The 58894-nt window shown below is 43.5% G+C and overlaps 12 protein-coding genes across 14 annotated transcripts; 4 read left to right on the plus strand and 8 right to left on the minus strand.

Annotated features, from left to right (window-relative positions):
- The first annotated feature begins 16643 nt into the window (after window positions 1–16643).
- LOC6730563 (putative odorant-binding protein A5) lies at window positions 16644–17497 on the plus strand. The gene is made up of 2 exons (XM_002077706.3): window positions 16644–16828; window positions 16884–17497. The coding sequence occupies exons 1-2, from the start codon at window positions 16682–16684 to the stop codon at window positions 17367–17369; spliced, it is 633 nt and encodes a 210-aa protein (XP_002077742.1). The 5' UTR covers window positions 16644–16681; the 3' UTR covers window positions 17370–17497.
- Window positions 17498–21657: 4160 nt separating this feature from the next.
- LOC6730564 (ubiquitin-conjugating enzyme E2-24 kDa) lies at window positions 21658–22444 on the plus strand. Its single transcript, XM_016179371.3, has 2 exons — window positions 21658–22263; window positions 22323–22444. The coding sequence occupies exons 1-2, from the start codon at window positions 21773–21775 to the stop codon at window positions 22339–22341; spliced, it is 510 nt and encodes a 169-aa protein (XP_016023010.1). The 5' UTR covers window positions 21658–21772; the 3' UTR covers window positions 22342–22444.
- Window positions 22445–28872: 6428 nt separating this feature from the next.
- Window positions 28873–29695, minus strand: LOC6730565. Its single transcript, XM_016179215.3, has 4 exons — window positions 29578–29695; window positions 29368–29523; window positions 29146–29313; window positions 28873–29084 (listed from the first exon to the last, which is right to left on the minus strand). Exons 1-4 carry the CDS (start codon window positions 29632–29634, stop codon window positions 28929–28931), a joined length of 537 nt encoding a protein of 178 aa, XP_016023011.1. The 5' UTR covers window positions 29635–29695; the 3' UTR covers window positions 28873–28928.
- Window positions 29696–30914: 1219 nt separating this feature from the next.
- On the minus strand, window positions 30915–31752 carry LOC6730566. Its single transcript, XM_002077709.4, has 4 exons — window positions 31583–31752; window positions 31372–31527; window positions 31146–31313; window positions 30915–31092 (listed from the first exon to the last, which is right to left on the minus strand). Exons 1-4 carry the CDS (start codon window positions 31637–31639, stop codon window positions 30949–30951), a joined length of 525 nt encoding a protein of 174 aa, XP_002077745.1. The 5' UTR covers window positions 31640–31752; the 3' UTR covers window positions 30915–30948.
- LOC27206538 (dynein light chain 2, cytoplasmic) lies at window positions 31752–32573 on the plus strand. The gene is made up of 2 exons (XM_016179372.3): window positions 31752–31933; window positions 31988–32573. The coding sequence occupies exon 2, from the start codon at window positions 32042–32044 to the stop codon at window positions 32309–32311; it is 270 nt and encodes an 89-aa protein (XP_016023012.1). The 5' UTR covers window positions 31752–31933; window positions 31988–32041; the 3' UTR covers window positions 32312–32573.
- A 6678-nt stretch (window positions 32574–39251) lies between these two features.
- LOC27207090 (probable pseudouridine-5'-phosphatase) lies at window positions 39252–40327 on the minus strand. The gene is made up of 2 exons (XM_016182839.3): window positions 40123–40327; window positions 39252–40066 (listed from the first exon to the last, which is right to left on the minus strand). The coding sequence occupies exons 1-2, from the start codon at window positions 40238–40240 to the stop codon at window positions 39285–39287; spliced, it is 900 nt and encodes a 299-aa protein (XP_016023013.1). The 5' UTR covers window positions 40241–40327; the 3' UTR covers window positions 39252–39284.
- Window positions 40328–40388: 61 nt separating this feature from the next.
- On the minus strand, window positions 40389–41556 carry LOC6730568 (pseudouridine-5'-phosphatase). The gene is made up of 2 exons (XM_016179214.3): window positions 41311–41556; window positions 40389–41261 (listed from the first exon to the last, which is right to left on the minus strand). The coding sequence occupies exons 1-2, from the start codon at window positions 41426–41428 to the stop codon at window positions 40465–40467; spliced, it is 915 nt and encodes a 304-aa protein (XP_016023014.1). The 5' UTR covers window positions 41429–41556; the 3' UTR covers window positions 40389–40464.
- On the minus strand, window positions 41548–42314 carry LOC6730569 (probable pseudouridine-5'-phosphatase). Its single transcript, XM_016179213.2, has one exon. The coding sequence runs from the start codon at window positions 42312–42314 to the stop codon at window positions 41604–41606; it is 711 nt and encodes a 236-aa protein (XP_016023015.1). The 3' UTR covers window positions 41548–41603.
- A 16-nt stretch (window positions 42315–42330) lies between these two features.
- On the minus strand, window positions 42331–43358 carry LOC6730570 (pseudouridine-5'-phosphatase). The gene is made up of 2 exons (XM_002077713.4): window positions 43120–43358; window positions 42331–43052 (listed from the first exon to the last, which is right to left on the minus strand). The coding sequence occupies exons 1-2, from the start codon at window positions 43184–43186 to the stop codon at window positions 42397–42399; spliced, it is 723 nt and encodes a 240-aa protein (XP_002077749.1). The 5' UTR covers window positions 43187–43358; the 3' UTR covers window positions 42331–42396.
- Window positions 43359–46342: 2984 nt separating this feature from the next.
- LOC6730571 lies at window positions 46343–47311 on the minus strand. Of its 2 annotated transcripts, none has more exons than XM_016179212.3 (5): window positions 47183–47311; window positions 46889–47119; window positions 46760–46839; window positions 46591–46689; window positions 46343–46530 (listed from the first exon to the last, which is right to left on the minus strand). In XM_016179212.3, exons 1-5 carry the CDS (start codon window positions 47203–47205, stop codon window positions 46391–46393), a joined length of 573 nt encoding a protein of 190 aa, XP_016023016.1. In that variant the 5' UTR covers window positions 47206–47311; the 3' UTR covers window positions 46343–46390. The 2 variants fall into 2 exon arrangements, with proteins under 2 accessions (XP_016023016.1, XP_002077750.1); XM_002077714.4 differs by having other exon boundaries at window positions 46754–46839.
- Window positions 47312–47373: 62 nt separating this feature from the next.
- LOC6730572 (apolipoprotein D) lies at window positions 47374–49179 on the minus strand. The gene is made up of 6 exons (XM_002077715.4): window positions 49025–49179; window positions 48842–48962; window positions 48195–48325; window positions 48056–48135; window positions 47892–47990; window positions 47374–47767 (listed from the first exon to the last, which is right to left on the minus strand). The coding sequence occupies exons 1-6, from the start codon at window positions 49039–49041 to the stop codon at window positions 47541–47543; spliced, it is 675 nt and encodes a 224-aa protein (XP_002077751.3). The 5' UTR covers window positions 49042–49179; the 3' UTR covers window positions 47374–47540.
- Window positions 49180–55283: 6104 nt separating this feature from the next.
- LOC6730573 lies at window positions 55284–56362 on the plus strand. Of its 2 annotated transcripts, none has more exons than XM_016179373.3 (4): window positions 55284–55411; window positions 55472–55599; window positions 55652–55765; window positions 55816–56362. In XM_016179373.3, exons 2-4 carry the CDS (start codon window positions 55528–55530, stop codon window positions 56254–56256), a joined length of 627 nt encoding a protein of 208 aa, XP_016023017.1. In that variant the 5' UTR covers window positions 55284–55411; window positions 55472–55527; the 3' UTR covers window positions 56257–56362. The 2 variants fall into 2 exon arrangements, with proteins under 2 accessions (XP_016023017.1, XP_039154189.1); XM_039298255.2 differs by having other exon boundaries at window positions 55355–55390.
- The last annotated feature ends 2532 nt before the right edge of the window (window positions 56363–58894 follow it).

Genomic DNA, 58894 nt, shown 5'->3' on the forward strand with positions numbered 1-58894 from the left:
TGCGCCCCCGAGTTGTGCAAATGAAAAAGGTGCCTTCGGTGGAGGTGCTGTGCACTGAAAGAAATGCATTTTTAATAATGATGTCCTCACATCAACATTCTTGAGAAACTCTTCTTCAAATGACAGATGCTTGGTTAAGTCTGGTCTTCCTATAAATGAAGGTTTATATAAATGCGAATTATTATCATTTTTTTCCAGTGCAGCTGAAGGTGTGCGACAAACCGCTGCAGTGGGCGTCTGATGGGTGGTTGGAAAAAAGGGAAAACAGGGGCTGCAGCGGCGAGTTGATTACGGGCAGTGCCCCTCGGGTGGACTTAAGTGGGCTGACTGACTCACCAGAACAGGCGGTGCTACCGGTCGCAATGAGCCACCTTTTGTTGTAATGAGTTTCGAGTGCGATTTTTGAATGTGCCGCTCTGGCCGGTGGAGAAAAATGCGACCTCTCCACCCCGCCCACCGAAGGATTTCCACTTTTCAGATTTTTAAGCGGCTTATGGCGGATCGGGCGTGGAAAATGGGGACGCGACCGACCTGCGTCTGGCCGAGCAATTCCGTCATTTTCGGTTGCCGTGGTCACGAGCGGGAATTTCGGGAAATTATTTTCGTTTTCATTGCGGACACCCAAATCCCTTAACTGCAGTGGACTGCATCTTTTCAAGTGGCAGGTGTCTCATCTGCTTTAAAGTGGAATGCACGTCGCAGAAGTTTGTACAGATAATAATCGAATAATAAACTCATATTTCTCATTTTCCTAAATAGCGAAATATAATTAAAAAACACGAATAATTCCTAATTCTAAATTTGAATTTTCCGCCAGCTTAAATGTTGATGTATTTATTTAATTTAACTGGATTACATTCAAATCAATTTCATGCCAATTCCGAAACACCAAAAGCATTTTGGACTTTCGTTTTAATTATCGCCGTTCCACAACTAAAACGCAATGCAATTAGCATTAAATGGAAAATAAAACCGAATAGACAAACACACACAATTAAAACGAAATTCGGCTTTAAAATGGCCAGCGAATTTCCGAATCAGAAATTAAATGAACTGATCAACGAATTGAACTGCCTGCGAAATGGGGCGGAAAGGGGCGAGTGGGCGTGGTCCAAGGCCTTTGTAAAATTTCCAATTGCAGTTGCCAATTACAGAGGAAAGTGCACGGAAAATTCTGTCCGCCTGCAGGCTCTTTTTGTGAGGCCCCGGCAAATTGAATATGAAATGAAGAGAGCATTTTCGGGGAAATTGTGAAATTTTATAGTGATGAAATTAAATGCCCTGCAGCTCAATAAGCCGGAGAAGAAATGTTGGCTCAAAAACGCACTAACAATAAGCAAACATTTTTGCAATGACAACTAAATAAACTCGGCGAAAACTGAGATAGAACTGGACCTGGTCTGCTAACCAATACAAATATGCTCAACGGTACACTGAAGAAAGTACAACTTCATTTTTAACTTAAAGTTCTATGTAATAGATGGTAGAAATCTGGTTCTTCTATCTCAAATAGCCAAACTTTTTCCGCAGTGCACCTCCCATCCATTCAGTCGAAATGGACCCCACAAAAATCAAACTGACAACAAATCCCAATGACAAAATCAAGCAATGGCAATCGATAGCTTCCCCAGTAAATGGTCATGTTTCGGTCTGGCAGCCAGGACGAATCCTGGAGGGGTTTCGGGCTCCACGGGGCTCCGAGGACGAGCAGTTCCCTCTGTCGAAATGTCAATGCAATTGTCATTGTCTTTTCCCCCGAACATCTCCCTGTTTGTAGTTGCTTCTCGTGTTTGCCGTATGCATCATCAATTCGGTCTGTCCAGTGGCAGGGTTTGTTTTTCGGTGGGATCGGAATCGGAGTCGGGATCGGGATTGGGGGATTGTGGGCTGGTCGTGGGCATGGGGCATCCTGCATCCATCTGCTGTGGCCCTTCTTATTGATGGGTTAGACAACTGAAATGCAATAACCGATTCGAACTACTTATCGGATGAGTTTGCGAGCGGAGCAACTGCAGCAGTTAGTCAAATGAGGAGTCCGTTTAAATCATGCACTTTTATGATTTATATTTGCACATAATACAGACATTGTCCCATTTCTTCGCTCTCATTAAATGCTCATCCTGCCTTGCAGCCCCATTCCAATTGCTCCTTCGACCTCTGGGTTTCCCTCTCATCTGGCGAATTTCCAAATCGACTTAAGCACGTTTTTCCTGCCCGAACTTCCTTGGGCTCGAAATCGTGAGGCAAACAAGTGAAAGGCGCCTCCTTCGAGGACTTCTTTTGGCCTTTGGCTTATTCCATCCTGGTCCAGATGGTTTTGCATCTTACTTTAATTGGAATCAAATTGGACTCTTTCGTTTTTATGAATAATTGAAGTGGGCCAAGTAACTTAACCGATAATCCCCCACCCTCGATCAATTTCAATTATATAATAATCATTTCCGTCTGGCGTCGCAGGGTCGAAGGCTTTTCCGACGAATTTCCCGGGGTGCGCGTGTCTGTCACTCATAAATGCCAGACTGCGAACTGATGTTAGGTACAGAGATGGCCACGTGATTGAGGAAATGTTTAATGGATAGAAGGTAATTTAATTTATTACGTTTTTATTTTCAAACCATAAATAAATGTTTCTTTTATATAGTATTTGTTGTCCACATATATTCAACTAAACTTTAACCTCTTCAACCTGATAAAAACCCAGTCGCCCTGGCATCTCCGTCGATATGGAGCTATGCCAATCTCATCGCTGGAAGCTGCGTTGGCATTTGCTGCAAGTTCACGCCAATTAAGGCTAATCAAATTATTTATAATGCTCAACCTAATTTCTCCTAGACGAACGTCACTCCCCCAGCTCCCCCCTCTCGATCCACCCTGTAACCCAATAAAAAGTGCGCCAATGTGAAAGGGGAGTGAAAGTGGAAGCGCCCAACACTTTCGCTACTTGATGCCGCCTTTTTGCCAACTTTTGCAATAACCACTTAAAATTCACTCAGCTGTGAATTATGCTCACGACGCGGAGTGTTGTTCCTGTTCAACGGCGAGCAGGCAGGGACGTGGGCTGCGAAGGGGGATCAATCATTTCCCTTTTCTATATACACTATATTCACTAGGCCATCTGACGCTTAAACAGTTAAGAAATGAATAATATTTAATTGAAGTTTAAACCCCTTTTTAAATCACACTCCTCTGGCCGGAGGGTCCGTGCCATAGATCCAGTGCCCGTGGCAGCCCCGAATGGACGTATGTGCCACTGATGGTGGGCGTGGCATGGCCTCGTTATGGGGCGTCGATTTTAATTTGCCCCCGATGAGGATGCAGTCGAGTGTGTGACTTTTGGCCACCCAGCGGATGTCGGGGCAACGCGGCGATTGAGTCTTTAAAGGTGTGAGCTCTTTATTCCGAAAGGGTGATGTTTATGCACAAATAAAATAGTTAAGCTAATATAAACAATTTTCTTTTAAGTTTAAATTGTTCTGTTTCTTATCCATCCCTTAATTAACTACAAACTAACGAAACTTGCAGAGTGAAAATCTTATTAGCTATCCATTTACAAGCGCCTCAGCTGGTGGCAACTTAATTTGTCAACTCGACTGTAATTTATCTGCCCCACTCCCAGAATCCAGCCTTCATTTCTCCGCTGGCGACTCATTCATTATTGTAATTTATTTGCAGCTGAAAAATGTCAAATATTTATTTAATTTTCGAGTATTCTTCAATTTATTTGTTTGCACAGAACCGAATCGCAGACAGATCCAGCCAGAGTGCCACCCCATTTCCCACTCTGCCCGGCTGAGTGACATTTGGCAAGGCATATCGATTGCGATTAGTCGAAAATTTTCAATTTCTTGGCAGAAATGTCAGGCTGGCGAAAAGCAGCCTCGGGCTCAGTGTACAAAAATGCGGAAAAGAACAAAGAAACGCAGCACAGCAGGAAAAGATGTACAAAAAATCGCTGGAAAACAAACTTTTGGTTTTGCGCTTCTGGCGATGTTGACACCCGATGGCGGCTTTTCCCCCCTGGCCACCTCCCATATCCTTAGATATCTCCCCGAACTCCGAGGCAATTTGCCTTCTTGGTGTAACCACTGTGAAAATATTGTGTGGCATTATCGACACGGCACAGTGGGGCAAAGTATTTATTTCTTAATGGTTGCTAGAGTCAAAACAAAAATATCCCATCCTTGAAAATCCTAAGTAATTTGTGAAGATGAGTCTTACATTGATTAAGCAATTTTCAGAGTCTTTATTCCTGGGGAGAAACCACTGTGCCGTGGCAACCATGCCCACGTCGCAGGGATGGTTGCCATGGTCCCCGCTCCATCTGACTCGATTTGCCCTGTAGTACAGTGGAGCCCGTGGGTTGGGGAGCCTGCTGAGGGGCATCCACCAACCCCCCCCCCCCAATCCTGGCTCGCTTCTCTATTTGAAATCCATTTTGTTTGCCTTATGGATTTGCGGGGCTTAAAGTGGCTTCGCCGCTTCGTTTGCTTCATTTTGCTATTGTTGAAAATTTCAAGTTGTGCCCCACAACAATCCCGAGCCGAAACCCCGGAAAACCCCGACGTCAAGTGTGTCGTCTGGTCGCTGTTTTGTTTTATTTTCCCATGTTGACTATTGGCTTAGAGTTATGGGCCAGCGGCAAAACTGTTTACAATCGCGGAAGGCGAAGGCGTCGGATTTTTGTTGGCGCCCTAAGACTTTAATTGGGGGCGCCCCCAAATAAAAGGCGCTAATTGGGAGTGGGCACAGTTTATGCGGGGGATTAGCTGGGGCCGGGCAAAATCCAAAAGGGATCTGCACCGAAAGCCAAAGCCGGGTCAACAGGTTGGATTTGGTAGTTTACATGTGGCGTTAAAGAGCCTTCTTAAAGTAGTACAAACTGAATGAATTTAGTAATGATTTGGACCTAAATAACAATACTTCAAATGATTTGTTCAGATGAATGCTCATACAAAGTCGTTAATGGCAGAGAACTAATTATTTTACAGTTGACTTATATTCTAATAGTCTTAAAAATATACATATTAATTATACCCTTCTGCATGAAGACGTTGCAAATTGGCTTTCCTCTTCAAATTTCCCTCAAATCCTCGTTACTCCTCGTTTTTCCTCCTTTTTGCAATTAAACTTTTCTGGCGTTTCATTTATTCCGCTTGGCTTTATTTGCTGAATTCCCGTTTTCGCATTTGATTTATCAGCGCTTCTCATTTCCGTTTTGGCCATTGATTATCTCCAGCAGCTCCTGCGTCCTTTTGGTCCTTTGGCGTGCGTGTGTGTCCGTGAATCGCTGTATTCTTGTATCTCACAGCTCGTTGTAAACTCGTTCTGGCAGCTTTAATGTTTGCCTAAGCGGAAATGGAAAACTTTTGCACGTAGTCCTTCGTCCTCTAAGTGGCCAAGTAGAAGAATGCACGTTTCAGCTCCCATTTTGTTGCCCCAGCGATCGAGCATGAAAAGTTTTGGTTTCAGTTTGGCCGTTCACGTATTTGCACCCGCACACATTCCACTGCCATGTAACACTTGCCAGGATTTCTTTAAGGACATAAGCGGGACTCCAGATGGTCTGAGCTCGAATTTGCACGCACGTCTGCTCATTAAATACGCATAGAAACAAAACTGAAATGAATAGATGCTGGCTTGCCAGAGGCGCAGGTGCAACTTCAAAGGGGATTCTTTAAGAGGCAAGAAATGTCCAATGGGAATACAGAACTGCAATCTACATTTAAATAAAAATGATACATATCATTTTTGAAAGATAGATTAGTAAGCATCATACTCTTAAATCTTCATAAAACACGGTTACCTCTTTCTATTTCAAACTCGGACTCAATTCAAGGATTCCTATGCCCCTGGAACTGCGAGGACACGCACACACTTGGATGTATGTTGTGCTAGATAATGAATCTTCCGATCCCCGATCCCCTCGACCCACAACCGCTTTTGTATCCATCGGATTGTCTGTCTGTGTGTGGCTGCTTCTGTTGAGCTGCTGTCTGCCTTATTTGCTTTTATTGTCTTCAACTTTATTCATATCCTGTTAAAATGTATAACTTTGGGTTTTCGGGTTATAAATTAAATACGAGACTATGCGACGAGGACGGGCGGGAGGGCAGTGGCCTGGAGGGAGCTTAGGCTCCTCAAAGTAGACGATTGTGTTGATAAACTGCGATATGCAGCATAATTAATGAGCTTGTCATACAATGCCAATATTTTACATTACACACACAAACGCACACACGGAGAGACATGTTTGACATGTGCATTGTGTACTTGAGGCAAATGTGTAATGGTTTTAATGAGTAAATTACATAATGCACTCGAAATCCTGCTCCAAGCCATGCAATTAAATTGAGATAATTGCTTTCGATTCCCAAGCAGCATCCACTTCTTATAGAGACACTCAGCAGCGCCATTTCTGCCTTAATTAACTCTTACCTGTGTTATTTGCGGTCCTTAATTTAGCGAAACTTGACAGGTCATCAATAATTGAGCTGCCAACCAACCTGCGAAATTCATCGAAAATTGTCCAAAAGCAGGAAAACTCCACAAAAAAGAGAGAAAACCGTTGAGGGACAAAAAAGCTTTGACTTTTGGTTACTTTTCATTGGCTATCGGCAACAAAATGTGGCATAAAAACAATTGATGTGGCTTCTATAGATATTTTGAACGATTTTTAAATACTCTATGACTAAAGTGTAGAACTCCAATATAAATAAATTAGGTAACAATTTTCAAAGCAATCTTCGAAGGTCCCAGACCCCAGCCCAATTAATACAAGCTGGCTTTTTAACGCAACCCAAAGTGATTTAAAGTAATTACCCCCAGTTAAGGGTATAAATAATGAAAACCACTTGAACAAGTCAAGTCCAGCCGAGTGGAAGACGTTGGAAATCAATATACAGAAGCACAGACACAAAACCAGCAAAAGAAAATGGCAAAGTCGAAATGCAAGACGAAAACGATAAAAATCAAGTTCATTTACCAAACCAAAGAGGGCAAACAGGTGGAGACACAGGCAGATACCACACCTGGTTAGTTCGTCGTATTTTTTTAAGAGCTGCTGGTTGCCTGGCATTAAAGTTAATAGAAAAAGTTGCTGTTGGCCAAGATTCAATCATGCGATATAAACAAGCTAGCACACACACATACACACACTGAGACCGAAAAGTTGGCGGCCAGGTAAATAAAACAATGGTCAAAGTCAGCACCCCTTCTGCCCTGCTTTTCCCCAAAGAAATTCCCTCACCACAGTAGGAAAAGCGATAAGAAGTCACAAAAACTTTTCCCTGCTCCTTCATTTCCTTGGCTTTCCCATTTTTTGTCAGTCTCAAGTTGAAAAATTACACAATGCAGGACAGTTGGTAGAGCTAAGTTTTTGGCCTTTCTCTATTTGGCCGGCTGATATTTGCCGGTGTTGATTGAAGTTTGCATGTTGACTATCAGCCAGGAAGAGCAACTCAAAGTAACTCAAATAACAACTTTTAAATTCGCCCTTAAACTAAGTTTGCAAATTGAAATACTCAGGCAAGGTGATCTTGAAAAGTGAAAGGAGAAAGGTAAGGTATATTTACCTCGATATTTATATTTCATTTGATACTCGTAGTAAATGTTTCAGATCTATGAAAATATTAATTCAGTTTGTATAAAGAATTCCTTTTAAATACCCCATGGCAGCATCCTTAATCTTTAAGTCGAAATCAAGCTCCTTCCATCGAAGTTGTGCCCCTGCCGCTGCAGATTAAATCCGTTGAAGCATGTGCCCGCATATTGAAATCTCATTTAATTCAATTACAAAGCGCCACAACTTAAAGCAGACAAAGGTCCTGAGGGGTCAGCCAGTGAACTCCAGCCAGATTTTCAGCCCCTGTCGGAGTTTCACTTACGATTATTGCCTACTTTTCGGGGTGGCAGGACGGGCAGCAAAGGCGGTCCGAGCTGATGGCGAGTGTACAACACGGCTTATGCGCCACATGCAACATGTATGCCTCCGTTTCCGACTTCTCCTCATGCGAACGGATCTGCCTGCACCCCACGTATATACTTTACATGCTCGAATTGTCATTGAAGCGTTTAGACATTTTATTAGATTGTTCCAAAGACCATCGCCAGGATATCGCCCCTTGGCTCGACTGCCCCGAGATTTATGCACATATGCTAAGCACAGGCAATCGAGGGGTTGTCCTGTGGACAAGGGGTTGTCTGCTGACTCCTGGCCGCCTGAGTTTTCCGACTTCTGTTTGGCTTGCCTTCCACCGCTTTTCTTTGCTTTCCTGCTTTTCGCCTGCCTTGGCATTTCCCCGCTTTTCCGGCTACTTGTTCCCCCCAAATTAAAATTGATTTGATTTTTGTGTGCTCCCTCCTTGACTTCTGGGTTTTTGCTAATACGCTGAAACTGCACATGTGCTGGCCGGTTTGTCCTTTTTGGGCATCCTTGGAATTTTCGTTAATAAGGGCATCAAGGAATTTTAATTTTGAGTAAAAGGAAAAGTATGCGGGTTGCTTGGATTTAATATAAATAGAGTGAAAAGAAAAAATATTGTAAGTAATATGATTTATTAGAACACCGTGTTTATATTGGATTCAAGTAATACCAATATGAGCCCTTTACCCTTAACCTCATTGCGTTGAGCTCCCAAAATCAATCAATTAAATGTAACCCTCTGAAAGCCCTGCTTAAAAATCCAGACACATCCCCTGTTCTAACCAAATATCCAAAGAATTTGTGTAAATTCCCCCATAATATGCTGTTCCCCCAAAACAAAGAACGTTAAACGTCTATGCATGCAAAAATGCTAAAGATTTTTTTAATGAAGCCCGGCACACGCCTGGCACACAAATCTCTCTGGGATTTGACGAGCGAAAATTAATACGAAATCGAAAAATCATTTACCGTCGCTTATCGCAACGACGACAGGCAGGTTGAAGGGCCAACGCTGCGTATGCGCAATGCGGAGCAGAGTGGAGCTGGAAAGTAGCTTATTTAAATTATCAACACGTTCGATACTCAGCTCCACGGGTCGCCATTGCCATATGTTTGGTCCATTAAGATAAGCGTCAATCGAAGCGAAACAAGCGTGAGTAGGAGGGGACTCATCCGTGGGGTGGTTCGGAATTTTTAGATGGAGCGCAACTGTAAATCCGGCAAATGTGTAAAATATTGTAGGGCACGTTTTAAAATTACCATCAATAATGCAGGCTAAAATCAGCCGGAACAGGGAAAGCCTCGCCAGGGTGCTTTTCCACCTAGATTTCCACCGCTTTCCCAGTCCTCCGTTTCCCAGTCGATGTCAGTGACACTTGGCCCGGTCCTTCGACTTTTGTTTAAGTCCTGGCGATAGGACTCGTTTCCCAGTTTGATGGCTTGATAGACATCAGACCTCGGCCCTTCCCTTTTCGGCATTTTCCGGGTGGGGGGCGTAGCAGTAGCACTGGAATCCTTGATTCCTGATTTGGTTGACATTTTATTGTCTCCAGCTCGTTTCGTATTTATTGAAAATGTGTTTGCTTTGGGCTTAAAACGGTGGAACTTGTCCGGGGAATTTCTTTAACGTAACTTAAAATTAGACTAAAGCTTTGAAAAAATTTTTCATATACTCCTTGAAAGGGTGATTACTTTTCGATTCGCCGAATGATTTCTTTAATATTTGCGCCTAAAGCTACCTTTAACATTTTGTTGTGGAAGCTGCCACCTGTGCGGAGTACTCTTTGCTGCCAAAAGCCGATTTTCAGAGTATTTCATGCTTTAATCCGCACAGTTGTAGTCAAAACTCCGGCAGTGCCGCCGCGTCATCCCTTCGTCCCTTGGTCCTTTCAGGTAAATGGACTGGCCATAGAGGCAGACGCATTCCGGAGCTCGCAATTCAATAAAAATGCCAGAGTTGTGCGGCGTTTTCTATTCGCGCTGGCAAATTTGTTTGGTCCTTTGGCCAGGACTCGGATTCGGACTCGGATTCGAGCCAACCATCGACAGAATGAGTCCGGTGCCCCCAGTCCATGGTGCCAACTTTTGCATTAATCACTTTTGCAAGCTTTCCGCTGCGAGGGCCGTGAACAAAAAATAAAGAAATAGCAAAACGAAAACCAAGAAAATCCCTACGCAAAGGCATAATAAATGGTGGGCGAGACAAAGTGAGTTGGGGAACTGGGAAATCGGGAAATCGGGAAGTGGGGTAGTTGGGAGCTGGGAAGTTGGGGAGTGCAAAACCCCGACGAGACCCTTTAATCCGCTGTGCAAATGAGCGTAGGCAGAGTGGAAAATTTATGGTCTCTATGGTCGCCTGCCGTTGTTACCTATTTTTTGGAGCAGTTTCATTTTTTCGGGGGATTTTTCACTTTGGGAATTGTGCATGCGAGAGTCGGGTAAAATATAGATGTGGAATTTGATATAGAACTGTGGCAATGGCCCCTAATAGAGGCCCTTTCGGCTCCGCCAGCGTTCAATCAATGAAAGTGCACACATATTTCCCGCTTTTTCGGTTGTTTTCGCAGTGCAGTGATAAATATTTCGAGTGCTTCGAATGAAGGGCTATTGATGAAGAGTTTGATGCACGAAATTTAAGAGCATTTTTCGGGTTAATTATTGTGGAATTTTTATGGATCGTAGGTTGGTTGCCAGCTGCACTTTCATTTCATCTCACATATATCAATCAAAAACTGCCCCTGGAAATTGCGAGTAAAAAGTGTTTGTTTTGGATAATTTGGAAACTTTTAAGCTCGAAACGAATCAACTCGAAATTGAATATTCATTTGGTTTACACTTTCCCGTCCTCGTTCACTTTATTCATTCATTTACTTTGTGTCTCAGTCCTCGGGCCATTTGGCTGCTGCGATGTAAATTGTCAAATTAATGTTAAATTTGTTGTAAAATTCGGACGGCAAACTTTCGGTAATGTTTGATAATGGCCAAGTTTTGTCTTGGCAGAAGTATTATTAAATTTTTCTTCATTATTTATTGGCGTAAACTTTTGCCGTGCTGGAAGGCATCCAAATGGAGCGAACTTCGATAACAAAGTATTTCGAATTGGTGGTTAATTTTTAATACTTTAACATCTTTCGTCCAGGACAAATTTAAAGCCACGTCCCGAAATGAGCCCCATGTGAGGTGTTCGTTGCAGGAAATGGGCCAACCAAAAACTCAGTCAGCAGTGAAAATCTACTTGATTCCCAGCTCCATCTCCACAATTTCTTCGTCTGCTCCTCCGGCTTGCTCCATCCGCAGAAATTCAGCTATTCTGACGCAAATTGGGTTTACATACCGAACCGAATAAGGAGCGTTTCAGTGCTGAAGAAACGGACAACCAAATACTATCAATAAGCCGAGCTAATATTATAGTAAAAAAAATTAATTAATTTCTAAGAGGTATAGATATACAAATATATAGGTACTCAAAAAAGTGCCTGCTACTTCCGGTCTATATGCTTGTGAAACGCACTGTCTACGTACACAGACGTATGGTAAATGCATTTGCACACACACATATGCTTATGTATGAACCGATTCATAAACCGCAATAAAACAGAAATGGCGCTCTCTGGCATCTTGCCTCTCTTTCGCCCACTGCTGCCGTCTCTTTCCCCGACCGAAGCTGCTCCAATTTGGCCAAGATTCGGGGGTGGAGCTAGGCGAAAAGCGATTTTGTGGGGTTTTGTGGAAGACAAAGTATGGCCGCATTGGGTTACGACTCCTTGCATCCTAATGTGACTCCTGCGGTTTGCATTTGAATGCAATTTGTGGCAAAAGCCGAGATAAAAACTAAGGCAATAGGCAAGGCTTATGGGCCAAATGAAATGTCTGGATAAATGTATGACAATGGAACCGAATAAGCCCTAAACTTTTGGAGTGGTTTCTGCGAAATTGTTCTCAGGCCATTTTGAGTTGGCTGCTTTTATTCCTTGCCTCACAATAACCTGGGAACTTTGAAATCTCCGAATAATGCACTTAAATGGGAGGAGCGCCACAGAAACCACCAGAGTTTTAAAATCACATCTAAAAGTTACTAAAAGAACTGATGCATACCTTTAGATGCAGGAAATGTGGCTCCTTTGGGAGTATATGTTATTTTCGAATAGTTTTATTTAAGAATTTCCACTCTAAATTTTGATAAGGTTAACTGCTCGTAATCCTGAGAATTATGCCTTTCCCGTTCCACTGAACCGCATAACTCGCGTTTATGTTTTTATTAACGAACCGCAACCGAAAGTTGCCAGCCAGATCCAATAAAAATATTAATGACGTCTAATAAAAGAGGGTGGGTATAATATTCGCAGCCAGCAGGCAACAAACCGATTAACCCAGATGGGTCCTAGGAACTGCTCCCGAAAGGAGCCTAAAGCCAGAAATATGCAGCGAAATAACAAGAAAATACTCGCTGTTAACGATAACAAATCGCCGACGGTTAACAAGCGGCATTAATTCCCATTCGCCGGGGCATTTATTGGCTAATTAAACTGGGTGGTGGCACGGGAAACAGCCAGCCTGTCCATGCCCCCAGCTATCAAGTCAAGGAATTACGAGGGCAATTAATAATTTTTGACAATTTACACAACATTGCGCATCGCCGAGATAAGAAGTGAAGGTGCCTCGGGGCGAAACCCTTTGGTAATTTGTCCATTTCGCTAATAATTTCATCAACAGGACATATTCCTCTGCTTTGTCCTTGTCCTCGTCTTTAAGTTCAGATTTACTTTTAAATGCGCAAAAAGAGGAGAGCGCTTTTCTTTTTCCTCTGCGGCTGACAACTTCGAGTGCGGTTGTCCTTTTTATGATTTTCCCTTTTGCCCAAAAACAAACCAGCACATCCCACCCACTGGCCGTTCCATCAGTTTGTTTATTCGCTTAACTTGCGTTAAAATAAATCAATTATTTTAATTCACGCTGACAACTCGCGTCATTTTCAGGCCAACTTTTTGTCCGCAGTTCCCTTGACATGGGATAAGGATGCTGAAAGCACGGATGAGCTGGAAATGGGTTGGGAATGTCATGCATAAAGTGTCAATAACAGATATGAATTCGAATGAAGAAGCATTATGGGTACGTACATATTTTAGGGAATTTCCCACTTTTGTATGCAGTGTTTAAATCAATTTTTATACCCAGCTACTGATACTGCCTTAAATATCTGAAAAACTTACAGTACTCAAAAACTGTGGGCAGCACTTAAAAGTGCGCCTGCCACGCCCCGTTGGGTTGCACGCCCCCAAAATCGCACAGATAGATGCATAAAATGCCATTTGGCAATTTCGGCGTTGTATCCTTTGGCAAACACGCCGCGTTGGAGGGAGACGGAGCACTCAAAGCGCCAGGATATGTATATCCATTTCGCTTTTTGGAGGATTCTTCGCGTGCCATGTTAAGAGCTGCAACAACAATGGCTACAGCCATTGTGTATTACATGCGTGTGAACCAAAACTCAGACAAGAGGATTTTCCATTTCCCATTTCCCACTTTCCCCCGCCCACAACGAACATTTCCATTCACAATCAAACACATTCACAATCGCAGAATGGAATTGTTCATTTTCCAACTTTGGCATTGGATAAGCACTTTTTGTGTTTATTTATTTAAGTGTTATTTCGTTTTACTTTCTGTTCTCGTGGATGTGTGTGTGTGTGAGTGCGTGTGTGCCTGCGAAAATTGAGTTATAAACAAGTTTTTTGAAAATTGTTTAAATGGAAAGAACAGATTGAATTTCCTCCTGCTGGAGGGGCGTGGGCCACTTGAGCTTATGTCAAGTGGAAAATCGTTTTGTTGTAAGTGTCTGCGCTGTGTGGGTGCACTATGAATATGTTTTTGATCATCTTGATTTATTTATGTATGCAAATCGCACAGTGCTCCAAAGGGTTTCCCCACCGGCACAGCGACCCACTTTAAAGTCTCCCAATTCTTCCACGAGAAGGGGTCCTTTGATTGGCTGTTTCTTGGGTTAACCCATTCAACTTTCCAGTTGAATTGTGACTTGCTCGAAATTCTTTTGTAGGTTTCCTCATTTCGATAGCTGTAGATGAAGTAATATATACATTCTGACACTTTTTTCACTAATTTGCGAGCAGTATTTGCTTACCGATTGAAACTAAATCCAGATACATTAATTTGTTGAACAAACTGGGTTTGCCTATTTATAAAATTCCTAATTCTCCAGTTCGGTTTAAGAGAAGTAAATAATTCAGCTTAAGTGAAACTATGAACATTTCAAAGCCATAGAAGTAGAACCCAAAATTGAATGCCACCCTCAGATATTTGCGCTCCTCTGTTTTCAACTCTTTGAAAGCATTTCGCAGACAGAAGCCCTTGCACTGATAAGCTGGAAAATTAAACGAGCTGATATCTTAGCCAGGCTGCATACCCACCCGCCTGCAAATTGGCATTGTTCTGGCTGCAAGTTCAGCACTTGGTTGCCACAATTTATGCATTTTCCATGGCATTAGCGTTGAAAGGCGTCGCAAATGAAATGCCATTCAAAGGCTTTTGCTCCAGCTTCTGGCTCTGCCTTCTCAGTTGGTTGGTTGGCTGCTGTTGTCTGGTTAGTTGGGTTACCTGGTTAGCGTCCTGCCGCCCACAATGTCCCACCCACGAGAGGTCACGCAAATTAGTGCGGCAACTAGAGCTCGCAGCTCCGGAAAAGTTTCCTGGGCGGGATAACTGCCAACTCTGGACGCAGACTCCATCGGAGCGCGGGTTGAGGAAACTTGTGAAAGTAACTAGATAACGCAGCAACCAACAAACTAAGTAGTATTCGAGGGGGCAAGCGGGGGAATCCCCATAAACCCAAAAGGGATATTCATGTGGGGGCTATTGACCTCACTCAAGGTTTGATTCTCAACCTGATTGCTTGGCTAACTCCTCGCTTGATTAGCAAATTTTCTATACCGAAAAATGTTTGGAAATGTTTAATTGACATAAAAGCATTTTTACTGTCATTCAATTGATTACATTTGAATATAATGACAAAATTAGTGCAATTACAATATTTTGATGAGGCTGACTCTTATTGATTAACCAGTTAATTATATTCTACTTATGGACTTATAATTTCAGCTTTGTTAATGCTTAGTGTAATTTACTTAGTTATCAAATAAAAAATGTCCTTCTACTTATTGTATATATTGAAAAAATCGGGATTAAGCCCCCAATTATTCCCATTAAATAAGCCAAATTAAAGCCAAGATTAAACTTTCTCTTTTCCCAACTAATTGCCTCAATATTAATAACTTTTGTTCGAAGTCTCTGCGACATGTCAGAAACATCAGTTGAGTTCCCCGCGCCATGCGTTGAAATAATTAATAAGCTAATTAATCTATAATAATGTCAAATAATGAGCCAATATTTGAGCAGATATTGGACCAGGAACAGCGACGGCGACGATGGAAATTGCGATGATGACGTCGACGGGAAAGCGAGGAAAATTCGTGTTCGGGGCTCCATGTGTGTGTGAGCTCATTGAAATGCCATCATTATCGTGCTCATCATCGTTTACATGGCAAGTGCCTCATGGTTGCATGCCGCAAACGCTGCCGCTTCATTATCCTTATTACTCCTTTCGCTACAGTTCCCCAATCTGCACATGTGTGTGTGCACCGCGAGAAAAACATGACAGTGTCCCGTGGATAATGTCATATATTGAGTTTGTGTCAATGTGTAATAGATCAAAACCAAAACATATCATGTGATAATGTGTGTCCTTTTCATTGATCACTCACAGGGTGTAGTTTGATTACCTTTTAGTCAGATTTGAATCAGATTTCGAGAGTATTCTCGCTGTGCAGCTAACCGACTCTGCGCTGGCGGGTTATTGTTTCCATTTTGATTTATGTCTGGCATCCTTGGGCTCCTCTTGGCCTCGTCTACTATTTTAACGTTGTTAACCAAATTGCATAAATTAAGTGCGTTCGTCTGCTTGAGTGGGTCTGGTTCAGGCTCTAGTCCTGCGCTCCTGTGGCTCCTCCGCATCCTGGCCTCCAATCTGTGGATCCATCTACTATTTCTGGCTCGAAGGCTCCCACATCCGTCGTCCTTCGTCCTGCATTTGTGTTGCTAATGTGCGCACATTAGACGCACATGTTGCCAACTGAATTGTGTTTGCTTTTTCCTTTCCCGGCATTTTTTCTGCTCAGCATGGGGAAATCATGTAAAACAGCTGGAATATTTTATAATTGGCATGTAAATGCACCAGCTTATGTAATCCCTTGCAGCCATAATGAAATATTTTATAATTTTTCAGCTTTTCCTTGGATTTTGCAGAATTAAGTCATGTGTGCAAGGCTAAAAGTCATTAAGATTAAGTTTGAACTAATTGTTTTACCTTGAATGAACTCATTAAATTGAAAACGAGTAGATTTTTGCACAAGTACTAAGTTTAAATTTACAAAAATACATTAATGTTCAAGATACTGCACATATCGAATAAAACCTAACCCATATGCAGTCCAAAGAATTTTGTACACTGCGTGACTATAATTTCCGCTTGTTATCGGAATGAATGAATATCAATTGCACTGCACCAATTCTAGTTTAGCCAATCAACAGAAATATATTGTAAATATTTGCCTAGTTGTTGTTCAAACGTTTTAGAGCTCCATAGAAAATTGCCATAATTACCGCTCAATTATTGTAATAATATTTGCTATTGACATATCGACTATATAAGTGCGGTGTAGACCAAACTTTTCAGTTTATAGCTTCACAATGAAATTGCTTGCATTGCATTTGTTATTCCTCGGGTTTATTTGCCTGGCTCGCAGCCAGGATAACGACGAGAATGTCAGAAGGATAATGAAGGAAATGGAGGTGATCCCCGAAATTTTGGACGAGCCTCCGAGGGAGTTACTCAGGGTAAGCTCAAAGTCTTTTTATCTCTGCGACTTGAACTCTTCAAATTGATCACTAGATCAAGTACGACAACACCATTGACATCGAGGAGGGCAAGACCTATACTCCGACGGAGCTCAAGTTCCAGCCGAGACTCGACTGGAACGCGGATCCTGAGTCCTTCTACACCGTGCTCATGATCTGTCCCGATGCTCCGAACCGAGAGAATCCCATGTACCGTTCCTGGCTCCATTGGCTGGTGGTCAATGTTCCCGGATTGGATATAATGAAGGGGCAGCCGATATCGGACTACTTCGGTCCCCTGCCTCCAAAGGATAGTGGCATTCAGCGGTATCTTATTCTGGTGTATCAGCAATCCGATAAGCTGGACTTCGACGAGAAGAAAATGGAGCTTAGCAATGCCGATGGTCACAGCAATTTTGACGTGATGAAGTTCACCCAGAAATACGAGATGGGCTCTCCAGTGGCGGGTAATATATTCCAGTCCAGGTGGGATGAATATGTGCCCGAGTTGATGAAGACACTCTATGGCGTCAGTGAGTAGTGAATGGAAGGATTGCAAATGTAATGGGTACGGACTTCGAGCGGCTGATTTGTTCCTTGGTTGAGTATTTAGTTAAATATTACCTTATCGAGTATTAAAAATATTTAGCTAGTTACGAGCATTCCAAATTATAATTGTTTTTTATCACGTTGAATCCTTATATACAGAATATTCATAATATGGAGCCAAGAGCTGGACTTATTGCCAAACTGGGCCACTTGAGGGATCAGCCAAGTGCAATGATATACTCTACCTGATTTCCCTCAAACGCTTTGATTGACTGGCTACACTTTCCAAATCCCCCAAGCTCTGAAACAACAAGAAACCAGTAATCTCGAGCAGCTTTGCACTCGACACAAACTCACTTCAACTTTGCAATCATGATAGGACGTAATGTTAGATTTCCATTTATATAAACTCGGGCAAGTGTGAAAGGTGCAACTTTCACGGCGGGCTGGAAAAAGGAAACCCCGAGGGTGGGGAGTCCCGCATTTTCCACCTCCTCCTCCAGTTTCCACTCAAATAGTAACTAAACGCAGTCGAGCACAAAGCGCTTTTTGTGGGCAATGGCAAATAACCTTAAGGTTAAGATTACAAGGTAATTTGATTCAATTCGAGTGATAGGCGTGCCAAGGCAACAACAAACGGCCCAAGATGGAAGCGGAGATGAAGACGGGTTTCCACGGGGCGAGCGGGCGGTGGAAAGTACCCGGTGTCGGGCCAATTTCCCCAGTTTCAGTCGGATAGATGACAGTGTCAAGATAGGAATTGTTGCAGCTTTGCCTTTGCACCCCTCTAGCCAAAAACTCGTGCCCCCCTCGCTTTTTTCCTTCTTTCAATGAATTTCCTTTTTGCTTTCCGGCTTTCCTTTTGTTGGTATTTCTGTTTATCAGTTTGTGTATAAATTTGCCTTTATTCTGACATATTTAGTGGCGGTTCCAAGACAATTGTCTCGCCGATAAACAGCTCAGAGATCTAGCTCCGATTTGCTTGTTACTCCATTAAAAAGGCATATAAAAAGGCAAAAAGGCCACGACATCAGCCTCGAATAATTGGATTTAGTGGGAAATGGTAGTGAATTGTTGTCATATAAATAAACATTTCAGGACACAAAAAAAAAGCTATCAAGTATCAGCATAAATCTTAAATCACCTGAGAACTTTACTCTATATAGTTTTGTTATTTTATATAAAAATGTTATATACACATTCTTGATGACACACTTATTTCTGGAAAATCCACCGTCATCGCTGATGATAAACCTATGATAAATCGCCCATTCCCAGGCCTCATCTTTCCGAGCTTAGCTCTAATTTCACGCTCGCCCGATCTCACTATTATATAGGAAACTCTTCTTCCTCCAAGTTGCCAACGGGCGTATGAGTAATCTGGCCCGAATCCCATGGCCTCCTCTTGCAGCTCCTCATCATCTTGATTTTTTTGCGGAAAAACTTTCCTTCTTATTATTTATCCCATGTGACAAATTTGGTGCACAAGATTTTGCGCCGCATAATAAATTATGCGTTGCAGTTGGGAAGGCGAAAAAAAAACTGAAATTAAATTATAGGGGAAGAAAATGCGAGCGAGTTGAAAGTTTTCCATCGTTCGTCGGGATTGGAAAGTTTTCCGTGCACGTTTTAATTTAATAATCGCTGTCTGGAGTCGTTAAGTTGGGGCAAAGTTTTCTGGCCAGTTTACCGGATTTGACATTACACTTAATCGCTTAAAAACGCTCTTAATTGGAGCGTTGTTTGCGTGAATAAATCATGTAATAAATAAACAAGCCGGCACACTTGTTGGCCATGCATTATTTATGGCCCGAATCAATAACTGTGACACTTTGGCCACCATTTCCCATGCATGCCAACGACTGATGCAGATGAGCAGGACCAGGATGTGCAGGATGCGGGCTGTCCAGGACGCGGGGGCTTGCTTCTGCCAAATGTCCGAGCCTGCAACCGGCAGCCTGGCTCCTGTCACACAGTTAAAATGTGATAAATTCCATTAAGTGACAGGGAAACGCACACGAAATGCAAACGTAAACTGTATCTGGGCTTAGAGATGGCCAAATCAGTCGGCATTAGGCCGTAAATTACGACGTTTCAGTCTGGAGTTTAATAGCTTGCTTATTCGTTCGTTCAGTGAATTAATACAGGTTAAGTAATAATGATATTAAAGCAGATAACAGTATATCTGCAGGTTCTTTAACAATTGACATAAATATTTATTAGTTCCTTATTATGTTGATTTAATTTTCCCCGCTATAAATTAAAAGAAACTTTGGACTCGCATCTCTAGACTGTTGGGACCCCACATAGAAATGTTTTCAATGGACAGACAAGAAATCCATTTTGTGTGGCGCCAAATCAAAATGTTGCAGCCAGGAACAGACACACACACTCTCGCACGCTTACCCACACAATCGCAAGCATCAAGTTGAAAGTTGCATGTTGCACATTGAAAGCCAAAACTGACACCAGCAGACATTTAGTACGCATCGCATATTGAAATTGTAATTTGATTTCTGCCTTTTGCCACCGACTGTCCAACTTTCCATCTGGCTGTCTCCCTCTGTCGCACATCTCCCTCTCTCTGTCTATCCCTATCTAAATTTGTATTCCCCCGATTGAGTGGTATTTCTATAGCAGTTTGCATGCCCCAGAGGTCCTTGCCCCGAGTCCTGGCAGTTGCGTATTTTGCAACCGAATATACCCCATCGGAGCTCAAGGACTGAAAACTGGGTCAAGCCAAAACAAAGAGGGTGAGCTATTTAAAAGGGACTGAAATTTGTTTAGACAACAAATTATGCAAGTGGTTTGTGATATTAAAAAAAATTGTTTAATGGCAGGAACACCTTTAAATGATGACTACAAAGTGCGCTTAAAACTGTACTATACAGTATATAATTTCAGTTAAATGTTCTGTCTGAGTTGAAATGATTAAAAAGGACATTATTTGCCAGCTCTTTAGCTCGGGTTGTATTGAAACAATGCCTGGGAAAAGGGACTTATCTGACTACGGCACACCTGAGGAGGTTCCTCCACCTGACTGACCCCATCGGGGGATCAGAGTGCTCCACCCGCTGCACTTGTGTGCTGACAAAGCCTCTTGGGGCACTTAAATCATTATTTAATTTGAATTTAAAATGCAGCAAGGAATTTTCCACGGCTGTCGCTGTTTGTCGTCTGAAACAAAGCGCGGACAAATAAATAAAATAAAATGGCAAGCTCATTACAGGCCGACTGCTGGACTGCGATGGCCATAATAATGATGATGATGATGACGATGATGTGGCAACAAGTCGGAGTCGGGCATCACTTCCAACAATGCCCCGTGCAAACGCACTCATGCACAGTGGGGGCGAAAAAAAGTGGCCAACAAAGGCACAATGGGACAGAGTCCACGCCCACCGCCCACCACTGGGGTCTCCCACTTGGCCGCCTGCATTGTTGGTTTTCATTTGCGGGGAGGGGTGGAGGAAGAGCGGGGTGCAGGAAGAGCGCGGAACAGGAAAGCGGGGAGGGGAAACAGCGCCTGCGGCATCTGGGGCATTGATGCCAGGTGACAGACGGCAAAATGGTGGCGCGTCCTTCTGTGAGGCACTGTGTGTACAATTTTCAGCCTGCATATGCCGCCGTTTTCCAGCTAATTGCCGGCTATTTACATTTTAAATCGCAAGAAACTTTAAGCCAAGTTGGCCACAAATGCAACTTGGTTGTAATTTCAGTTGCGGCGGATGAATAGTTAACATAGTTGAAACCTTTATAATAGCTTGTGTTCGGGGTAAAACCCCTTGTGTAAAATATTTGAATCATTCATTTTATACAAAAGTAAAACCCTAATTATTTTCATAAACTTGACAGTTCTTATGAATGTGTTTTTTGAGCTGTGTCGTTTCTCTAACTATTTCTTAAAGAGTTCCACCTTTTTAAAACTGATTTATTTAAATAAATAAAGAATAAAGAACTCAACAAACTATATTCCCGCACAAATTGAGTCTTGAAGATTGCGAGCTCATGAATATGAAATGTGGTTTCGTCAAATTGGATATTCGACACTTGAAATATGTCAATCCTTGGTCGTTTCTGTGGCCCACCTCACTGAAAGTGACAAGTGGAGCAGGAAACAGCAAATATTTTGCCTCTAGTCAACCTGGTTCGATATTCAGGAAGTGCAAAAAAGCCTCTGATTTTATTACAGGGTACTAGAAAGTACCACGAGAACATTGGTACAGATAAGTATCATAGTTTTTAGACAACAGAAACAATTATCAAATGTTCAAGGAGTGAGACGTTAACATAGCATAGTTGTCAAATCAATCGGTCGACTTATTCACATATACAATAATATACGGCACTATTAAGCAAAGGATTTTATTTTTAAGAACTTTAGCCAATTAAGATATGGAAGGGTCAGTTTCTGCCGAGGATGGCACACCTCCGTGCAGCTGGGCATGCAGCCACACCGCGGTTAAGAGAATCCAGAAGGAGCTGGACGAGATTACGAGGGATCCGCCGCTGTACTGCAGTGCTGGTCCGAAGGAGGACAACCTGTACGAGTGGTCTTCGACGATCATCGGACCCATGGACTCCGTCTACGAGGACGGAATATTCAAGCTGGACATATTCTTCCCGGCTGAGTATCCTTTCGCTCCGCCGATAGTCATATTTCGCACGCCCATATATCACTGCAACATCCACCGCCTGGGCTTCATTTGTCTGGACATCCTGAAGGAGAACTGGTCTCCGGCGCTGACCATCTCGAATATTCTGCTATCTATTTGCTCCCTACTCACCGACTGCAATCCCAAGGATCCGCTGGTGGCCAATATTGCCACGGAATATCTGAAGGATAGAGCAGAACATGACAAAAAGGCCCGCCTCTGGACCAAACGGTAGTACCTTGGCAGTGGTTTTCTTAAAACTGTATAATAATCCTTATCAATTCATTTAGATATGCCAAAAACGAATAGATAAAATCCGCCAAATTAAGAGTAGTGGCAGCTTCGCTTCGAATCGATGACTTTCATGTTCAGTACATTGCTATATGAAATATACCTATGCTTCTCCATAATATTGCAGGAAAATCTATTAATCACTCGGTATCGCTTTGTCGAGACTCTCTACTTTTCATTGACAACTTTGGAAATTGCTCATGCCGCAATTGGGGAACGTAGCCACGCCCACTCACCTACGCCCTTTGTGGTAATACTTTCGAGTGGCCGACCGATGGCGTTGCCAACGAACTTCCGCCAGGCCAAAACAAAAATTCGTTGGGGACTGAAAATGTTTTTTTGACATCTACTTCGTGCTTTTCATGCGAAAATATATACTTTGCGAAACAAAGGCAGCAAGCAAGCTGAGGGGCAAGGTGGCCAAGTAGGTGCGCTCCACTCAGTTGCTTATCGATTTGAAGTTGGGGCCAAGGAAACACGAAATTAGCACAGGCCACGTCGCTGCCAGGAACTGTCAAGTGTTGCATACTTTTTCGGGCAATTTGAGGTCCAAACGGGGGAAGTGGGGCACATTTGCATGAAACCGGAGTTGGAGGAGGACAAACATTAGCAGAAGTCAGCTGGAGTTCGCAGCTCCACCGAAAGCATATTCTTTCGATGGGTAACCCTTTTTGGCGAGCAACCCCTTGGCGGACCAAAAACCGGGTAGGAAGTCAAATATGCTGCCAAAGTTATTGATGGCACCCGCAGCAAAACAAATTTGCTTAAATCTGTTTAATGTTTTCCCATTTTTTGTGCCGCCCTTAACTGGATTCATCCCCATCTACCGCTTTTGATTTTTCCTTATTTTTTAATATTTATAAATATGCTTGCTCCTCAAACAATTTGTTAAAATGTTGGTACTTTTTTCAGCTGTGTTTCTGATTGGCCGCATAGATCATTGTGACGAGGGTGCTTGGCTCAAATAGGTCAGGCTATTGGCTAGAACACCAGGATATTTGAAAACGGGTCTAAAGATACATCTTTTTTGAGTCATTCGCTTATGCCATTCAACTCTTTGTATCCTAAGTTACAAGCCTTATGAATCCTGATTACATTCTTCACTCATCACTTTCGAATTCCCTTTCATTAAGCATTCCCAAAACCAGAAATGCAAGAATGCAAACAGTAAATACCCTCTACAGATATTAGGAAAAAAGTAATTATATGAAATTTTAAAATATTATTAGAAATATATAGCTGTTTAGATTAGTTCATGTTTTAGACTTTTGGCTTCACCTGATTCGATCGGAACTAAGCTACCCCTGCTACCCTCTAAGCGGCGGCTGCAAAAACGAGCGAAAATCCCCAACACACATTTGCAGCGTAATCAACAAAAGCACTAATTGCATAGAAGACACGCGCTGACATTGATGTCTGAAGCGCCCGAGTGCGAAAGAGAGAGCTGTGTATAGAGCTTCATCTCTGTCTGCCAGCCTGCAATTTCATTTCGTTTGCGCTCCATGTGCAGCGGTATTAACATTACAGTTGCCATTTACCTCTGCCAACGAGGGCGCTGATGACGCTAAGCTGTCTGCATGCGTAGACACGGCCACCCCCATTTGCCACCCATTTCCCGCCCGTTTTCCACCCGTTTTCCCCACTCCTCCCGGCCGTCGCACAACTTCATTAACGCAGAGTAAACACACGCATGCAGTTTTCGAGCTGAAGCCGGGAGCAAAGTGTTTGATGTTGTTGCCTCTCCTCGGGCAGTTTAAAGTTACATTTTAGGATCTGCTAGCTGCGCGTGGAAAGGGGGCGGCTGGTGCGGTGGGTGTGGCAGCCAGACATTCCCGAATGCTCGGCGTATTTGCTCAGGTGAGTACTTTTGGTCTGGGAGCGATGGGAAGGACGCAGGACGAAAGCTTTAAGCCCAACAAAGTCGAAAATTAAATTGGGCGAGTGGGTTGGTGCTCAATACATGCCAGGTGTCTTAAATTAATATTCGTGGAATTGCAGTGCTTATTAAATTATGTGCTATAGCTTCAAAATCGCAAATCAATTGAATTCTTTACGATACAATTTTGCAGTTAAGTGTAATCGACGACAATTTCCCGCAGCATCCTTTTAAATGTATGTAAATTAACACGATCTGAATAATTAAGTATAATTTGATGCCGAGACAGACTTTCCACTCATTTTCCCCCGCCCCCGAATTTCACCTTGTTTAGAACGAGCCCGAAGTCCATTAACAAAGCATAACGATGTGTCATGTGGCAAGCACACACACAATAACCGCAAATATCGCACTTGGTTTTCCGGCTTTCTCCGCCTGCTTTCTCCCTGCCTCTTTGTTGTTATTCATATTTACGAGGCCGCGCGCGTGTGTGTGTGTGTGTGTGTGAGTGCCTTCTTAGCAAGCCTAACGAACTGCCAAATTACGCTGAAATAGCATTAAAAATTTACATTTTTCCCAGCCTGCTGCTCGCTTATTTTCCGTTTTGTGGACCGTCAAAAGCGAAAACGCCAACAAGTCCTTAATGACATTAAAAAGAAAGCGAATTTCCCCGCGTGTCTGTGGGTGCGTGTAAGAAAAATTATTATTATTTCGCTGGTCGGGGGAAATTTAAGCTGTCTTAAGATGTATTGAGAAGCAACTGAGCGAATGAATGAAAGCAGATATTCCTGTTCATTTCCATTTCCAATTGGAGTAAGTGCCTCTAGTAACCCAAAGAATGCTCATATATGTGGGTGCTTCAATTCCACTTGGCAATCGTGTTTGGACACCACGGACGACCCACAGATGTAGCCAAGAAATGCTAAAAATGCCACAGAAAAGTGAAGAACAGCGGAGGAACAAAAGTTTCTGCAACTTGGGATGGGAAAGTTTTAATCTGCCGCATGCAAAACTTTAATCGAAAAGCAGCCAGCGCCGAGGAACTAAGTCAAACTTTTCAAATTGAAATATCAACATAAAAAGGCAGGCAAAGCAGGGAAAAGCCAGATAGGAAAAATTCGATTCGTATGTTTTGTCGTCACATGCCAATTGCGTGTTTGAAGTGCATGCAGAAATTTAAGCCGAAAACTTTGATCGCCTTTCAGTGCGACAGAGACAAATGTGAAAGTTTTCCCGATGCTCTCGCAGCAGCGGGAAAAGCAGTTTGCAAAGTATGCAAAGGGCATGCAAACAATGGCCTGCGATGGCATTTTCCTCCTACTTCGTGGGCGTTGCATTTTCGCCACTTGAACTTGTTAACTTGGCTCTGGCAAAGTAATGAGAACAATAAATATCCCAGATGGAAGGCACACATATTGATTCTGCCCAGTGAAGTGCATGGAGCAAAATTTGGGAAAAACCAATGTTGTTTATACTTGGATTGCACATAAAAAATGATATTTTGAAAACAAGTTTCAGTGACTTAGATGAGTATCCCAGGAAAACTAGTTTCCGTTTAACTAGATTGCTAGGCATTTTGCCATAAAAGTCAAGTCATTTTACAGCCTTTTTTAATTAACCAAATGTGTTTGTACGGAAGCAGAGCCACAATTACACTTGTGCACAAAAATAACAGAGCGGAATAAGTAAATACGGCAGGCAAAATTAATTTGCCCCATGCAAATATGCAGAATGTGGAAATGGTTCCCCTTTTTGCTTACTTTCTGTATGTGCGTTGTCATAAATTTGGCAGTCGAGGGAAAAACCCGAAAAGCATAAGGCAAATAGCCTAGCAATTTTCGCTGACGTTTTCGAGTCGAGAAATGTGAGTTCGAGCCCCACAAATGGAGTGCAAGTGGGTTAACCAAAGCGAGGCTGGCTCCAGTTTCTGTTGGCTGCTTCCAAGAAATTGCACCTGCCTTGGGATACCGCCACCCACAGCTCGCCAGCTCCCCGGCTTCCATATGTCCTGCTAATATGCCTGGATTTCGGTCCATGTCGGCTTGTTGCCAACTGTATAGCTACATGACTCTGCCAACTACTGCTGACTGCAGTTGGTTACCCGGCGGGCGACATTGCAAACAAGGAGCTCATTTTCGACGACTCCCGGCCACCCAGCAAACATTTTCAGCCAGCTGGAGTTCAACCAGTTAATACCTTACCCATCAAATTACTCGGTACCAGCAATGTTTGCTGGGCTTCCAGCTGCATGGGCGTGGAGCATGGAGCAGGACAAGACCGTGCTCATTATGCATAAATTCTCGCTGCGAAACTGCACTGAATTATGGCAAAGTTAATGGCATTATAATGCCAAAACGCTGACATCTGCCCGAGCCAGGAGCACAGTGCCATCCCAAGAAATGTCAAGTTGGCCAAGGGCAGGAGTGCCTCGATTCCGATGCTACTCCGAATGCCTTTAAAGCGCACGGCTGGCAGGCGATGCTGCTGCTGCTTGGCTGCTGCTCGGATGACTTGTTGCCCCAAAGGCGGAGGCCCGGGGAGCGGGCAAATGACCCTCGTTTGTTGTCCTCCGTCGCAAACACGGGTCGGCCATGTCACCATCGGTCACACACATGGACTCGCGGACTCAGACGAACACCTTTCAGCCCCACACGCTGGCACTTTAGCTATAATCTTTCTTTTTTATCGCGAGTCTGGAGTCACAGGACATGGATTTAAGGCTACACTTTAAAATCAGCTGGAGGTTTGAACATGTCTGAAGGTATGCCAGTATACATTTTAGTGAAAAACCCTCGATGAATTGCTCTACTGCATTTTCTAATTAGGAAGGTATTCCCTTTTTTTGAGTGTACGCCCCAACAAGATGGTTGTTGTCCTCCTTCGGCTCCATCGACTCGGTGCTGCGCTGTGTTACCCAGATGTACTGTGTGTGTACGGGTATACTTCCTGCACACGCCGCATGCCGCCACCGCAAACTTGCGGCACTGAGCCCTGTTTTCACTTCCGGTTTCCGGTTTGCCTTTCGCCTCGGCTAGTTCGGTTACCGCTGCCGTTAACTTGTTTTGATTTTTTAATGGCTCGCCCGACGACAGCGAGCAGAGCATTTAAGCCTTCATAACTTAAAGCCCGAAGCATGAAAGGTGGCAGTTGTACTGGAAAAAGTACATTTTTCACAATTCTTCGGATGACTTTTGTCAAATAAGAGAACAACAGAGTCGTGAAAGATACTCGCCATTTGACGTGCTGTAGGTCTGAGTCTGGGCTTTTGTCATGCAAATTGTTGAACAAGAAAGGCGGTGGTATGTCGACGGTGACGTTGATTGCTCATGAACTGAAATTAAAAGCAAACAATGCTAGGGTCTTCGAGTTGTGACGCCGAATACTCTATAAACGCTTAAGTATAATAACCCTCGATGGGCCAACTGGTATGAGACAGTGTCTTTGAATATACTCATCTATCGGAAACAAATCACAAGCCTAAGATTTACGAGCGATTTAATTTCTATGAGGCAGATCGAGCAGGGCTATCGCAAAGTAGGGGATTCCCCGAGTCAGGAAAGACCCTAGCGCGGCGTGGCTTACCTTCCAGCCCATTTCCCCATTACCTCCATTAACCATTTTCGTGTTGTTCGCATGCAACTCTGGTTAAAAACAAAAGAGCTGCCAACAGGCAAGAAAAGCCACCGAGGAGCGGGAAAGTGTGGCCAGTGGGGAAATGGGAAATGGGGAAAGAAATACAGTTGACGTTAAAGGGGAAGCACACACGAGCCAAGTCAGAAAACTTTTGTTCGCATTGTTCCTTTCGCTATTGTTGTTGCCACTGGGTTTTCCTTTCGAGTTGCTGTTGCCGTTGCTGTAATTGCGGCTGAGAAGGAGGTAAGCCCAAGTCGAGAGTCCTGCGCAGAGTCGTCGATTTTAATTACGTATGCAATTTATTTATTACCTTCGCCCGGAAATATTGTGCAATTGTGTTGCTCTTGCTCGCTGCGGATGTGGCGCAAAGGGCGGCCAGGAAAAGGGGGCGTGGCAGGGCAGCAAAGATTTAACGTGCGGTTATGAAGTTACTTTTCATTTTCACAAGTGAGTCCTGTCAGAAAATGCAGAGCAGGCACAAAGTGCTTCATGTCAGGGATACAACTTATTGGTTTAAGCAGGTTTGCCATTTCAGCCAAACAGTTTCATAAGAAGAGGTGATTCTTAACAGATTTGAACGAAAATAATTTGTGATAAATGATTTGGGCAAATGTGAGTAATGGAAACCTAGCGGAAGTGGGCAAATTCGGCATTCAAGCCCCTGCAAACCAACTATAAGTTAGATTACCAAGCTCGTATGGTCCAGCCCCAAGAACCCAAGGAAAGAAATGGGTCCAATAACTTAACTTATGTATTTTTGTTGAGAAAATACTTCAACGTACAATAACGTAAACACACATGATTCCAACTAATTCACACTGTGTAGCTAACCATTAATAATATTATTATTGCAGCCGCACACATTAGTACATTTGTGAGTGTGTTCCTCTACCTTTTAAGCTCTGTGACTATTTATTATATAGTTAAACAATAAATTATACCGGCCATTCATCCATGAACCAGATTTAAAACATTATAATGTTATAAATAAAGGCTATGCTTAATATATTCATGTGCCATTAGCAACTACTAAACTGGAGTGTTCCGAATGAAAAATATTTTATGTACAATATATTTTAAGGATAACCCTTTTGGATTAGGATATTGTGACGTATACGTTCACAGTAGCACGCTTGATATCGTAGGCATACCAGTTCGAGTGAAATAGGTAGTCCCCATGGGGAACTGGAAGAACGTCTGTTACTTGCGTATTAAGATGACTTATAGAAACCTTTTCCACAATGATATCGTGCTGCAAAAGAAGGATGTTTGAAGAAAAAACTAGAACTACAAGGCTAAGTATTCAGACTCACGTCGTAGGGGCAGGAATGATTCATATTGGAGTAGTCTTTGAAGAAACTGTAAAGGTAACCGGCAATTGGATTCGATTTTTGGTTTTTATAAAACCTGCAGGCATCTATTGTAACGTTATACAGAAAGGGCTTGTAGCCATTCAATCTCTGCAATAATGCTACGTTGATCTGAAATAGATATATATATAATATAACTATAATTTTAATGCAACATTTACGAACTTTTATTTTGGTAACGGGTGTCTTTAGCAATTTGGCTCTAAGGGAAAGGTACTTGTATGTGCGATTTACCGCCTTTATATAGCAATAGTCAAAGTAGGCGAACTCTGGATCCAAGGTAACGCACTTAAGGTTTGTAAACTCCAGTTTGCAAACAGCCTGAAAGGGTGTTAAGTTCTTAGTGAATAGGTTGGATTTGCAAGCTGTTCTTACTTGGTGAAATGTACACAGAAAAAAACCAAGTTGAATCAGACGAACAGGAGAAAACATTTTTGACTGCAGTTATGAACAGTTTCCCTGACAATGGGAGGCGAAGTGTACTTTTGAACAATTGCCCCCACACCGATTGCAATCAGCATCAAATTCAAATAACATTTAATTCTTTTATAATGGTTATAATTATAATCTAATTAATCCAATGACTCTCCCTTTTAAACGAGGAAAATGTCAGCTAATGAGTTGGATGTAGGGGAGAAAAGAGAGAGAAACCGATTCGATTATGGCTTGAAGAGAAATTCAGTAAAACTATATAGAGTGATTATTATATTAGGTTATTCCTAACAGATATTAAAACGCTTAACATGGAAACATCTAATTCCATTGCTAATATACAATAAAATCATTTCCCATTACATAATAAATAAAATGTGATAAATGATTTGACCAAATGTGAGTTATGGGAACCTGGGGCGGAAGTGGGAAAATTCTGCATTTAAGCCCCAGGTAAACCACTATAAATTAGATTACCAAGCTCGGAAAAGTCCAGCCCCAAGAACCGTGACCATTAGCATGGCGTGTGTCCAATAAATTAGCGTTTTCATTAGGAAAACAAGAGAAATTTGTTCACAATGTTGTCGTTCTTGGGGCTCAGGAACACACATACTACATATATACCTCGATCCCGTTCAAAATTGGTTGCATTACTTGATTAGTGTCCGCGCAGTGCTGTTATTAAAATTCAATCTAAAATTTTAGCCCTGCACTGGAAGTCTCGTGAGCTGATTGCATGTCTAATCGAATTTAACAACCTTTTACTCTGTGGATTGGGAAAAGGAGCAGCGGGAAATTAACGAACTTCATATTAAGTGCAAATTCCGGCCTCCAACTCGTGTCATGCGATTCTGATTTGAAGCTCAAAGTCGTTAGGCTTTTCCATCCACTCTATGTACGTAATGCCATTTGCATGTTGGTCTCGTGACCGATGGAGGGACAGTAGGGAAGTGGCCATTTTAAGGCGGTACTTAGGAACAATTCCGAGGATTGGTCAGAAATAGTCAGTGCGCTAAAGATTTGTCTTCACTTGTGAAAAGCTATGAATAAATATAATACTTCGAACAAATTTGTACATTTGATGAGCATGGGTCGCTCGCACTACAATTTTGTATTCATGCTCTGTGACTATCTATTATGTAGTTAAACTTTAAATTATTCCGACTATTCATCCAAAAACAAGAATTAAAACATTATAAATTTCATTGCTCATAATTCATTATAGCTTTTATGTATCCAAAAACACCAAGTTGAAGATTGAAATATATTAGAAATATCTTAATGTATTGGTTTTATTTTTAAATTATTTTTGGCTTAATATATTTTGGCGAATACGTCCACAGTATCACGCTTAATGTTGTAAGCATACCAGTCCGCTCGGTATAGGTAGTCTCCATGGGGAACTGGAAGAACGTTAGTTACATGACTTATAGAAACCTTTTCCAAAATGATGTCGTGCTGCAAAGGGAAGGTGTTCATAAGAGCGACATTTTTACATTATTCAAACTCACGTCGTAGGGGCAGGAATGATTTAAATTGGAGTAAGCTATGAAGAAATTGAAAAAGTAAGAGAAAACTGGATTCGATCTTTGGTTTTTATAAAACCGGCAGCCATCAACGGTTACGTTATACAGAAAGAGCTTATAGCCATTTAATCTCTGGAATGTTGCTATGTTGATCTGAAATGGCAACATATGTACAAAAAAATAAAATACTTTATATTCCACATATACAAACTTTTACGTTGGTAACAGGTGTCTTTAGCAATTTCACTTTTAGGGAATAGTACTTGTATGTACGATTAACTGATTTTAAAAAGCAATAGTCAAAGACGGCAAACTCTGGATCGAAGGTAACGCACTTAATGTTGGTAAACTCCAGTTTGCATATAACCTAAAAAGGTGTTTCATTACGTTAATAGTGCGTTGGATATTGAAAATGTACTTACTAGATGAGTCGAAAACAAGAAAATACTTAGTTGAACTAGGCGAACAGGGGAAAACATTTTTGTTACGCTGGCAATGGCAACATGTATTCTTAAAATATGTAGCACGCCGTTTTAAATCAAAAAATTGAAAAAGCATTTAGTATTTTTTATAATTGTTATATTAATACTCCAATTAAACCTTTTAATCGATCGATTATCGATTATGGTTTGAATGGAAATACTGATTTGAACATGCAACAAGAAAAATCGTAGCAGGCGTAGCAGGTTTGACATTTGCTTCGAAATCGAAAGCGACAGCTCAGAAAAAATCAGCAACCAACAGAGCAAGAGCCGGATAGAAAGAGCCTCAAAGTGAGTCGGCAAAAATCAAATAATACGAATAGTGAATTCTAAACACTGAGGTAGCCCCAAAGCCTTTCCGCAGATAAACAGCAAGAGTGATTATCGAATCGAGACAAGATGTCGGATCGCAAGGCGGTGATCAAGAACGCTGACATGAGCGAGGAGATGCAGCAGGACGCTGTGGACTGCGCCACCCAGGCTCTGGAGAAGTACAACATCGAGAAGGACATCGCCGCCTTCATCAAGAAGGAGTTCGACAAGAAGTACAACCCCACCTGGCACTGCATCGTGGGCCGCAACTTCGGCTCCTATGTGACCCACGAGACGCGTCACTTCATCTATTTCTACCTGGGCCAGGTGGCCATTCTGCTCTTCAAGAGCGGTTAAACGCACTTCGACTCCTGACAGCCGCTCCACCATGGCGCCCACCGAAGTTTTCCGGATGAGTCGCCGAACACTATTGTTCCTTGAATTGTAAACTCACGCACACTTACGCATCCACACTCACACATACGCACTGCACTGCACTGCACTGCAATGACACACGCACACTTGACGTCGCGTTGATTCGTTTTGCCAAATTCCAAAAACTTCCCTGTGCTGACTTAGCCACTCTGCTGCCGCCAATTAAATCGAATACTGGTCCTGACTTCACTACTTATGAATTCCCACATTTCACCCGGCATACGCTCAACCTGAAACATTGGATAATGCTTTTTGGGTTAATTCCTGCATTCATAGTGTCCTTCGGTTCATCAGAAGGCAAACAATGGGAGCACGCAAAGTGCGGGAATGGGAAATTCGGGCTGCTGGTGCCGGGCAGATGCAGATGCGGATGCGGCCCCACCTGGCTGGCTGTGGGCAAATAAAAATTGCTTAATTAAGTTAATTAAAATATTGTCGCTGTCCGCCGAGCTTCCATGCGCCGGCGGCGGTGGCATTTATGCGTTTTTATTATCACGGCGATTGGCCAATTTCGGACAGGACGTCGTTCGGGTAATTATGCCAGCTCACGTCCAGGGCGCAATAATAATCATAAAAATAATATTAATAAAGTTCGCAGCGGGCCGGCATATGAGTGTGTATTTTGCGAAATACTTTTACACTTGGCCGGCAGGCTCGGCATATGAAAATGTTTTTTGTCGAGTGGGTGTTTATAGTTGGTTTGAGCCGCTTTCACAGTTCGACGACTTTTGGCCTTGTCTGCCCGACTTTCCGCCATCTGGCCCCCGTTCTCGGTGTTCCGAACCATTGCATCCGCATTTCGATGGGGATCGCTGGGTCAGACAGATTCTCATGCATATTTCATGGCCCGCTCAAACACGGCAAGTGGCGCACTTGAAGGCCAAAGCTGCTCGTCAAATCGAAGTGCCTCGCAATCAGGTTTAAACCTTACGCCTCCCGAATAAACCCCTTATTAATATTTTTACGAATACTCAATTTTTATGCACATTATGCGCCATTAAAGGCAGAGCTCCCACAAATGTCCCGCTTCCCTTGAAAGTGAATCCCACCTTTGGGCTTCTACATCCTGCGACCACGTATTTCATCTTCGAAGTGTAGCTCTGTCCAGCTGTTTCTGCTTGGTCTCTGGCTCCACTGGGCTGAATGAGAGTGGTGTTTTCGCTCCAGGATGAGTTGAGTCTGCGCAATGGAGAAATGAGATTGAGTGGCACTCTTCAGGCAGCGAGTAGATAGATGGCGCCAGCGAGAAGTTCAAATCGAGTTCTCGTCGGATTTCTAGATGTTGGAAAGGGCGTTTTTGAGATGAAGGTACATTCAAGTTTTCCAGCTTCCTTACATCACAACACAACTTAAGCAAAAGTTTGCTACGATACGGATAGCAATAGTGTGCAATGGCACAAAGGTTAAGAAAAGGTCTATAGGAAAAAATACAGTGTAGTCAAGTTACCCAAACATCTCAATATATTAAAGGACCTTTTCAATTTCATTTTATTAGTGCCCAACAATCAACCCAGGCAAAGATGATATTACAAATCTGCTGGCACATTCGTTTAGCCCACTCACCGCTTTGTTTTGTTCCCACATAATTCCAATTTAATCTCGCATAGTCGCATTCACCATTCGCCATTCACAGCCACCACCATCAAGTGACTACAAATGAGCAAAACTCTTGACCTTTTTGTGCCCCGGGCGGAAAAAATGAACAAAACTTTTATAAATTACTGTCAGTAGCAGTGACCTCAATATAAAATTGCACAACATAACTTGAACACACACACACACCGATGCACAGATACACCAACACACTGACAGCGGAACAATTGCGAGTGCAATAGATACGAGTGTAATTGCATTTCTCTTGGCCGCTAGAAAGCTAGAAAAAGCAACCCAAACCAACCCAAAACCACAGGAACATACGCATACGGATATGTTCACTTTTTGTGACCTCAGCAGCTATAATTATTGCCATTTTTTGCTGCTCAGGCACACGTATGAACATTGTACATTGTATATTCATATATGAGCCAGAAAAGCGGGTCAGTCGAAAGTCAACATTAGTTTTATCACAGTCCTGGTCGGGGGCTACCCCATCCCATTCTCCAAAATGACAAAAATCCTAATGAAACACAAACAAGACAGCAGGCGGAGGGCGTGGTGGGTGGTCAAAACCCCAGCACACAGCCAACAAACAATAAAAACCGCACCGTATAAAAAGTCGGGGAAAATTTTCATTAAACAAAAACAAATGTACCGAATTTGTTCCAAAATTAAAATGGGGAGTTACTTTTGAGCTCGGCTGCGAAGTGGATTCACTCTGTAAATGTTCCAAGGATATAAAAGGGTTTCCAAAGTAAATGGATTTGTTAGAATGGCTAAATGGTTTAGGTAGTTGTGTGTAATGGCAAATATACCATTTTCTACAATAGTAATTCGACATTTTCATTACCTCCTACATGAAAATTTCTTAGTGAGTTTCCATAAACCCATTTCGCTGGATAATCGCGCACATAAACAAAAATAATCTCAAAACAGGAGACGAAGAGATGTGATCGCCCCTGCGAAATGGAGGAAGTTGCATGCCCCATCGTGGTTTTTGCTCCTCTTTCGGGTTGGTGTGATAGATGAGGCTGCAAGGACCCGCAAGGACACATGCAGAAGTCACCCACTTGGGGAGTCGATTTTTCATTTGGCTTACGTATCATCAACCCGAGCTCGTCTCGTCTCGTTTCCCCTTTCTTTTTGGCCACTATCTCCGCCTGACCAACTCCATTGTCGTCAACGAGGCTCTTCTGCTCCGTCCTGCCACTTTTCCATCTCCTACCACTCCTGAGTTCCGGATTTGGGTGTCCATCTAAAACCCCTTTGTTACCATTTGTCGCTTTAAGGCTAAAGCTTTTCTTGTGGTGATTAACGCAACACGCAACACACTATCCTATGTGGGAAAAGGGTAAACTGTAGTTGGACTAGGAACATTTTCAGTCCACTAAGCTACTGGGTATCATATAGTCCAGAGCTCTCCTGCTTATCGAGCTCCTATTGTCTCCTCTTTGGATCCCCACAGTACTTTTGTGGCTTTATTTTCGTTATTGTTGCCTGTGATAAATTGTGCGCTTTTCGTTTTGACAGATGTCAGCGTTTGTCTGCCCAATGCGAAGCAGAAGTCTTTTGGGTTTGTCTAGGCCGCACTGGAAGTCCTCGGAGGTTATCGTCCTTTTCTCATTTTAATTTTCCAATGCCTCGTCAGGCATTAAAGTTCTCGCAACCTTTAACCTCAGCCTGATCTTTGACTTAACCATAGTTTTTGCAACATTTCCGGCGTGTGTGCTTTTTTTTGCTACTCACAGTCGACTTGTTGACATTTTCAGGCCTGTCACAGGACTCTGAAGTCCTGCGTCTGAGATCCCCAACCTGTGTCCTGTCAGTCTCCAGGAGCCGAGTCCTGTGTCCCATGTCCTGGCCTCATGTTCTCGTGTCCGTGTCAGGCGTCACTTTATGCCCCTGACAGCGGCAACAATTTTATTTACTTAATTTGGCTTTAGTTTGTCATTTATTTACTTGTTTGCCGCAACAGCACACCAGTTGGTCAAAGTGTCCACCTCACGGCTCCACCTCCGATTCCAGCTCCATATCTCTAGTCCTCGCACCGATCTGGCCCGACTTCTGTTGTTGTCACTTTGACGCTGACGTTGGAGTTGCTGCTAAGGATTTTGATGTTGCTGCTCCTGGTTTTTATGTCGTTGCCTGAGGTATAGTGCGCTGCGGATCAACTTGACTTGGCTGGAAAAGTGCATCAGTGGATAAATCGGTTATACCAATACAATTCATTCAAAGGAAGTAAGGTATTCAATAAATATTTTTATTATTCATATATCCTTACAATGTTTCTTTTCAAGGCACGTTATTAAGTATCAACTTCGCTTCAAGCTTCAGTCTTTCCCTTTCCAGGGTATTGGTTTTATTTGTAACACGGTGACACATTTTGCTGCCCGCACTTTATTGCATATCGTTGTCGGCTGTTGGCGGAGCGTGGCATTGAATTTTTTATGAAAATTTAGAGCAAGTTGCTTTTTTCTTGTTTGCCTGGCGTTGACGCTCAGCTTTTGCTGCTGTTGCACTTTGGTACCTTAATTAAATATTTATTTCAATCATTTTCGCAAATGGATGGACACCATGATGGGCGGAGGAACGAAATCCGTTCATGGCCGAGGTGAGACATCCAGTTGGAAAGGGAGGCGGGAGGCGTGGCATTTGGAGGCACTAACATTTGTCATTACACATTAATAGCGCACCATTAATCTTTTTGGTGAGCTGGTGGGGTGGGGTGCTGGGGGCTCAGGCTCGGAATGAATGCCATTCTGGGGTCTGGACCTGAATCTGAACCTGGATCTGGACCCGAGTCGTCTGTCGCACAAAACCGTTAATTAATGTATGCCATTTAGCTGGAAAATTGCAAAAGGACACATACCCACGTACACAAATTGGTTTAAGAGGCAGAGATGGCAGCGTGAAACTAGAAGTACCCCAACTAACTATTTTACAATAGTCACATGAATGATTAATCCGAGCTCTTTTCCAACAATTTTATGAATTAAAATCAATGCAATCGCCAAATACTTATTTACTTAATAGCTATTTTGAACCTTTATCACTCAAATATTTTATACTACGTTTACATATAGTTAATTATACTGCCTTAAGTCACGCTGTCACCACTAGGGCATACGTGTAATGCCAGCCCATCATAATGAGCGGCAATTTAGTGCCCTTTTGAATGATGGTGGATGTGGGGTTGAGCCACTGGACGAGTGGCCTGCTGGGGGATGGGGGCTTGGGTGGCTGGGTGATTGGGTGGTTGGGCGTTGCGTCGTTGTCGCCACCACAAACAAGCAAAGGCAAAGGCCGCAGTGGCGGGAAAGCGAGAAGGGATAGGCATTGGGATGGGGATTGGGATTGGGACTGGGGATTGCCCAGCAGGTATGCTTGATTAATGCTTTATAACAAGGCTCGCACAAAGCACGCTCCGAATGCACACCCACGCCCGCAGAAACCACAGGATGGCGGTTCACGGCCTCAACCGCCCAGCAGCCTGGCCACCCAACCACCCACCTCCTGTGTCCTTGCATTTTAACATTAATTTAGCGGAATGCTGGGTAAGACTATGAAAAGCTTTTCAGCATTCGTCGACACATGTTAATCCGCGTTGTTGTTCCACCCAAAATCACAAGGGCACTTGAATCTCTGAAACAATGCGGCTCCATTGTCAAAAATCGATGCGATTGGCATGTAATGATGCAAAAATTACACATTGCTTAACAAGGGGTTATTAAAGATTTTACGCACGAAATTGGTTTTAAAACTTTTTAACAATAGAATGTTCATGTTACATATACTTTTTCCCCCCTTTATTAACTTTTTGGCTTAAAAACGTTTCCATTTACTAGCAGTCAGTTTATTTCTCACTGAATCTGAGATCCCCGCGGGTCTTTTTGTTAGCTTAATTAAATTAAGACGTTAAAAAATCGCAGATCTTGTTTGAGCATCGTGCTTTTGACGCTCACAATTATTATTATTTTTGCTCCTCATGGCACTTTCCATTTTATGCGATTTTCTTTTCACTATTTTTTTGCATTCAGTTCTGCTGAGCTTTTCGCCCTTGAGTGCTTCCTGTGGCGCCCGTTCATTAGGCAGAAACGGAAGAAAAGCCAGGGAAAAGTTAAAAAATAAGGCCAAAAAATGTGTCTAAAGAGTTAAAAGGTTTATTCACTTTGCGCCATCTGACGTTTTTAGGAGTCGCGGGGCTAAACCCGACTTTTGGGGGCAGGAGACACATTTTCCGAGTTGAGCATTAAGTAATTATAAGTTGGCAGGAGTTGGCTGAAAGTTGCAAGTTGGCATCTGCAGCTAGGCAAACATATTGCATGTCTACACCCTTGTAGACACCGACAGACACACACACTGGTGCACAGTGGCGCACACTGCGTATGCGTAATGTGTTGAATAATTAAATTGTCAAACAATTGGCTTTTGGCAGAGAGACAGAGCAAAGATGACGGCAAGAAAATGCTGAACGCAACCGGGATTTATTGTCTTGCAGAATGCGAATCCTGTGAATGCGGAGAATGGAAAACGCTTAATCATCTTTAATTGAAAGCACTTGATGAGCTAGTCAAATGCCAATGAACAACGAACAGTGAACAATGGCAAAATTCAGACAATCGGCATTATTTATAATGCTCTTTAATCTCCATCTGAATTTGCATTTGCTTTTTTCTATGAGTGTGTGCTGGTAAAATCATTGCTCGCCGATAGGATTCAATTTCCTTGTCATCCCGAAAACGTTTTCAATTAAACTGTATTTATTATTCAGCAGATAGAGCAAACAATTCCCTTTTCAATAGTTAATAATAATGCTAAGGCAGCTTATCGCAGCTCACAGTTTTATGGATCGATTTCGCTTCAAGCCAAAGTATCAAGAAAAAGGCTGCAATTAATTGGCACTTCATTAACACCAAATAATGAACACGTGCATTTAGCAAATCTTTCACATCAGTTGTAATTTAATCTGTTAAGCGTTTAAGTTAAAACTTCCCGCTTATTTCTACTGAAATGCGAAGTGCAAAAGCTTTTAGGCAGATTGCCTGGATTTGGATGCGGATATATTTAACCGCAAATCTGCTGAGTTGTTAACTACGTATGAATTGGCTTGAAAGGTTTAAATACCTGAGGAATCAGTAAGAGACAATTTAAGCCAGGGCTTATGACTTGATTACTTTTACTTGAGAATTCAAATCATACAATTGCATTTATCATTGATTTTACAAACGTCATTTAGCTTTAATCAAAATGTTTAAAATACGTTTCCCATCGAATACAATAAAATCCAGGACGATTTCAATTATGCAACCTCCTGGCCTTCGCTTTCCTCCTCCTCTCCCTCATCAGCTTCTGAATCCGCAGCAGCTTTCTTTAGTGCAGCGGAACTTCGCTGACTTCCCGCAGATTTTTGGGAGCTACGACGACTTGGAGCCTTTTGTTTTTTGGTAGGCGGTTCCGTGCAGCTGTACGGCGGCATGTTGAACTCCGTCGGGTCGAACTCCTCCAGGGTTTCCAAACGTAAAGTGGCCAGCTCTGACCAGCAGCAGGGCAGGTCCTTTTCGGCCAACATTACCACTGGCAGTCGGGCATCCGTCGCTGCCTGGACTCCCTTAGGAGTGCCATCGAAGACCAGGGTGCAATCTGGTCCGGCATCTCCCAACCGTTTCATGGCAATTAAATAGACATCCGGTTCCGGTTTGGGAGCCTTTAAGTCCGCATCATCGGCGCATATTATCGATGAAAAACTCTGGAAGAAGTCCTCCCTATCACGGATCTTAGTGCAATACATTGATTCGGAGCACGAGGTGATCAGCCCCAGTCCCATACAGCACCTCCCCAAATGGGTGACCAACCGCTCTACTCCGGGCATCAGGGTGGGATTGGCAATCAAGTCGGATGTTCGCTCATTCAGCTGAAAGCGAAAGGACTCCCAGCTCACGGGAAGATCGCATTTCCGGCATATCATCTCGGCCATCTCAGCCGTTTCCATGGGACCGCTTTGTATCATAACCGCTTCGGGGATAACCTTGTTGTAACTCGCAGCCAGCTCAATTACGGCCCTCTTATAGACATGACGGGTGTCTATGTGGGAAATGTGGTCTTAATTTGATTTTGAAAATGTACGAAGGTTATCTTACCGAAAACGGCGCTCTCCAGATCGAAGATGCAATAGCTAATACCCGGACTACAGCACATCGGTGGACAAAGGGAGCATCCTGGCGGAGCCTTGCAAGACTTACAGCACGCACTGCACATTTTTGGGCCGGACTTTACAAATTTTTCAAAACTCAAATTTTGTTCTACGAATTTTGGCCGAACACTGACATGTGCCGCATTGAAAACAAAGTTAACCAATTATGTACCCTACAGCCGAACATCTTTGCTAAGAAATCGAAAAGTAAGATGAATGTGCAAAAACGACATATTTTTATTAACTTATAAAATGATTGATTTCTTATAAATCTTCTTTAAAACTTGACTCATTCTCTTAAATTCAAAATGGATGGTAGGGCGGCTGGTGCTGGTGGTTCGGCTGGTTCCTCCTCTGCCTCCTCCTCCTCCGCGGCAGCTGCTTCAGCTGCTCTGGCCCGGATTACAGTCAATCTCTGGCTGTATCTCGTGCGCCGACGACTCGATCGCCTCTTGGGCGCAGGGTCCGTAAACGGGGGTAAATTATACATCTCCGGCTCGAAGTCATCCAGGTACTCGAAGCGCAAGGCGGCCAATTCGGACCAACAGCAGGGAAGGTCCTTCTCGGCCAACATTATGACGGGCAGTCGAGCATCGCTCGCCGCCTGAACTCCTTTGGGAGTGCCATCGAAAACCAGGGTGCAATCGGGTCCGGCATCCCCTAGCCTCGACATGGCAATCAGGTAGACGTCGGGCTCGGGCTTGGGTGCATGCAATTCCGGATCATCCGCACAGACCACGGTAGAGAAGTTATCGAAGAAGTCCTCCCGGCCGCGAATCTTCGAGCAGTAGTTGGCCTCGTTGCTGGATGTGATCAAGCCCAATTCCATGCAGCTATTGCGCAGGTGCGGAACCAGCCGCTCAATCCCATCCATAAACGGCGGATTTGCGATTAAATGGGAGGTCCGCTCGTTAAGTTCATACCGAAACGATTCCCAACTCATCGGAATATCAAGCTTCCGGCAAAACAGTTCAGACATCTCCGATATCGTCATAGGACCACTCTGGACATGTAAAATGTCTGGTATCCTCTTATCATAACAACGAACCAGTTCCTTGAGAGCCTTCCGGTAGACGTGGCGAGTATCTGAAGAAGATAGTGATTTATAAAGGCAATTTTCCAGTATCAAGCTCACCAAAGACAGCACTTTCTAGATCGAAAATGCAGTAGCTGATACAAGGACTGCAGCACGTTGGGGAACAGCCATCACAATCTGGTTGAGACTTGCATGTCCTGCAGCCAAAAGTGCACATCTTCTTTTTCTACCAGAAGAGCTCTAGAACTGGAGGAATTTTCAACGAATTTAAATCAACATTATCTGTATCAAGGTCTAAAAATGTGAAAATTAACACTAGAAACAATGTTGCCTATATTTGTAATTATTGATACGGTGCAAAATTTTATTTCAAACTACACGTTACATATATCTCACAAAGGTGGCAGTCCAAAATATTGTGGCTTGAATACTTCTAGCGATCGCAGTCTCAAGGTGGCCGGAGCACTTGCGCGAATGGATACCAGAGGATCGGGCACGAGGACCACCTGCATGCCAGCGGCTAGAGCAGCCTCCATTCCAACTAAAGAGGACTCGAAGACCAGGCACTTGTTCGGCTCCGGCGAATCGTCGAAACGAGAGGCGGTGGTGAGGAAAACATCCGGAGCAGGTTTCCCCTCCTTGACTTCTTCGTCGGAGCCGCTCAAAACCACGTGGTGGAAGACATCGAAGAGCCTGGAGTGCCGCCGCGTCTTTATCCTAAACGAATCCCTACCGCAGCCACTTCCGATCGCCATGGGAATGTTGAACGATTTGAGGTGATGCAGTAGACGCTCCACACCGGGCATCAGTCGAATGAAACCCATTTTGCCACGACACTGGAGTTCCTGTTGGTTCTCAAACTCCGTCATGCTGAAGGGCAGATTGAAGGTGTTTACGATGAGAGCAGCCTGCTCGGAATCCGGCTTTCCCATGCACCGCATCTTCAGATCGAAGCTATACGTATGACCATAGGGATCCAGAATCCTTTGAACGGTTTCCGTTCTCAAACGCTCGCTGTCTATCAACAGACCATCGAGTTCGAAAATGCAATGGGTAACTGGCTGAAAAGAACACAGCCTAGAACCAGCCTCTTCCTCCGACATTTTAGTACACTTGAAATTTGGATTATTTTTTATTTTATAAGTAGAATACTAATTTTGACGGATCAATTTTGAGTGCTAGGGGTTAGCCAAACTCGAATTTGGAGCAGGCGTCAAAGGGTGGGAGACCAAAGAGCTCAGGCTTAAAGTCCGCCATCGATTTGAGAACCATGGTGGCGCCCTTTTTCTGCTGCTTGGAAACGTGATCAGGAGGAATAAAGATGACTTGGGATCCCGCTGCTTTTCCGCCTATGAGGCCCACTGGAGCATCCTCGAATATAAGGCACTTTTTGGGATCTGCGGGCGGATTGAATCGCGAGGCGGCCAGGAGATATATATCCGGGTTGGGCTTTCCTCTTCCCGGTCCCAGTTCCGGATCATCGCCACAGACAACGTGGTGAAAGGCCAGGAAGATATCCTTGAAGGACTCGGCCTTCACTTTGAACAGTTGTCTAAACGAACTTGTGGCTATGCAGAAGGGTATGCGGTATTCGTGCAAGTGGAGAATCAGATCCCTGACCCCCGGCAGCAGAGCCACTCTTCCCATGCTCTTATCAACAGCTGCCTCGAATTCCTTTTGAAATTCCGCAGGTGACAACGGAAGTTTTAGATCCTTGACGATGTGTTGGGAAAATGCACCGACCGCCATTCCCATATGGTTCGTCTGATCGGCTTTGGTGTACGTTTTGCCATATTTAGCCAGCAAGTCTTGAACCGTTTTGAGGTAGATACCTTCGCTATCTAAAAGAGGAAGAAAAGTATGAATATAAACCATTTATTCAATTAGAATACGTTAAATGGAATACACCTATCAAGGTTCCATCGCAGTCAAAGATGACGTGAGTGACGGGGCAGTAACACTTCTTGGAGGGCATTTCTACAATGGTCTAAGCTCTTCATATCACACACAGCATGCTCCTTAATTTAGAGGGTTCGCCTTGGCCAGAATGGTGCCTAATTCTTCCAAAAACTAACTACAAAAATGTGGTTCTTCTGTAACTGATTATTCTTTCAGAATTTTGAGGGATAATTCCAAGAGGTCCTGATTTCATTTTCAAATTTCATTCCTTTCGGGGGTAGTTGCACTTTCGTATTTTTAGCTAAGTCTAATGCATGCGGTGCACGCTTTTTGGTCAGGACTCGCATGTTGTTACAAAGTTGCGTAATTGATTAAGCAGTTGGCAACCAAGCCGCAAGAGACGTTTTCACCAGCGCGTCGCCGAAACTTTGGCTTTGGCCAATACGTGCCGCAAAATGTTGGGAAGACAGGGGGAGTAGATTGGGTTGGTGGTGCATGCAGCATGTGGTGCGAAACTTTCTGCGGTGGGTGGAGCAGGTGGCGGGTCAAAGGTGAATGCGTCGCGACGCTTGATTTTGAAATGAAACGAGTTAACGAAATGTTTGCGCATTTTGATGACTTTCAGGGGGAGTTGAAAGCGGAAATTTATGATGGCTGATAGGCTTCGAAGCATTGATATAATTGAAGATCATAGTTCAATTGATATGAGTTGAATTCTAAATACCTTATAATAATATTATTCTTATATATAATATTATTTGATAGTTGAGAAACGCGACTCTAGCGTAATCTCTTGTGCTTTTATATTGCCACAATTTTAATTGATCCTTGCTGAGAAATCCCACTTAGTATCTTCAGAAGCCACTCCATCGCAAAACTTCGACCATCCGCATTGACTACCGAAGGATGGGGCATTTTATTACCTTTTATTGGCAGCGCTGGCTCGGTTGCAGTCGCAACCATTGACCGTAACGCATTAATGTCCTGTGGCCGCCAAATCGAACCAGAAGTTGCGCGATGGCGAATGGCTAACTGGTTCACTGAGCTTGCATATTTTACGACCGAGTCCAACTTTAATTGGAACAATACCAATAAATGCCAAATGCAGATGGCCCGCAGGGAGAGCCAAAAAGTTTGATGTGCTTTGACCGGGATATCGAAGGACTCGCCAGCCAGTGCGGAAATCAGCTCAAGGGGACCCATCCGCATCCACACTCGCAGTCGCGTTCACACGAAGCCACAAGGACCGCAAGGATAACAACGGCTTTTGGCCGCCCTCGCTGCAAGTTTGCGGTTTCGGGGACTGAAATGCAGGCTGGCAGACAAGCAGACCAGTTAACAATTCAATGAACGCAATTACAGCGCCCAGATTTCAGGTGGCAGGTGGAGAGTCCTCGTTGCCAGGACAGCGATTAGAGACGCGTTCAAATTAAACGTTTGCAACATATTGTTGCTGGTCAGCCAAGTGGGAATTCCCCTAACCAAGCCAAAAAAAGGAAGTTAATTCGTTAAATCCTTTGGTTGAGACCATGAGTTACTCTGTATGACATAATACTTGGCCTATTATTAGGCGTTATTGATAATAGTAGTAGAAAAAAATTGGGAGCCACTAAGGCATCTCCTGTGATTGGTATACATAAATATTTTGTATTAAAGTTGCCATCTGTAATTACCAATGCCGCATATCCTTCTACTCATACCGTACAAAAAAAGGTGAAATACCATAAATGTGGGGCTTCCCAAAATGGCTGGCTGCATAATTTATGCACACAATTCGTCGCTGCATTCGAATGTCCTGTTCCCAGAGTCCTGTTCCCATTTGGTATCCACAACAGCTGACGCACAGCGTCCGGATAATTATCCGTCCTCCGGCCAACCGTCCGATTAATTAAAAGGCATTTTATTGACTGGGAGGAGGTGGTGGCCAAATGGGGATCTGCGAGTGTGGAGTGGGCCACTTTTATCGCCAGTACCTTGCTGACAGCAAATTGCTTTAGCTGATTTGGCATTTTCCATTGAGGAGATGATAAATGAAAGGCTATTGAAGGAGGTGCCAGCATGGATGTGGTGTGAAGTGCAGATAGAACAAAGTAAAGTCAATTTCAGGGGATTTTAATGGATGAATTACAGCATCAGAACTGAATATCGTAAGTGAATAAAGTGAACTTTAGTTGGATCCAACAGTTCCACTCACGGTAATGTTCCTCAGAATCCTCCATAAAAATAGATGCATCTTAAACCTACTGTCTTCAATGGGGTCTTTTAAAAGCCTTCCCCATCAGAGGTACCACACTCAGACGGTCCAGTTCCGAGCCCTCGGGCACCGCAAGGAATACCAAATTGAATAAATAGGGTACGATATAATCTCCAAAGAGTAACCCAATAGCCGGCGGGCAAACCGCAAAACTGCAAGCAGGAATCGTCCTTTGGCACTCAATAAATGCTATCCTTCTCTGTGCGGAGCAGGCTCAAATGTCAGTCACATATTCCTTCAATCATCAGGACGCTCCGCAGAGCGATTTCCCAAAGGATGCCAGTGCAACAATGTCGTGGCTGGGGTGGGTGTAAAACATGGGCACAAAGTCCAATTTGTTTGTAATGGCATTACTTTGTTTACAAAACAAATTTTGTATGCATAGCGAGTAGCAGTCGTTGGGAGGAAAGAGGTGAGTTGGCCGGGGACTCCCACACGACCGATTCCTAGCCCGATTCCTCGACCCTTGCAACAAATGCTGCACAACCAGCTCGAATGCCGCGGGAGCTGTCGCAGTCTGGGAAACTCGAAAACAAAAATGGAAGGCGGGCAAATAAAATATAGACATAGATATATACAATGTATATGTTTGTACAGCTTCTAAAAATCGTTGTACCATAAAATTTCCCCAATGGACGCTCGGAGTTTTCGCTCTGCAAGGACCCTTCGTCCTGCCTTTTCGCTGTTTAATTTTACAATTGTCCTTTTTCTTTATTCCTGTCCAGGGAGCGAGATGAGTTGGTGGGCCAGGTTTATCTATGCGCATCCGTTCCAAGTGCGGTTTTGTGATTTATGCTCGTTTCTGTGGGCCAACATTTGTTTTGCTCACCAAGGCCGAGCAAATAAGGCAGTCTTGTGGGTGGTAAATGGGGTTCACATAGAATCACTATGATTTTTGTTAATGAAGCTTTTAAAAACGAGTTCCCAGAACGGTTTAATTTCCTTAATCGGGAGTCCAAAATCAATTCGATATGCTGATTGAGACTTGCAAGTTACACTTTTATTTAAAAACAAAGCTTATATTGTTCAGGTATCGTAGGGACACGACTCCTGCGGAACTTTGCTCATGTCCCCTATAACAAGACCGGACATTTTTCCAAAGTACTGAGCCATATGTATCACCTGAGCACTGGGCAATCGTTTTCGGGTTTGGATGACTGCCCAATCTGTGGGATCAAGGGATCGTATTAGGGGAAAGTATTTATTATTCACTGCACTACACTCACGAAAACTGAATATTTTGCTGGCATCAAAGCACATAAATCGGATGGCGAAGTTCACATAATCGGTATCCAGAACATACATCAGAACGCCCTCAGGAAAAGCTGCAAAATTAAAACACGTTAATAACTCGCTTTAATTGGCTTAACTAATTCCACCATAATTTACCCGTACTTGTTGTGTCCAAAATATACCGCCCAAATTCTGGCTCCACGCGCAGTATGTCTGCCTTTCTCATCTTTACAGTACCAGTTCTGTGAATGTGGCTTATAGATTTGTTTCAAAATATTGAAAATCACTCACTGGCTGTTCAGTTCGCGGGCCACAACGCTGAATTTATTCTCTTCCACCTCCATGAAATCCGTCGACTGACATTTTTCCACTCGCAACGAGAGATGAGGATATATCGAGTGGGTGTACCACTTTCCTTTGAATCGTTCCATGTCCAAATCCCCAACAGCCGTCATGTTGGAGGGACAGGCGCCATGAAAGGCCCGCATGGCCATTGAAGATTGAAGACATAGGATTGCAAGGCTTTCGGAGAATTAAGTAGGCTAATCAATATTCATATAGCTGATATTCAGAGGCTGCACTCACACGAAGATCTTCCACTTGATCATGCTGGAACGGTTTGAGTAAAACTGAAAACTGAATCATTTGGACTGGCTTATTTGAATCTACTGTATGCGGCTTAATGCAAAATAATCAAGATTATGCGCAAAACAAAAGCGGAACCGTTCCATTGAGTCACTTGATCGTGTACATCTCAGTTGTATAAACTCTTTACATGATCGTTTTTCTATTTATTTATTCCTCGCAATACAACAAACTTAAATCGAAGCACCAAAGAACATTTAGCAATCGATACACGATCGCTGTGTTTACATGACACTTAGTAACTTAGGAAGTTCATAAATATGTCGTAGAGACGCTCGTAGAGGCGTCGGAGCCATTCTCATGCCTTTTCGATGGCATTGGGCACAGTGGTGGACACGAAGTCATCCACATCGAGGCCATCCTCTCCGGCCAGCCCGGTGCCATTACCATCCAACCGGGGGCAGTTCTTCTGAACAGTATCGATGAGGAAGGCCTGGGATACATCGTTGTCTTCCAAGATCTTTCTGGCCGCATCAACCACTTCCGCTGAAGGTTCACGCTGACGAGTCAAGATCCAAACAATTTCTGCAATTAAAATGATAATTATCATTCTGGCGTAAGTGCTTGTCACTCCATTTTAGTTATGACACAGTTCGCATATGAACATGCTGACTTGCTGACTAGCTGACTAGACACCCGATTAACTCACTGAAATTGGCCAAAGGCGTTACACTGGTGCAGCTGTAGACGACGGCGTATGACTCGTAATCGGTGCCCAAAACCAGGTAGTTGGCCTTCGTCAATGGCTCTAAAATGTATTGGATAAGCAAACAAATGTTGGTTAAGAGACCACCTAAAGTTGGCATTACTCACGCGTCGGGTAAAAGGCCACGGCCAATTGACCGGGTCCAAGGACCTTGGCCTGTCCAGTTACATTCGAGGGTTGCCCGGTGCTTTTTCATCGATTTTTTGATTAAATGGAGTGTTTCAGATTATTCTACTTGATACTCACAATCGATTGATGGCCGCATTCACCACCGAAACAGTGCTGTTGTCTATGAGACTGTAGTTGGCGTAGATGCACTTCTTGCCGATCTCGAAAGCAAATGGATAGGCCGCGTACTCGTACCACACACCCATATACTGAAGTATTTGGAATAATAATAATAATAAATACAATGTAACAATATTACGTATCAGCAGATGGTCATATAATAAGTAACATAAACTGTAGCTCAAAGTGTTTACTTATTATTTAAAACTCTGGGAATAATTATAGTTAGATTAGATAAGTAAGGTCCGATAATTAAAAAATACCAAATACAAATATTTGCCTACAAAGCTGTAACAACAATGCCCTTTATTAATATGAAACTAATTTGCCTATCTTATCATTATAGTTTTGAACTTATCAATTTAGCATAACTAACGAAGTTTTGAATTGGAAGATCGCACTTGCCCAATTGTTCACTAATGTGGAGTTTAACTATCAACGCTTAATTCGATATATTCCCTAATATCTATAACTACTGAGACTTTGTAGTGCCTTCATTAGCATGTTCACTTAAAACTGATCATTTAGACTTCCCTATTCTAAATCTATGAGAATGAGATGATTGACATGCAATGTGAGACGGGTGGCCTAAGGTCAGTACTCACCGCTTCCGCGTCGAAGGTGTCCAGTAGCTTAACATCTGGGCACTTGCCGGGAAATGGCACCTGGGCATGGGCCACCCACACTGCCCCAAATACCACGGAGATAAGCAGCAACAGGTGCGAACTGTGGGGATGATTAATGAAATGTAAATAACTTGGGGCTAGTGCTCAGTGAGTGGCGCTTACCTGGAGTGATGATTCATTCTGGAATATACTGGGAGACACGATTGCTATCCACTGAACTGGGTATCCGTTCTACTTCTGGCTTAGAACTGAGGTTCGACTGCATCTGCATTGTATCTTTTATAGGCTGGATGCGAGAGCTTTGCTTTTCACGAGCGAGCTTTTCGAGTGCGCCGAATCGGATTGCCCATGTGAACGAAGTGAAATGCAGACGATCTGATTGCAGAATCGCAACATACTGCTCTCGTTACAATCACCAGGCAGCTATGGAAAACAATCCCGATATAACTCACATAATTTCTGTATGCACATCGCGATAATTCGCTTTCGATAAGGGCTTCCGCATGCAAAGCGGAACAATTTGCACTGCAATTACGGGGGTCAATTAATTAAGAGAGATCGCGGCTGAATAGGTTCAATGCCCTGATATGGCTAAGTGAAATTAAATAGTGAGTAATCAGAAATGTGTTATTCAATTCGCAATTCAGAATGACCTTTTCACTTATTTCATTCGTATTAATCAGACATATACATATATTAATACCTTTTTATATTAATTTACTTCTTAGTATTAGTTATTTTATGACACTATAAAAAAAAGGAATTTGTGCTACAGTGGTTTTACTAAAATATTTAAAATGCAGAACCACTGAAATAATTAAATAAATAAATGGTGTTTCTTAGCATCCACCCGCAGGAGAGCTTTTCCCTTCATGTGGATTGTGTTTGTGGCGCCATCTTTTCGCCGTTCTGCCAGCGCCATCTGTTGAGCGCTTTGCCGGCGCGGGCCGAAATAAGTACAAATGTTCGTATATTTGAGGTTCCTTCAGCTCGTATCCTTCAGCTCGTTCTCGGACTGGCCAGACGAATTGTTGACAGTGGCGAGATTTCTGCGGTTTTTCTCTTTGCAGCTGGGAAGGAAGAGAATTTAATTTCCCCATATATTATTAAATTAATTAAATGTAAACCACAAATTGAGTTACATGTGCAAAAATGCCCGCAGGACGAACGCTGAAGCGTCTGTGTGGATGAAGGGGTTTTTGGGGCAGGGAGAGGCATTTCAGGTGATATATGTTTCGACAGGGGTGGATTGGCAAGTAAGGAAGGCATCATTAGTTGTGAAGAAATCATATGGCCCTCGATCAATTATACCCTGTAATGAGAACAAAACAAACGAGTATTCAAATCCTTTTCTTGGTCATTGTTGTTTCCATTCCATGACAAATGTCTTCGATCCACCCTCGCATGGTGCACTCATATTTTTATCCATGTGCGGCTAGCGCAGATTTTGAATGGCCAGCCAACTATTCGGGCAAGGGAGTTCATAGCGCATTGCCCCACCGAAAGGATTGTGCTTGCCCCATTTGGATGGATGGATGGATGTCCTGGCTCGGATTTGCTGTGGCTGCCACTGTTTGCTGCATGCAGCGTGTAGTAATTAAATTTAAAATATGTACGCATTTGCCGGACATCTGAGCTTAAAAACAGGTGCAATCCTTGAGGGCAGCCGGTGGAGTGGGGTTACAGGGATAATTTGATCAAAGGCAACCGTAAGCCTGCAGCTGGGAGTGGACAGATGAGAGCTGGTTATTACAGGGCATAAGTGCAGTTTTCGGAAGGTGCAGCCATGGGCGTATGCCAATAGTAGCTCAGAGGGGTCAAGCATATACCTTTAATGTTTATGACATTGCGCTTAAATAAACTTTCAGGTCAATGTTTAATATTTCCCCAGCTTGGTCCCCATTGCAACCTGTCACTGTGGTGCATTTGTGCGGTTTATGGTGCATTGACAATTGGAGATGAGTGCGTGAACACAAATATGCTTTACAATTACTATAGGGTATATTTTAATAAAGTCTATAAAAATAAAACGTAGAGCTAAGCATCAAAACACAATATTTAAAACGAACTTGGATAAGAGTGAATGTATCTTGAATTAGTAAATAAAAATGGATTGTCATGTAGCAACTCCATTAACATAATGGTTTTAAAAACTGGATCGTGTCACGTTCGCTTCTCGAAAAACCATGCCCACAATTCAATCACTTTGCCATTTTAAGTGCTCGAATATTTTGTGGTTATTCATTCGCTTTATGGGCATTTTGTTGAATGTAATTTGATTTAAGCAGATTTTTGCCAGATGCATGAAAATCAGTGCAGTGCCACAGGATATCGGGGTGTACATATGGAGCACGCGTGTGGCCATTTAATTAAGTGGCTACCTTTAAAGCCAGCCGCCGAAATTGAATTAATTTTGATTATTGCTGCAGTTCAGCTGCGTTTTGATATCCTTTCGGAGCTGTGCACTGCTGCAATCAACAGTTGACATAAAAAAGGAGTCCCGACTCCCGTTCCCCCGGCGGGGATCGCACTAAACTGTCGGCTAAATAACATCCAGGCGAGGACAGCTGGAGCAGCAACATCAAGTGGGTGGAGACACACTCCGGCGACCTTTAACCCGAGCGTGGGAGTTGCGAAAGTGGGTGGGGAGCTCCGCAGAATGCGTGGGAATTGCAAAACATGTCGCAATTTGTGCTCGCTTCTGTTGCCTGTCCTTTTGCACGCCATTCTCCCAGGATATTACCAACTGGCCGTGTTCTCCTGCACACGCAATGGGCCATAGATTAGGATGGAACCTGGGGACGGGGTGTACTTGGGAAGTACTGCCATTAAGCCGAGATATGGCCAAGAAGTCTGGGGAAAAAACTGCATTCTGCTAGTTGCTGTTCTCAAAAAGAATAATTGATTTAGATTTAAAACCTTAGTCCGTAGGGATTCCCAGCTGGATCCTTTGCTGTTGTAGATATTTTTTGCTAACATCCTTTCTCATCTAACATCAAGGCTTTAGAGCTTGTTTGTTCAATAACCTTACTACGCCCATTCGAATTATACTCATATCGTCCTGTTTGATCCTTGTATCCAACATGACACCCACCTGATCACCTGCCACGCCATAAAAGCAAACCATTCCCACAGCCATATCCTGACTTCTTGCACCTTTTTTTGATGCGCAATCTTGGACAAATTTATTTATTTAGCACATTGTTTTTCGCATCGCTCCTTCGGGCATCAGTTGTGTTGTTCAGGGGGAAAAGTGTGGAAAAATGCGGAAAAGTCTGGCACACAAGAAAGCCAACATTAAGAACAATAACAATAACCACTGGTGGCAGACAACAAAGGGCAGGGAAGGGCTGTACTTGCGAAAAGGACCAACTCTCGAAAGTATTTTGATTTGTGAAATGCTCGTAAGTATTGTCGTTTTTGGCGCTGGCGTTGGTAGCAATTTCTTAAATTTTTTATAGCGCATAACCTGTCTGGCGCACATGTGCACCCCCCTGGAAAGCCCCCTCCCGCTCCGCCTAGCCCCAGCCCACCCACAAACGCAGTGGCTCAATCGCTGGAGGGCCCAAAGTCGCAGGACGAAGACGTTGCGCGCTTGTTGGCAACGCTTATTGCATTATCCTCGGCTCGAGTCAGTCAGCCCAGGATATATGTCGGCCGATGGGGTGGCTGGCAGGTGGCGGAGGCGGGGCGTGGGCGCGGGAGGGGTTAGATATATCCGCGCCAACTGCCGCAGCTGATGCCACTTTTGGCTCGTGGCAGCCGCGAGCTGTTTGCCCGTTTGTTGTTATCCTGGTTATGGCTGCAGCCAAGGAGCCAGCCAACCGGCGAGCAAATCATATTCCTTCGGGGAACAGCGAATACTCTGCACACTCCACGGGGAGATCGGCCAGACTAAAGACCTCTGGGTTTATTCATTCTGAACTCTACATAAGAAGCTAACTGCATTAAAGATTGCTTGAGAATGAAGATTATTCTCAATTGTGCTTAACTTTAATCAGCATTAGAATCGGCATATGCCCAACGAAATATGAACAGCATTATGAAATTGGCACGACTTCAGCTGGGCTCCAAAGTCCAACCTCCAACGCTCCCACCACCCATCAATCCCCCACTTTCTTTATTCTCCCCAAATGCCTGGCGAGAAATGTTAATACCGAAAAAAGCAAACCATTTGCCGCAATGAAAATCGCGTAAATTTCATACTGATTGTAAGTGTCGCCGTTTTCTTGACGCTGCCATGAAGGCAGCCGCCAGACGGACAATACACTGTACAAAAATGAGAAGTAACAAAGATAAATAGCACTGCCCCACCAATAAGTCCTTCAAATGCTCACACAATTCAATTGGATGCATTATGGAGCTGGATAAGAGAGACCTGAAATATTCAATTATTGTTTTCATATATTTAAGAACATGTAAAGTTTTTTCCAAGTGTACAGAGGAGCTGCGCGAGATGTAGACGGAACTGCCATTGCCGTCTGTTTCCCCCATCCTTCACAGTTACTTCCCGATTCCCCCGACTTCCGGTTGGAACTCTGTGTTGGCTGTCGCCTGCAGATTGTCAGCATTGTCACAATTGCAATTTTTAGGATGGCATGGGATCCGCTGATTTGGTTGCCATTTCACCATTTTACCATTTGAGCGCTTCAAACATTTTGCGGGCATTTACCATAAAGAGCAGGGCGAATCCTAATCCCAATCCCAATCCGAATCCGAATCCGAGCCAAGAACGTCATTCGATTGCGTTAATAGCCGAGAGTGGCGACCGATGCCAGCTGCAAGTCTTGCAAATTGCAAAAGTTTCTTGCCACTTTCTGGTTTCCTTCTTTGTTGTTTTTATGATTTATATATGTGTGAGTTGGTGTGGCTTATACACATGTAGTTTTCATCTATTGTTCGAGGATTTTTTAGGTGGTTTTTGAGGCTTCTAGAATTACATTAACCTTAACCATCTCAGCCATTTATTATCAAAGGAGAAAAAATAAATGATAAAAAATATTATTTTCTTTCTCTAATGTCATACATTTTGAATTGAAGTGGATAAATATATCTTATGCCGCTTCAAGGATATCACCTTTCAATTTATTCTCTATGTCCTATTGATTTTGGCAACTGCTCACTTTGTATTCGATCATGTCGCCTCCCAAGTTTCTATATTTGCTTGACTCCAGTGCAACTATGATTAAAAAATAATTTCGCAAAAATATTGAATCACGTCGCGCACTTGGCAGCTTGGCAGTCAAAGAGAACGTTTGCTGGAAGACGGATGGCGCTTTTGATGGCCGAGAATCAAGTTTGTTTTTACGTGCCATGTAGTTTGGGCCGGGAACGTGGAGGACTTGGGCCTGGGGGATGTCAAAGGTCGGTCGCAGCTGCTGCAAATGGCTGGTGCTTTGGCGAAATGAGAGCTCCTCCTCAGTACATCCCAGTCCCAGTTCTCATACCAATAGCAATCCCACACCCGACCAAAACTCACTTTTGGCTATGAGAAATCGCTCGTCATTATCGACGCCTGCGAAAATCCGCCAGCTCAGACACACACCCACATGCGAAGGCGCCATAAATTATGCTGCTCCCATACATACATATATAAATTCCATATACACATACACACATATAGACATCTGGGGGCCGTGAAAAATCGTGCCCCAAAAACTTTGACCCCACCCCTAAGAACTCGCAACTTATTGAAAATCACTTAGACACACATGTGACGCCCTCTAGTTCGTGAGCAAGAAAATGAAGCAGGAAATTTCGGGGCTATAATTTATGTCTCGGGGATTTGAATCCGAGGGAGCAGGGTTAAACCACCGAAAGCACCTATGAAAAGTTTGCAAAACGGCCAGCGAGGGCTGCTCCAAATATGCAAAGCCAAAGGATTGGCAAAATAAACCCGAAGGAGTGTCAAAAATCGGACAGCTGGACAGTTGGATATCCTTAGGGCTTCTTAATAGACATGACCACCGGCTAAGACCACCAGACCGCCAGCATGTGACGACAAACTCATAATTTATGGCCACATCCCGGCCAGACGCCGAATGCTATCTCTTCCTGGCCCACTCCTCCTCTAGCTGCTCCTTCCGCTGGTAGAATGCGTCCTGGATCTCAGTTTCAGTTGCGCCCGGCATTTCGAGCCTGTCAGTGTCGTCTGTAATTGTTTTCCTAATGGAGGGGAGCTCTGGCTGGAGATCTGGAGAACTGGACCCCAAAAACATGACCGCACTTAAGTTGTCAGCTCAGTTATGGGCGTGGACAAATTTATGGGGCCGAGCGAAACCAGATAATCGCCTCAGAAGTGGAAGGCAGTGGCAGTTGGGACGGAAACACCTCCCTGGCGTCTCTTGGGGAATCGGAATGCAACTATGGGTACTATTGTAAGTTCTTTTTGTTTAGATCATAGAGCTTATGCACAAACGGTCTGCGAGTTAAAAAAAAACCCCAAAATTTATTAATTGTACAACACTGATGAGTTACAGGATTTTCTATGAATTGAACTGCGTCCACACTAGAATCCAAACTTTCGGAGTAAGCGTGCTAATAAGCAAGGTTATAAATCTTGATCAAAGTAGATTGCAACCAAATTAACAGACTTGTTAATCAAAATAGTTGTGCTAAATTATATTTGAACTCGAAGGCTGTGTAGTGAAGAAAAGGTCAAAATCATGTTCCTGGACGACTTTGGAAATCCCAAGGAGGTGACACCCGAAACCCTGAGCACTTACTCCTACGATCTGGTAATTTTTCAATTATAATATTTGTGATTTAAACAAAAGCACATGTTTATAGCATGGCACTATGCTGCTGACATCGGCGGACACCGAGATTTACCTGCCGCCGATGTGGCATGGCACGATTTACAGCACTGAAAGGCTGCTGGACACCTACAAGAGGCGGTTCAATGTAAGTTGCATTCGAAGGAGCTGGAGATACTGATTCAACTATTTCACTAGCCGGATCCGACTCTGCTGACCTTCCACGCCATGCAGCCCTACGAGCCCGAGTTCATCTGCGTCCAGCGGGCTGTGGTTGAGCTGACGCTCCTTCCGGCTGGTCAGAGCCTCTACAGCGACAAGGACATCGTGGTGTTCCTGATCAAGCAGCCCGCCGAGATGAAGAACTCTCTGGCCACAAAGGAACTGAGCACGCTGCTGGACTTCTTTCCGCACAACCACCACTACCACTCCATAATCATGGAAGAGGGCATCGATGTAGTCTACGTGGACGACAAGATCTACAACAATATTTCGCCCACCAGCCACCAGTTCCACCGCCTGTTCAATTTGCTTGGAAACATCCAGCCGGGCGACGTGCGGAGCCTCTCGGGTACTCCTTTGCCCGCTGTGCTGCGCAATGCCTGCAGGAGGACAGCCCACAAGACCAAGTCGCACTGAAACTCTACCTCTTCCCAGGGAACTGTGTGCCTCCAAAACATTGTCATAGTCCGGTTTAATAAACTTGGTGACTGCAGAAGATTCGTCTGCCCGCCGATTGTTTGCATATCTGATGGCGACGCATTAGTCGCAGTTGGTTGGGCCAACTGTCTGCGCTTTCCTGTCAATTGATTTGATTATGTTGTAGCCCGAGGGGAAGTGGGAATCTGGAGGAGATTATCGGGCGCTGCGAAGCAGTTGTATTATTTTCAGCGGCACTCTGCTATTAATTATTTTTTACATTCTTAAAGCAATGTTTACTTTGAATAATGGATATATATTTAAACACCACCTACCCCATCAAATCCTGTCCGGTGGGCGTAGTTTCCCCCAAATATATTCCCGCTTTCCCTGTCCACTTGTCAATAAATATATTTTTGGACTATGCAAAGCAGTCCTTGGCATAAACTTTTAAGTCGCCCCCACTTCGGCCCTCCAGCTCACATTAGTATTCATAACAAAATGTCATATATTATATTTTTGGGCGTACCAATGGCCAAATCCCCTTGGGCAACGCACTGCGTGACATCTTTGTTTGTGGTCTGACCTCCTGAACGGCCAAAAAATAATCTCCTTTCGGGGTCCTTGGTCCCCCGAATTCCCCTCCTTGGATCCTTCGTCCTTCGGCTATTCGATGGCTTTGCAATCGCTTTACTCTTTTGTTTTGTGCTTGGAATATCTAATGGATGCGGCAACTAATTGAGTTGCCTGCAAAGGATTCCGCTTTCCTCCTGGCATTTGCAAATCCTTTTTCGGAGCTAAATCGGTTTGGTTCCTTCGGTTGGGTCGAGCATTTGGGATGGTCTCAGTACTTAATGAAGCGGATGTGAGGATTTTCTGGCACAAACATTCGGCGCAAATCAAAAAGTTAAGCATTCTAGGGAAAGTGTTCAGTGAGAGTTGGTTAAGAAATCGATGGGAATGTTAAGTTGGAATTGGATATCTGTTGTAACCATTCAAGTTATCAATAAACTTTATAAATCATATCAAACAAGATAATGCAAAATCTTTAAAATAATATGCCCATTTAACACTCCAAATGGGAATCAAATTCTTGCTTTTTCTTGGAACAGGTATTGCTCAAAAATGTTCCCTTCCATCACCGAACAACCTGTTAGTCCGCACCTGCTCAATAATTGATGTAAATCTGTCACCACTGAGAAGCGCCACACTCGTTGGCATTCGAATTTCTCCTGCTGGCGTTGAGTACCTTGTTGATCCCCTTTATTCCTGTCGCCGTTGTTGTTTCAAACCTGCAACTTGTTCACAACTTTTGATGGTCCTTGCTGAAAAAAGCAACACCATGGAAACTTCACAGCTGCTGGCTGAAGGAGGGGCTGGCCCTGGTAACTGAGGACTTCGGGACGGAGAAGCCTATGGACGGCCTGAACTTATGTACGAGCTCCTGGGGAATGATAAATAGCCGGGCTCAAGTGGCTACCCCGGCATAAAGCGACTGCAGGCCAAACGAGCTTCTCACCTTTTGGCCTTATGCAAAAAGCCAGAGAGGGGAAAGTCCTGGAGAAAAGAAACAGGAAGGGCTGCCCAGGATAAGCCCGAAAACGTAATGAAAATGAGATGAAAATTATTGCAACGTAAATCAGGCGCTCCTGCGGCGCCCAGCTGGGAAAATCCTTGGAGAGCAAGCCTGGCTCCTGGCTGGCTCCTTGTTATCCAGCCATCCAACTATCCAGCTATCCAACTCCCTCCACCGATTATCCCCCATCTGGCCAAACGTTTTCCACTGCTTAATTTGGCTTTCATTGCTTCGGATTCGGTTCGCTTCTCGCCGCTTTTCCCTCCACTTTCCGATTTCGAAGCGGCCTGACATGAATTATTTAAGGATCTCCAGCTGCGTTGATGCGATTTTCGCCAAGGATGCCTCTAAATTAAAGCCATAACAAGCTTAATGCAAAGACAACCGCAAAAGCGGGCATCAGCGAAAAATAGAAAGAGTATTCTTCATTTAAGGCAACAATGTGTGGGTCAGAACAATAAGCGATTCCAATCCCCCTCAGGATTCCTTTCCCGCACATGCAGGGACTTAACTCTTTGTGCCGACGTCGACTTTCCAATTTCAAGTGAAAAATCCCGCGAATGAACATGTAAACAACACACTAGGTGGACCAATGAATCCCGAAAAGGGGGAAAACTGGCAGCCAAGAGCGACAGGCAGGAAAACAAAAGGAAAACCCGAAATGCAAAGAAAAATCAACTTAGAATGCTTGCGGTTCCTGTGGCTATAGGCGAATAGATAGCTCTCCTAACTCTGCTTAATGTACTTAAATGTATAGATCAGATTTATGTATCGTAGGCAACACTACAAGAAATATAAAAATTAGTGGTCTCTCTTAAATCGATAATGATATTAACCCAATAATATTTTCAACTTATTGATCTTGAATAAGAAAATCAAATGAAGTAAAAATGTAACATAATATTTAATCCAAGTTGATTCAATGTCCCCTTCGAATTCAAGAACTCTTTCAGAAGTGAGGCAGGGCTAGAAACCAAATGAAAAGCGCTCTGCGGGGGGTCAAGCGGAGTATCTCTATCTGCAAGCTGCAATGGCCGAAATGTATCTGTATCTGCAGAGTGC

Source organism: Drosophila simulans, chromosome 2L (assembly GCF_016746395.2).
Source record: "Drosophila simulans strain w501 chromosome 2L, Prin_Dsim_3.1, whole genome shotgun sequence".
NCBI lineage: Eukaryota > Metazoa > Arthropoda > Insecta > Diptera > Drosophilidae > Drosophila > Drosophila simulans.

Bases quoted from the DNA above. Each gene is read 5' to 3' on its own strand.
- LOC6730572 (XM_002077715.4), bottom strand. The intron at 48,326-48,841 runs GTGAGTACTGAC...CAAATACTTCAG, and splicing joins ACACCTTCGACGCGGAAGCG to TATATGGGTGTGTGGTACGA. The intron at 47,991-48,055 runs GTGAGTAATGCC...AATACATTTTAG, and splicing joins CGTGGCCTTTTACCCGACGC to AGCCATTGACGAAGGCCAAC.
- LOC6730566 (XM_002077709.4), bottom strand. From the start codon at position 31,639: ATGTTTTCCCCTGTTCGCCTAGTTCAACTAAGTATTTTCTTGTTTTCG. The intron at 31,314-31,371 runs GTTTGTATATGT...TTGCCATTTCAG, and splicing joins CACCTGTTACCAACGTAAAA to ATCAACATAGCAACATTCCA. The intron at 31,093-31,145 runs GTGAGTTTGAAT...TTCCCTTTGCAG, and splicing joins ATCATTCCTGCCCCTACGAC to CACGACATCATTTTGGAAAA.
- LOC6730565 (XM_016179215.3), bottom strand. From the start codon at position 29,634: ATGTTTTCTCCTGTTCGTCTGATTCAACTTGGTTTTTTTCTGTGTACA. The intron at 29,524-29,577 runs GTAAGAACAGCT...ACACCCTTTCAG, and splicing joins TTCTGTGTACATTTCACCAA to GCTGTTTGCAAACTGGAGTT. The intron at 29,085-29,145 runs GTGAGTCTGAAT...CTTCTTTTGCAG, and splicing joins ATCATTCCTGCCCCTACGAC to CACGATATCATTGTGGAAAA.
- LOC6730571 (XM_002077714.4), bottom strand. From the start codon at position 47,205: ATGATCAAGTGGAAGATCTTCGT. The intron at 47,120-47,182 runs GTGAGTGCAGCC...ATTCTCCGAAAG, and splicing joins ATCAAGTGGAAGATCTTCGT to CCTTGCAATCCTATGTCTTC. The intron at 46,840-46,888 runs GTGAGTGATTTT...CCACATTCACAG, and splicing joins GCCCGCGAACTGAACAGCCA to AACTGGTACTGTAAAGATGA.
- LOC27206538 (XM_016179372.3), top strand. From the start codon at position 32,042: ATGTCGGATCGCAAGGCGGTGATCAAGAACGCTGACATGAGCGAGGAG.
- LOC6730573 (XM_016179373.3), top strand. From the start codon at position 55,528: ATGTTCCTGGACGACTTTGGAAATCCCAAGGAGGTGACACCCGAAACC. The intron at 55,600-55,651 runs GTAATTTTTCAA...ACATGTTTATAG, and splicing joins GCACTTACTCCTACGATCTG to CATGGCACTATGCTGCTGAC. The intron at 55,766-55,815 runs GTAAGTTGCATT...CTATTTCACTAG, and splicing joins CCTACAAGAGGCGGTTCAAT to CCGGATCCGACTCTGCTGAC.
- LOC6730563 (XM_002077706.3), top strand. From the start codon at position 16,682: ATGAAATTGCTTGCATTGCATTTGTTATTCCTCGGGTTTATTTGCCTG. The intron at 16,829-16,883 runs GTAAGCTCAAAG...ATTGATCACTAG, and splicing joins CTCCGAGGGAGTTACTCAGG to ATCAAGTACGACAACACCAT.
- LOC6730568 (XM_016179214.3), bottom strand. From the start codon at position 41,428: ATGTGCACTTTTGGCTGCAGGACATGCAAGTCTCAACCAGATTGTGAT. The intron at 41,262-41,310 runs GTGAGCTTGATA...TATCTTCTTCAG, and splicing joins TCTAGAAAGTGCTGTCTTTG to ATACTCGCCACGTCTACCGG.
- LOC6730569 (XM_016179213.2), bottom strand. From the start codon at position 42,314: ATGTCGGAGGAAGAGGCTGGTTCTAGGCTGTGTTCTTTTCAGCCAGTT.
- LOC27207090 (XM_016182839.3), bottom strand. From the start codon at position 40,240: ATGTGCAGTGCGTGCTGTAAGTCTTGCAAGGCTCCGCCAGGATGCTCC. The intron at 40,067-40,122 runs GTAAGATAACCT...TTTCCCACATAG, and splicing joins TCTGGAGAGCGCCGTTTTCG to ACACCCGTCATGTCTATAAG.
- LOC6730570 (XM_002077713.4), bottom strand. From the start codon at position 43,186: ATGCCCTCCAAGAAGTGTTACTGCCCCGTCACTCACGTCATCTTTGAC. The intron at 43,053-43,119 runs GTGTATTCCATT...TTCCTCTTTTAG, and splicing joins CTGCGATGGAACCTTGATAG to ATAGCGAAGGTATCTACCTC.
- LOC6730564 (XM_016179371.3), top strand. From the start codon at position 21,773: ATGGAAGGGTCAGTTTCTGCCGAGGATGGCACACCTCCGTGCAGCTGG.